At 32.0% G+C, this 61624-nt stretch overlaps 4 protein-coding genes and 1 pseudogene across 5 annotated transcripts in view; 3 read left to right on the top strand and 2 right to left on the bottom strand.

The window, feature by feature from the left end:
• LOC148203286 (uncharacterized) overlaps positions 1-3793 on the bottom strand; it is a 4023-nt gene extending 230 nt beyond the window's left edge. The window contains exon 1 of the mRNA XM_088107577.1: positions 1-3793. This exon is cut by the window's left edge and continues 230 nt beyond it. Coding sequence (XP_087963703.1) covers positions 1-3793 — 3793 coding nt within the window.
• A 14333-nt stretch (positions 3794-18126) lies between these two features.
• On the top strand, positions 18127-25769 carry LOC148203287 (gamma-soluble NSF attachment protein-like). The gene is made up of 9 exons (XM_088105938.1): positions 18127-18281; positions 18742-18809; positions 18911-18995; positions 19135-19293; positions 20583-20720; positions 22737-22815; positions 23994-24073; positions 24328-24457; positions 25498-25769. The coding sequence occupies exons 1-9, from the start codon at positions 18235-18237 to the stop codon at positions 25597-25599; spliced, it is 888 nt and encodes a 295-aa protein (XP_087962064.1). The 5' UTR covers positions 18127-18234; the 3' UTR covers positions 25600-25769.
• A 1375-nt stretch (positions 25770-27144) lies between these two features.
• On the top strand, positions 27145-27983 carry LOC148203288 (FAS1 domain-containing protein SELMODRAFT_448915-like). Its single transcript, XM_088105905.1, has one exon. It carries the CDS (start codon positions 27195-27197, stop codon positions 27846-27848), a length of 654 nt encoding a protein of 217 aa, XP_087962031.1. The 5' UTR covers positions 27145-27194; the 3' UTR covers positions 27849-27983.
• A 2247-nt stretch (positions 27984-30230) lies between these two features.
• LOC124847273 (lysine-specific demethylase JMJ18-like) lies at positions 30231-38559 on the bottom strand. Its single transcript, XM_047324728.2, has 12 exons — positions 38060-38559; positions 37778-37859; positions 37108-37179; positions 36689-36766; positions 36079-36594; positions 35763-35984; positions 35155-35316; positions 33276-33641; positions 32066-33134; positions 31868-31971; positions 31166-31363; positions 30231-30899 (listed from the first exon to the last, which is right to left on the bottom strand). The coding sequence occupies exons 2-12, from the start codon at positions 37817-37819 to the stop codon at positions 30591-30593; spliced, it is 3138 nt and encodes a 1045-aa protein (XP_047180684.2). The 5' UTR covers positions 37820-37859; positions 38060-38559; the 3' UTR covers positions 30231-30590.
• A 10175-nt stretch (positions 38560-48734) lies between these two features.
• On the top strand, positions 48735-53429 carry LOC148203289 (putative receptor-like protein kinase At5g18500; annotated as a pseudogene). The gene is made up of 8 exons (XR_015784053.1): positions 48735-49199; positions 49913-50563; positions 50701-50805; positions 51093-51215; positions 51315-51485; positions 52088-52216; positions 52579-52791; positions 53055-53429. The product of XR_015784053.1 is annotated as a putative receptor-like protein kinase At5g18500 (transcript).
• The last annotated feature ends 8195 nt before the right edge of the window (positions 53430-61624 follow it).

Here is a 61624-nt window from a genome sequence, read left to right on the forward strand (position 1 = left end):
CGTTTTGCTCCCTGGGTACATGGATGACATTAACTTCGACAAAATTGCGGAGTAAAGTCTGAACCTTGTGGTAGTAACGCAATAGCTGATTGTCCTTGACTTGATAGATTCCATTGACATGGTTGACGACCAATTTCGAGTCCATCCGACACTCTAAACGCTCGACCGACAACTCTCTAGCCAGGGATAGGCCGGCGATTAAGGCTTCGTACTCGGCTTGGTTGTTGCTAGTTGGAAACTGGAATATGATGGCTTGCTCTAGGACCACATCATCTGGCCCCTCTAAGACGACACCGGCTCCTCCCCCCTTTTTGTCAGAGGAACCATCCACGCTGAGGAGCCATTTTGTCGTGCAGTTCTCTGGTGCAGGTGTTAATTCGGCTGCGAAATCTGCCAAATGTTGACCCTTGACAGATCCGCGGGGCTCGTAGCGAAGGCCGAATTCTGACAGTTCCACTGACCAAGCAACCATGCGTCCTGCTAAGTCTGGCTTGCGGAGGATCTTGGCGATGGGCTGATCTGTGCGGACTATCACTTGATGGCTCTGGAAATATGGTCGAAGCCGGCGGGAAGCTGTGAGCAACGCCAAGGCAAACTTCTCAATGCGGGAATAGCGTTCCTCGGCCCCTTGCAAAGAACGACTGATGAAGTAGATCAATCTAAGGGAGGGTGTCTCTTGTATCAAGGCGGCGCTAACCGCATACGGGGAGGCTGCAAGATACAGCTGTAAGTCGGATCCCTCGTCCGGTCGGGCCATAATTGGAGGACTGGTCAAGATGTGCTTGACAGTGCTGAATGCAGCCTCGCAATCATTGTCCCAGTGTTGGGTGGAGCCCTTTTTCAAATTCTTCAGGATGGGTTTAATGTATTCAGCCAGCCTTGGAATAAATCTGGACAGGGCGGTAAGGCGACCTACAAGACGTTGTACTTCTCGTAGGGTCGTTGGAGCTGGCATGTCGAGCACGGCTTTGCACTTGTCGGGGTTGGCTTCAATACCTCGACGTGTGAGCATGAAACCTAAGAATTTTCCTGCGGGGACGCCGAAGGTACACTTGGCAGGATTGAGGCGCATGCTGTACCGTCGGAGCTGGGCAAAAACCTCCTTCAAATCTTGCAGGTGCTGTTCGACAGAGTTGCTGCGGATAACCATGTCATCGACATATACATCCATGCATCGCCCAATCTGGTGATGGAAAACTTTATCCATAAGGCGTTGATAAGTAGCTCCGGCGTTCTTCAACCCGAATGGCATTACTTCATAACAGTAATTTGCGCGTTCGGTAATAAAGGCTGTCTTGCTTTGATCGGGCTCGTACATCGGAATCTGGTTATAGCCTGAGTAAGCGTCGAGGAAGCTTAGTATTGCATGACCTGAAGCTCCATCTACCAGACGATCGATGCTGGGTAAGGGGTACGAGTCTTTAGGACATGCCTTGTTAAGATCAGTGAAATCGACACACATTCTCCATTGGCCGTTGGACTTTTTGACCATAACTACGTTTGACAGCCACGTAGTGTACGTCAATTCTCTGATGAATTGGGCATTCAGCAGTTTCCCAACCTCAGCTTGGATAGCCTGGCGTTTCTCTTCCCCGACTCGTCGCTTCTTCTGGGCGACAGGTCGTGCCTCCCGGAAGATGGATAACTTGTGGGCCATGACCCCGGGATGGATGCCTGGCATATCAGCAGCTGTCCATGCGAACAAGTCTGCGTTGTTCCGTAGAATGCGTCCCAAATCGTGCTCTTCGCTGGAGGTGAGGTCTCCGCCAATGCTAGTGGTTTTGGATGTGTCTGTCGTTAAGGACAGGAGTTTGACTTCGCCTTGCGGATGTAGACGCTCGTCTACGTTGGTGCGGGGGTCTAAATCGGCTGCCGCTGCCTCGGGTCCTTTTGTCCTTCTGGTTGGGACGAAGGGAGTGATTTTTAACCCGGCGACATAGCACTGTCGAGCTGTGCGCTGATCGGCCCTCACAGTACAGATGCCACCATGGTCTGTTGGGAACTTCATGGCGAGGTGAGGAGTAGATACGATTGCCCCAAACGCGTTCAGACAAGGTCGTCCTAGCAGGGCGTTGTACGATGCATTTGCCTCGACCAGCAGGAATCGAACTCGAAGTTCTGGTGCCTCTCGACTCGTTCCGAGCCGAGTCCGCAGGTCAAGGTATCCTCTGGTATCGACCCGTTCTCCTGAGAATCCGACAATCTGCTCATTAAACGGGGCGATGAGGTCCTCTGATAGGTCCATTTTCTGAAAAGTGGACCAATATAAAATGTTGACCGAGCTTCCTTGGTCGATGAGGACCTTGCTGACATCATACCGAGCTATATTAGCTGTGATGACCATAGGATCATCATGATCAGGATCGGGGGCATGGAAGTCAGCGTTAGTGAACGTGATGTCAGGGATCGACCGAGCCTGTCGCTCGACCATATGGACCGACTTCAACTGTCTCAAATGTCGCTTCCTCGCCGAAGCCGACACGCCTCCCCCCGCAAAACCACCAGATATGGTGTCGATGCGGCCTCGGACTGAGCGCTCTCTCTCTGTGCGTCGAGGTGGACTGCGCGATCGCCTACGGTGTCGATCATCTTTAGGGGGAGATCGCTGGGGACTGCGCCTAGGAGGATCTCTTCGGCGAGGAGTTGTTGCTCTAGCGGAAACTCTCTCCTTGACGTAAGTCTGGAGATAACCTGCACGAATGAGTCGTTCTAACTCGTCTCTTACTGCGTTACATTCGTCCGTGTCGTGCCCACGGTTCATGTGGAACCGGCAAGTTTTGCTGTTATCCGCGTTCTTTGGGGTGGCACTCCGCCGCACGGTGAGAAGCTCGGCGTGTAAGGCCTCTTCTAGCACTCTCGCCCTTGGTGCGTTGAGAGTCGTGTAGCGATCGTATTTAGACGTCCACCCCGACTCCTTCCTAGGTGGTCGATCTGGTCTGTAGTCATTGGGGGGTCGTTTCGTTGGTTTTCCTGTTTCACGGTTAGGGGCATCTTGCTGGTGTTTCCTCCTGGAGTTACGGTGATCTTCGATGCGGATGAATTTCGCCATCGTGGATTGGAGTTCCTCCATGGATGCTGGAGGGTCAGCATATAATTGTTCTGAGACTTGTCCTGGCCTTAGGCAGGACGACAGGTTGCTGATGATAAAGGTGGGAGTAATATCTGGCACGCGCCGGGCCGTCTCGATGTACCGCTGCATGAAAGCTTTCAGGGTCTCATCTTTCTCTTGCCTGGTATGGACAAGCTCAGTAGCAGTCATCGCTGGTTTTTTATTGGCTGCGTACTGTTTTCGGAATAAAGATTCGACGGTTGCAAAGCAATCTATGGAATTACGGGGGAGTTTATGGAACCATTCTAGAGCTTCCCCTTTAAGGGATAAGGAGAAAGCTCTGCATATCACCGGATCGCTGTCAGTATAGAATGCCATGGCATCTATGAAATTACGTAAATGGTCATCTGGATCTTCAGAGCCATTGTAGCGTTCCAGAGTTGGAGGGGGCTTGTCCGGCATGGTTGCTTGCATTATGGCCTCTGTGAATGGAAGCAGGTTAGTGAGGCGCATAGGAGTAGGCCCCCTCCTTCCTCCACCGGCTCGTTCAGAGGCTCTCCCATGATGACTGGCTTCGTTATCCTCCTGTCTGTTGGAGGCAGATAACTCTGTTGCGGGGATCTGTGCTCGCAGCGCGGCTATCTCCTCTGCGTGTTTACGTTGAGTCTCCTGCATGGTTTGTGCTTGTGCCTCAATTTGCGCCTGCAATTGCCTGATCAAATCGTGCGTATTTGAATTTTCCATTGCTCCGGTGGTCGTTGTTGGGATAGTAATCTCGGGCCCCACGGTGGGCGCCAAAATGTTTCAGTAGGGATGTAGGGACCAAGATACGAACCTAACAACCTTACTTTCTTCCTTCTCTGTGTTGCTTTCACTATGTCGTCTTTCTCTCTTCTCCAAAGCTCTGAATACGGTGGGCTGGGTACCTGCAAAGGCACTCCGACGCTCAAGTCAATAATGGTCTTAGTTAGAGCAACTGAATCTTTCTTAATTTTCTCTTAGGGGAAAAACGTACCTTTTTTCTGGTATGCTGTGTGTATTTAAAGGAGTAAAATAAACCGTTTACCTGAAATCTCGGGTGGTTACTGGAGTTGGCTATCTATAAGTTATAACTGCTAGATATTGAGTCAAGTACTTCCATGATTCACGGCGCTTGTTAGCCAATATGCGTAACTGTTTATTTGTAACCGCTAGATCACGATGTCGCATATTGTATGTCGATCATCATGCGTGTCGATCTGGGCGGACGACGTGTCGATTGTCGAGCCTCAACTGGACGACAACGCCACATGGTCGTATGTTATTATAGTCGGTTGTCTAGTGGTCGACCACACTAAGTGGTCGGATGTCATTATGGGCATGAGAATGTCCTGCATTGGTTTAATTGTCGTCGGGTTATTTGTAATTTGACGCTTTAGTCTTTTGAATAAATATTTTTAAATTTAAGGTAATTTAAAAAAGGAAAAAAAATACAATTTTCTCTAAATACACGGTATCAAAACTGACCCTTGGTTATAAAAAAACCAAAAGTTTGGACTGAAGTGAAAGATAAACAATTCTCTAGTTGCAAAGAGAATCAGAAAGTGAAAGCTGCAACAAGACAAAGCTAATATGAAAAATAAATTAAAAACTAAAAAGAGTAAAAAGAAAGAAAGCAAATCCATAATAATTCTATAAAAGACATTTTTTAGGCTCTCTCTCATCCAAATGCCTATCTCATATATGGAAAGCATAACGCGTTATAACAGTTTTTATCTTCTTATAAATACAAGAACTCCCATGACAAGAGATGAACTTTTTGTCGAAAAAGTTAAAAACTGGTATTTGTTTATCAGTTAGTTAATTCCAATTAGTTCACGAGAATAATTATCATTTAACAAAAACTAAATAAAGAAAAAAAGAGAGAAGTTGTGAACATGAAATTTTTTTAGATAATTAAAAAGTACTAATAATATAGTAAAAGAGAAGGAATAGTAAAAAACAGAAAAGTAATAATATCCTTTACAATAAAATTATATATAGTTCGACGATAATTTTATTTTGAAAGTAGTTTGATTTCTCTTTTTCTTAAATATATCTGTAAAAGCTTTTGAAGAAAAAAAATAGATAAAAAATTGGAAGGAATTACCTAAATTCAAAAAATGACATAATTAGGAATTGAAAATATATTTTAGTATATACAAAATGCACTAAAAAATAAAAATACATAAACTTTTACTTTTTATTATAATATTAACGAGAAGTAATTTAAGGTTTAAGGGTTCTAAGGGGTATAAGAAGAAAAAAAAGGAGGTGAAAAAAAAACAACCTCATATTACACACAATAACTGTACCTTTTAGTTTTCTTCCATTTGACACCCCACACACACACACAAAAAGTTTATTAGAGAGACCACTTAAAGAAGAAAAGAAAAAACAGAACTCTCCTTTCATCTACTTTTGGTAAGAGACATTTCCTTAAAAAATAGATTAAATATTTTACTATAATATCTTGGTCGTATTTTATTCTCTTCAACTTTGGTGATACGATCTTAGGATAAGATTAAGACCGAAATCTTATCGACAAATCTACTACCTTGACATAATTATCAAAACATTAAACATTTATTTCAGAGGTTAAACTAATGTCAGTATCAGTTCTTATATACCATAATCGAGTCTAAGTGAGATAAATCTGAATCTAGTAACTTCTATACAAATTTTGTGGAGGTTAAGTTTGAAGATATAGGAAGCATTATTCTACACTTTTACTTTCTTTTTAAGGATATCATGTGTACTCTTTTACCATCTTGTATTTTATGCAACGTGAATTATACCAACTATTATAAAAATAATATTTTATATCCAATATAAATTTTTTTTATTGTCTACTGCACTAATATGTGAATTTTAATTAAATGAATTTATAAAAAAACTAATAAAACTGACTGTAATAGTTTCATTGCAAAACTAAATATCTTTGGATAAATTTAATGTATAAAAAAATCAATTAAAATAATCCACAATCTCTTCCATCATTCTTTCTAACTTTTACCACTAGATTAACTTTATAGCTCCAACATTAAACTTGTGGTGATTCATTGTATTCGCGTGATAAAGCGATGGAAAAGGAATGTGATGACTTATTGGTAGAGAGAAACTTCATACTAGATGAAAAATAATATGTGCACTTAGAGAAAACACAAAAATGAGGACTTTTAAAAATGACAGAAAGGAAGACACATATTTTAATGTTTTAAAAGATGTTATATTTGCTGTCATATACAACGTAAAAAGTCAATTAAATTAAAAATATAATTACACAGGTTCATACACATTGAACTGATGTAACATGGTTCTTTACATTGGTTAATTTAATATCACAAAACAATTTTTTTTCGATTGTTTTCAACATTCTGACGTGGATACGAGTGACGTAGACTTATGTTGGATAAAACACTGAACATAAATTTACGTTGAATCTAGTGAGGATTGATGTAAATTTTTGTATTATTTTAAATTTAATCAGTTTTGGCTTAAATCAAAACTTGAAATACAGAAAAACAATAATCTCAAGTTTACTTACAATGAATATTGTTATGAAGTCATAGTTTGAATGGTAGAACAACATTTTTGGACATAGAAAATAAAATGGAATACAACAACATATTATAAACTCAAAATTAACGGAGGCTTTCATGCATTGCCATTATTAAGATTCCCATAAACAAACATAGTTCAACTTCAACAGTATGGTAGAGATATAACCATTCTCCTCAATCACGCATTTAGACCCATAAAACTCTAATGCAATATTGGAAAAAAATCTCATCACCACAATATACACAACCAATGATTTAGACTTAAAAATAGTCTTCAAAACATTCCCAGATACTTACATAACAACATTGTCGTCACTACCACCTAGAGGAGAGAAACGAGAAGGAAAGAGAGATAAATTGCAAGGAAGAAAAAGCCGAGAACATTAATTTAAACAATTTTATGTTGGATTGTTAGGACTTTGACATAAAACTCAATATTTACATAAGATCGTATATTAGTCCAACATAAATGTGAAAACAATTTTACATTATATTATTGGGAATTTGACATAAAACTTAACATTTACATTGGACTAAATATAGTTTGATTTAAATGTCTAGTTTTACATCAAACTCATAACGATTAGTAATAGCAAAAATTTGTTGATAAATTAATCACTAACAGATTACTGACAACCACAAATACGTTGGTGAAATGCTCATCAATAGAATTTAGTGACGGGTCACGAAAAATGTCAGTAATTACGAACGATCACAAGTTCACCGATAAATATTTGTTGCTAATTTCTGATAGACTATGGCATTCGATAAAATTAGTCAGTAAATGTCATAATTTGGTCTCTTTTTTCCTTCTCCTCCTCTTCTACTTATTTTCCTTTTCTTTTTCTCTCTCCTCTTTTTTTTTCTTCCTTTTCTCCTCCTCCCATTCTCCTTACAGTCCTTCCCTTTCATTGTCATCGTCGCTGCATCCGCTATCACCAATTGCAGTTCCTCCTCCTTGTCTTCCTCTTCTTCTTCCTTCTTATCTTCCAACTTTGACCACCACTGCCACACCTCCTCCTCCTTCTGTTTTCTCTTCCTCTTCTCCTTTCATTTTTTCTTCTATTTTTTTCTCACCCATCTCTCCTTAATATATAAAAATCTCATATTTGATAGGAAATTTATTGCTCATTCTATTGACAAAAAATTCGTCAATAATACAAATTACAAATTATTGATGAAATTTACTGACAAAATTGATTGTTAAATATATTACCGATAAAAATATTTAGCACTAATACAAATTATAATTTACTGATAGATCCTACTAACAAATTTTATTGTCAGATTAATTATCAATGAAAATATTTATCAAAAATTTAAATTTTAAAATTCATCAGTAATTTTGGGTTTATCAACCACTTTATTTTTGTTGGTAAAAATCCACTAGTAATTACAAAAGTTTTTGTATTGGGTGTAAATAAGTTATAATTATTTACAAAAATAATACTACGTATTTTTTGATCACTTTTATTTGAGTTTGTTATAAATTATGTGATATTAAAGAGTAATTTACTCTAGTGATTACACAAATAGTATTTGCCTACATATATTACTAAATTATCATCCCATTTTATTTATAACGCTTACTCCCCGATCAAGTTTATTTATCAATGAAAAATAGAGTTCTATTCATCAATGAAAAATATAATGCCACCAAAAATTAATAAAATTAAAATTTTAAAACTTAAATAAATCAAAACATAAATATTTCTTACATGATCAATGAAAAACAGACTTCTTTTCATCAATGAAAAATATAATGCCACCAAAAATAAATAAAATTAAAATTTTAAAACATAAATAAATCAAAATATAAACCTAAATAAACCGTGTAATATTACATGAACCGTGTAATATTAGTTTTTATCGGAAATAAAAATACGTAAAAAAATATGGTTACTATTTTATCAAACCTAAATAAATACTTTTACAAATATTATTTTCGCTTGAACAGGTTTAAACACATGTTTTGAAATTTACATTAATCATACATAATTAATTTCTTGTAATGTTAGGAAGGATGTTATGGGATTTCAAGATTTTTGTACATGTAATTAATTCCTATGTATCTAAATTTAGTTTCAAATAGTTTTAGTTTTATAGTTGCTTAAATAAATTATGGCGATAACTTATATATTTAACGTCTTCCCATGATCCCTATTATGGTGGTAACGTAGTCCATTTATATATTTTAGAAACATTGTGTGTTTAGGTTAATATTTACTAATTAAGTGTGTTCATCTTATAAACTTAGAAATTCAAATTAAAATTAAAAGGTAAAATATAGGACTAATGCATATGTATTTTTTTGGGTGAGAATAAATTTCTCAAATCATGGAATCGTCACAACACCAAAGCATTGATCGTGAGAATGAAGATAGAATAAAACCTTAATGAGACGTTGTTCATAACAATGTACGAATGCGATATATATATATATATATATATATATATATATATATCTTAGACGGTAGGTAATAGGATTAGAGTAAATGATTTTTTTATTAATTTAGACACAAAATTTGTCAACAAATACAATTTGACGATGATTCAATATATTATTTTTTTTTATTAATTTCATTTCATTTTTACATATTTATCGAATTAAAATATTCATTAATTTAGTTTTCCAATCATCAATTCAAATACATTTATGTAGTAGTCAACGTTAAGAGTAGACATACATATTCCTAAAATTTAAAATGGAATATTAAAAATCAAGGAATTAAAGTTATGTAAAAAAATTAAAAACCAAAGTTACAAAACTTGCCACTTATAAGGAGTTAATTTGTAATCAATATTTCTATTTCAATTAACTATTATAAGAATTTAACAAATTTTGTTAAATATAACCATTATGTTGAAAGAAAAAGCAGTTTCTCCTAATTATAAAGAAACTTAGTTACACTATCTTCTTATTACATCGCCGATAAAATTCATCTTATTATATTTTATTAAATTTCACAATAATTTATAAAACAGACATTAGATAAAATAAAAATACTCAGTATTCTAAATATTAATACATTTAATTTAATTTAAATAATAAGAAAATTAGTAAAAAGTTAAAATTATTCCACATACTACTATGTTCCATGGAAGCAGGGTTTGGTACGTGCCTTACATGCATGGCTTTACAATCGGTCATTTAATCATTTCTGTCAAATGCTACATACCATCATATTTTCTTATTATCCCTATTTAATGTCTATTTTAAATGCTCATTTAAAACCTATTAATTAACACTTAGTAGTACTATTAAACACCATATGAATTTTAATTAGTGTACTTCCCAACTCAAATAACTTGACTAAGGATAAATTCTCGATCGATAATTAAAAGGAATACCGGTTCATCTTTAAAATAATTTTTTCATTCCATATACAACGTTAATGTTCCATCTTTAAATACATTAAGATAATATAATTAAGATAAATCATTAAACATTATGTACTTTAAGACTTCAATCTTGTCACAATTTTATTCATAACAGACGTCTCAAATAGTTAAGGGCGGACATGCCAATATACCTGTTTTTATAGTATTTATTAAATATTTGTTTAAAAGATTTTTAAAAGGTAAAATTTACATTATTTATTTATTTATTTTATAGTTTATGAAATACAGGATAAATATTAGGAAAAATTGAAATTATTCCATCTCAAAATTTTAGTTCAATTTAATTCCTCAGTTTTAAAAAAATGAATTTAATTATATTAAATTCTGTTAAATTTATTTAATATTTTTTATACATAATATTTTTGTTTACACAGTTTAACATATTTTTATTTTTTATTTTAATATTAATTAAAAAATATATTTAAGACATCAAATAAACTTATAATTAAATTTAATTAAAAAATTAAATTTATGTAATTCTGAAAAAACAAATATTAATATAAAATTTTGAAAAAAATTAATTTCAATTTTTATTTAATTTACTAAAAATATATTTAACAAAAAGAATACATAAACACTAGTTTTCTTAAAGAATTAATTAATTATGGTGAGTGAATTTGTCTCCTCACCGTGGCATTCTTCTCAACCATCTAGGTTCTTCAGCAACCTTCAGAATGGTGTTATCGTGTCAATTGATTCTCTCTTATAACGTGCATGCAATTATCAATATTCACTACTTATTATTAAATGTACATGGATAACATTGAACATTTTAATATGAGTTTCTTCTGCCACAGTCAATAAATTCTTTAAGGAAAACTATTATATGTTTTCATTAACAACTAATGAAAATAAAATTTTAAAAATAATTAACAATAAGGTTAAATTTACTCAATTATCTAGTCATGTAATATTAAAGATAAGAAAAAAAAAACTTCAACAAAAAGCTATAATAATTAAAATCCACTATTTAGAGAAATAAAATCATTTAACTCTTTTAAAAGTAACAATTTTATTATTTAACTTACTTTTTCTTACATATATATATATATATATATATATATATATATATATATATATATGCCTCTATAACATGTTCTCTATAGCAACACAACTCACCAAAGCCAGTTTTGAAAATGGCCTCTAATCTTGTGCTTTTGTTCTGTTTGGTTGCAGTGATGAACAGTGAAGTTGTTCCAAGTAGTGCAAGGAATCTCAAGAGTAATACTAGTGATGAAAATAGAGAAAATCATCACATAGTAGAAGCATATGGAACAAGCAACTACAAAGTGGAAAAGAAAGAAGAAAAATATGATAAAAACCAGCTTTTTCCACCCATAATTCCACTTCCTCCTCTTCCATTCCCACCTCCATCGCTTCCACTTCCATCACCAAACGTTCCAGGGTTACCATGGCCGGGACCTTCACTTCCACTTCCTCCTGTACCAATCCCTCATCGTGCTCACTTTTCTGCACCTTCTCCACCTACCTGATTATGCACGGAAATCTACTTCCTTCATATGTTTTTAAGCGATTGTGTGCATGGTGTCTGTGTTTTGGTTTATGTCTGTTATTTTCAGAATAGAGCACGTGTGTTGAACAAACCATGTTTCAGTTTTATGTGTTCATGTCTTTTGAATAAAAACATGTTTCTGTTTGTGTTGGCTTTATCATATTTCTTTTAATTTATTTATGAAGTTTATAATTAATCTCTTTTTCTTTTTTAAGTTCTTAATATTTAACCCTACTCATTTGCCAAGAATAACGATGGGAACGGTCCCTATAATAAGTTCTCAAATAAATTATGATATTTTAACAATTTTTTTAACAATTTGATGATATATTCGTAAAATGGATTAATTATAATGGATCAATTATAAACTACCATGGTTAAAAAAAACTTTTTTCTTATATGTTTTAAAATTACACTGCTTTTCAGTATTTTTGTTTTAAAACTTTTGAAAAATAAAAAGTTATGCAATACTTTTGTTAATAAGCATCTTATCTTAATAAAATTATTAAAGGGTTCTGATTTGAGTATAGTTATTTTGTCTGTTAGACAGAACTGAAGCATTAGTAAAGAGAGTAATGAAGACTGAGTTAGAGACAGAAAACCTCTGTGCTTGGTTAGTAAATGGTTGAAATATCTTGAAAATCATAATTATATTTATTTTATTTTAAAATAAACCTTTAATCTCCCAATGTAGTTCTGAATTACGAGATTATTAAGATATTGAATTCTACATACCACATATACTGTTATTTTTATTTCATTTTAAACTAATTCATGATTTATTTTAATATACTGTTTTTATATTTCCTTAATTTGTTATGGTAATTTTCGTATGTTACGTGTTAAATTAACAAAAATAATCATTTTGACAAAATATAAAAATCAAATCATTTAATAACGCGTAATTATATGTAAGATGTAGTCATCTTACAAATGTCAGATCACTGCAAATAGACAAAGATGACATATTTAATAAGAGAATAATCACATAAAAAATAATGGTAAAGTAATTGTAGTAAGGTTTTTGCTACCATTAACCGTTTCTTTAATCTACTTTCACCAATGAGTTCAATTAGCTGAAGTTGGATTTCATGGCTTTGCAACATTTTCTCCCTGTGGGATTGGTTGAAGCAAGGCAGAAGAAGAAGATCTTGATGGTGAAAAATGAGAGCAAGGCATAATTGGTGGTAAAGGCACAAGAGGAAGAGATGGCAAAGGAGGCAATTTGGGGAGAGGTGGCAACATTGGAAGTGAAAATGCAGGAGGGTTGAGAAGCACACCAACTGGTTGTTGAAATGACGGTATTGTTGGTAATAAAGGGTTGGGAACATTTTCAATTATAGACTTTGAGAATAGTGGTGGAAACGAAGGTAGATCTGTTGGAAGCTTGTTTTTATGCAGTAACAAGCAGCGACTTGCAAATGAAATCTGAATGTTGGTGTAGAGTAGCACAAGAGCAAAGGTGATCATCAGTTGAAGGTTGGTGAAATTGAAAGTCATGATGTGATGTTTGAGTTCATGTACGTTTCAACGAAACTGGGATTTATAGGAGACGAAGAGTATAACATGAAGATGGTTTTTTTCTCCACAAAGAAATGTTGAGGGTAAAATGGGTTTTTTCTTCTTGAGATTCATCTTTCATGCTATTTCTACTTGCTACCTACTTTTTAGGATTGTGCTACTCATGAGTTTGACTTAATATATATATATATATATATATACGTGCTTACGTATGTATAATTTTTTCCTAAATTACACCAACTTAAATTTTTAGAAGGACGAAATTAACAAGTTACATATTAGGTGCATTTTAAAAGTGTTATAGTTGTACATTATAATTCTTTCAATAAAACGAGTTTTTGTAATTAACAAAAGTGTTATAAAAACATCAATACAAAGTACTATATTTTTATTTATTTTAAACATGTAAAAGTATAAAATGGTCTCAAAATTTATTATTTAATGCCAAATTAGTTATAAAAGTATAATTAAATGTTAAATTAGTTCTTATGATGATAACTTTTTAACAAAATAGTCTTAAGAAAAAACTTAATATGAGAGTGTATTTACTACATTTTTTTAACATTATCTTTTGTCAGTTGTAAGGGCCTAAAATTATATGGCAGTTGGACCTTATGTTGAAGTAGCCAGACCCATAACACTAAGGGCACTATGATCTTAGGAGGGACTTTTCAGATCTGAGTTCATTATCTCAGCTTTCCATTCTGTCTCTAAAAAGCTTGTTCCTCCATTTCTCTTTGCCTTCTCTCTACCTTTCCCTCACGTTTAGTGGTTGCATGTTGGTTTAGGTGGTGCTGAAGTGATCGCGACGTAGAGACCTTCGCAACCATCTGAATAGATTTTTCAGTCTTCAGCGGGTAAGTAGCTCTTCACTGTTCTCCGCTGTTTGGGACCTAGGGCAAGTTGCATGTGCCTAGTGTACACTCCTTTACGTTTTCCTCCGTTCATTCTAGCTCTAAGAGCTGTTCTTGATCACCGCATTGCGGGTTGTAGGGTGTTGTCTAGATTATTCGCGTGTGGGGTACTGGAGTTGCGGGTCTTAGAGCTGAGCAAAGAAATTTCAAGGTAAGGGGAGCTAGGTTTTCTTAAAGTTTATTATTATTAAATGTGCAAATGTGCTGATCTCCGTGCAATTATGTTGTTTGGGTTGAAATTGTGTTTCTGAGATTTGCTGTATGAACTGTATGCTGGAAATTTGTGACTGTGGATTTGGTTGGGCTGAGGTGATATTTGAGATTGATATGTTTGATGTATGCACTGTTTTGAGTAAACTGGTAGTGTTTTGGGGTCACTTGAGAGGAAGTGAGGTAGTGGTTTTGGGAAGTAGGGGTTCTAGGCACAATTGGGCTGTGGGGACATCTTAGGCAAGTCATTTGTGACCTGTTAGGATCATAAAAATGGACTAGAACATGTTAGAAGTGGTAAAAATCGAAATTGGGTCCTTAAGTTGTGAAAATTGATGTTCAAAAAACAAAACTAGATCTTAATCACTTTAGAATGGTAGTAGGAATGTTCAGAACCATTTAGATGAGTTTAGTCAAGTATAAAACAATAATTAAGGGTGTTAGAAGTTAATAAAAATGGTTAGGAATAGTTGGGTTAGGTGTTGTTCATAATTCTGCAGAATTATGCAGTTTCGCAACTAATAACCGTTCGGTCTTAGCGTTCGGTCGTAATAGCGTTCGGTCTTAGTACTCTGTCTTGTTGAGCGTTCGGTCTTAGCGTATGTCTTAGCGTTCGGTCTAAGGTGGAGTTCGGCCTTAGTGCTCTGTCTTGTTGAGCGTTCGGTCTTAGCGTCTGTCTTAGCGTTCGGTTTGAGGTGGAGTTTGACCTTAGTGATCTGTCTTGCTGAGCGTTCGATCTTAGCGATTCAGTCGAAATAGCGTTCAGTCTTAGTACTCCGTCTTGTTGAGCGTTCGGTCTTAGCGCCTGTCTTAGCGTTCGGTCTGAGGTGGAGTTCGACCTTAGTGATCTGTCTTGCTGAGCGTTCGGTCTTAGCGATTTAGTCGAAATAACGTTCGGTCTTAGTACTCCGTCTTGTTGAGCGTTCGGTCTTAGCGTCTGTCTTAGCGTTCGGTCTGAGGTGGAGTTCAGCCTTAGTGATCTGCCTTGTTGAGCGTTCGATCTTAGCGATTTAGTCGAAATAGCGTTCGGTCTTAGTACTCCATCTTGTTGAGCGTTCGGTCTTAGCGTCTGTCTTAGCGTTCGGCCTGAGGTGGAGTTCGGTCTTAGTGATCTGCCTTGTTGAGCTTTCGGTCTTAGCGTTCGGTCTTAAGTGGAGTTCACCTTAGTGATCTGTCTTGTTGAGTGTTCGGTCTTAGCGTTCGGTCTTAAGTGGAGTTCGACCTTAGTGCTCTGTCTTGTTGAGCGTTCGGTCTTAGTGGATGGTCTCAGGTAGCGTTCGGTCTCTTAAAGAGAGTTTGGTCTCTTAAGTAGCGTACGGTCTTAGTGGGTGGTCTTGGTAGCGTTTGGTCTTAGTGGATGGTCTCTTAAGTAGCGTTCAGTCTCAGGTAGCGTTCGGTCTCTCTTAGTGAGCGGTCCTGAATAGTGTTCGGTCACTCCTCAGTCTTACCATTTATGGACCGTTCGGTCCTGTCCTTTGGGAAGTGAGATACCGTTCGGTCTCCACCATTCACAGGGTGTTCGATCTTGCCCATTATGGGTTGCTGTTTTCTGTTCGGCCTATATTCCTATTTATCCCAGTATGCCATATTACTTAATTGTTCTAGTTGCTTTAAGGGTTTATGTATGCGTTAACATGTTGGTGTTAAAGTGGAAAATATTAGTACTGGACGTAATTTCATGATCCTCAAGGGGGATACATGGTGGTGCCCTTTCAGTGTGTTTAGAATGATTTGCATGGTAGCTCAGTCTTGGGGGTTTTCCTGACGCTCAAATGGTCCTTCATTCTCAAGTAGGGAGGACTGAACCATGTGGTGAGGAGTAGCCTCTAGTCTTGGGTGCTTCCAGTATGGCCCAAGGTGAATGATAACGGATTAACCTCATGAGTGTGGTAGGGTGAAACCCATTGACAATGGCTTTGCAAAGCAGTAGAAGCCACTACAAGTGCATAACCCGCCATAGCTCGACAATCATTCTAAGTCCGGACAAGACAAGTTTAAGTGCAACAATCATGTTTGTATAGTATAGTATATTCGCCTTTACTTGCATGTTGCCTATGACTGTTATAACATGATTTTTATATCTGGCTCACCCTTGCTTGTGTGTTTGTGTTTGTTTGGGTATGCTTTCTTTTGCAATGATCATCCACTTGGATGTGAGCAGAGATGGATGAGGTGCCTCTGGAGCAGGCTTTGGAGGAAGGCGATGCTGCGGCTTAGTCTCCTTAGGACTCTCTTAGTATTTCTTATATTTTGAATTACTATTTAGTTGTTAAGGATTTTTCCGGTGATCCCTATCCTTTTGAAACACTATACTTGCGTTTAAGTTTTAAATTATGCCTCATTCTGGGATGACTGTAAGCTTAACTACTTTATTTACAGTCTACTCTAACTATTCTCTTTTATTTAAATGTGGACTTACTATGTTATATGCTTCTGTATAATCTGAGATCTTACAAGTTAAGTATAGTTTATTTCTAAAGATAAGTTTAGAAAAATAAATTTGAAAGGAGAAAAAGGTAAAAGTAAGTTTGGATTAAGAAAAATATGATAAGAAACAAAGAAAATGGGAGAAAATATATATGAAAGTTAATGAATTATGTGATGAGTTTGATAAATTAAAAAATTTAGATGATTATCATTTTTTCTTTGTTCATAAAAAATAATTTAAAATAAAATATAATTAGTGTAAATTATGTTAAAATAAAATGTGAATAATTAAAAAAGTTAAAATTGATAAAAATATACTGAAATAAAATGGGATTAGTAGAAATTAAGTTAAAAAACTATTATTATTATTATTATTATTATTATTACAAATATTATTATTGTAAGGGTTAATTATAATTTAGATTAAATATGTTTTTGTTCTTTTATTTTTAAGTGAAAATTGAAATTAATTCATTTTTAAAATTTTGATCCAAGTCAGTCCCTCAACTTTAAAGATGTGTGAATTTAATTATTTTAATAAATTTTTGTTAAATTTATTTGATGTTTCAAAAACATTTCATAATAATATTTCATATAATTTTAGGGTAGGAGTTTTAGAAAAACTTCCCTTGGGGTTAAAAAGAAAAATAACATCTCTATTATATTGTTTGATACATTTTTTTTTCAATATTAGTTGAACACATTTAAAACTTAAAATAAATTTAATAAAATTTGGTTAAAAAGGTTAAATTCATGTAAAAAACTAGATTAGTTCAAAATTTTAAAAAGAACTAATTGTAATTTTTATTGAATGTTAAAGAATAAAAACATATTTAATTCTTATAATTTATGTAAACTATAATGTAATTTTGAATTTTATTTTTATAAAAAATATTACATAAATATAATTCTCATAGTTTGTCAATTACTAATGTATCCAAAACTTTTTATGACAAGTATTGATAGCGAAAACCTATCATGATATAATAAATCTAACTTACTGTAAAATTAAATCTTTTTTTATCACGTAAGTCCAGCTTACTTGTTAATTAAATAATAATGTAAAATAATAAATAATAAATCACCGTCTAAATATACAAACTGGTGGTATATTAGATTTTAAAAATTCAACAAATTTGATTTAGTCCTTAAAAGTGTATCTCATTGTTAAATTCTTGGAAATCATTTTGTCATTAAATTGTAATGTTTGACATCTACTTTGGCACTAATTTATATTTTAGTACGGTGGATACGAGGATGAATTGTAAAGTTTAGAAATCAATTATTCTTCTTACACAACAAGTACTAAATCATATTATTTCGGTTCTTTTATATTCTCATTAACTTACACATTCAAAGAATGAAATAGTAATAATTAAATATTTTAATTGGTTAAATTGTCTTAACAAAATTTGTTAAATTTTTCTTTTTCTGCATGAAATTTGTTAAACTGTTACAGGACCGAAGAGCTCAATATTTTATTTTTGTTTATTTAATTACGAGCCACGTGGTAAGTTGTGGGTGGACCCAAAGAAGCGTGTTAGCAGGGTGAGTTCGCTCGCACACTTGAATCGGAGGGACTGCAGAAGACGCACACAAGCACGCAATCGACCAACCATGGCGGCTTCTGATCCCAACAAGTTGCTAGCCAAAGCTGATAAGCTGTATGTTCATCTTCTCTTTCCATTCTCTTTTCCTTCTTTTCTCTTCAAATCTATTTAGCAATTTCATTTTCAAATGCATTGTCGATTTCGCTGCTGATAGGTTTAAATTTTGAATCGTCTGGGTTTTCTCTGCACCAATCTTATGTAATCCATGTTTTTTTTAATTTTTATGAAACAAGTTGTTTTAACAGCAGCACACAATTTCTGTTTCTTAGGTTGATTTGTCCTAATGATGTTGAAATCATACTGGTAATGACATTGGTATCGATCGAGTGCCTTTGTGCTTGTGGATTTCATTAATTTGATTCTGTTTTTAAGTTGTGTGAATGAATAAGCTCTCACTTCACTGTACTTCTTATTCTCAATATGATTTATTTGTGATTAAGCCCGTTGATTCCAGGGCATTGTACTTACGTTTTTTTTTTCATGTATGCTACCTTATATTTATTTTTCAATGCAGAACAACACTCAGTCTCACGAGGTGGAGTGCGGATTGGAAAAGTGCTACTGCTCTTTATGAGCAGGCAGGTAAAGTATTCAAGCTTCCTTAATATTTGATTCTTGGTGCTAAAGGAAATTTTGGAGACAAGATTGGTTGATGGGAATCTGATAAACTCTTTCTGTTTCAGCTAATGGGTTTCGAGTTGCCAGGAACCATGAGAAAGCCAAAATAGCATATGAGAAAGCTTCAAAAGGACAAGAGATGCTTTCATCGTATCCTTATATCATATGATTTATGGTTTCCTTCTTCCTTTTGTTCCATAAAGGAGAAAAAAATATTACTATACTATAGAGTGTTATTAGATTCACTATGTTAATCTGTCTCTATGTCTTTCCTTGACAAGTAAACCAGACCTTGGGATGCAGCTAAGCACATGGAATCTGCCGCAGCTTTGGCAAAGGATCTAAGTAATTGGCAGGAAGTTGGGGACTTCTATCGAAAGGCATCTGAATTGTACATGGAGTGTGGGAGACCACAACCTGCATCAGATGCCCTTGCAAAGGCAGCCCGGTAAACAGATTGTTTCCTTTACCCCGTTGCTTTGCAACAAAATTCTATGCTTTATTTTAGTTGTTATTGTTTTTATTATTGTTAACTAACTTGCCACCAACTTCTTATGAAATTCATAATGTGGAAGCCCTAATGAGTGGTACACAGTAGCTTACGTCTATCCCTTGTGAAGATATAGGAAGCTAAAACATTGTTGTAGTGTGATGTAAATAGCGGATTATGAAGATAAAAATATCCTCAACATCTCCATAGTGATTAAGAGAAAATATTTTTAACATATTTATTTCTTTATTTCAAAGAGTTTGATCATCATAAATAAAGGAGATGAAAACGTAATCGGTGTGATTGTTATTGGTAAATTCTTTATTTTCTTACATAGTTATATAAGTGGGAGCAAGTATCACTTTTTAAGTTGGTTTTATGAGACTGAGTTAAACATAAAATCCACTTTTAAATATGATATTACAGCCTGTTCTAGCAACGTCTGTTGTGCCTATTGTTAGACCATTGACAAATATGTAGTCCTATGCTTGAGATGTTTAGTTTTCTGTGTAAGAAGATGTGTTGGAGGTTCCACATTCCCCAGAAATATGAGCAAATTATATTATATAAGTGAATGCAAATCTTATCTCACAAGTTGGTTTTGCGATGTTGAGGTATACATAAAGTTTACTTTCTAAGATAGTGTGTATTTTAGAGTCCTTTGATACATTTTTTTAGTTGTTTATATAGAAGGCTAAAAATGTTTAATTCATAAAGCGTTAGTCACTTTTGAAAATCTGCTTCTATCCCATCTGGATTGCTTTGGGATGAATTTTTATGTGGCCTCTCTTTGGTGAGCTGCTGTGACTGTGTCTAAAGGGCTTCCATTTCAGATATGATATTGGTTCTACTTTCATGATTTTTTCAAGTTCTCAACATGTTTCCTTCTGTTTTAATCATAGCCATGTTCCTTCCCCTTTTCTCTTTAATACCTTATCTTTCTATTAAGGAAGAGTTGACATCAATAGTTTTTTTCAGTGAATGACTACTGAAAGCAAAACCTTAGTTGGAGGCAATAGAAAATATTAGAAGTCATGCGTACAAGTCTGCTAAATTTAACACATAATGACTTTCATATCATATTTATCTCATTATGTACTGCAGTTCAGCAGAATGGAGATGGTGTATGTAAAAAAACACTAATCAATGCATATATTACGTCTGTATATACAATACTGTATGACTGTCTATATATATCATTTCATCACTATCAATACATTTCATAATACCTTCCCCATTCTCTGTAGTGCTTTGGAAGATAGCATGCCTGAAGAAGCGATTCAGCTATATACAGATGCTTGTACAGCTCTTGAAGACGATGGAAGAGAACAAATGGCCTTTGACCTATATCGTGCTGCTGCTAATGTTTATATAAAACTTCAAAAGTAAGTTTTATTAGAACTTAAAAGTTGAGGCATTACATTTTTATGGTACTTAGAGTATGAAGGAAACTTATCTTCCACTGTTTTTCCATTGATTTGTTTTACTTTTGTATGTTGGCATTGCTGACACAGCATAAGTTGAATATTATAGTTGACTCTTAAAAAGCACATTGTAACGAGTTTACTATTTTATTGAACGAGGAGCCTACTCTACAAGATCCTTAAGTAAAAGGCTCTTTGCATCTGCTTTATCTACCATGTCCATAAATGTCATTATCCTGCAGAAATGTTTATATTTACATTCTGTTAATTTCATGCCTATTAATGTTCAACTTGTTGCATGTGATGTATTATAAATGTGATTGAGATGTTGTAATCAAATTGAAATAGAATGATAAATAATTTAAGGCCCAAAAGTTGGGGTTTGGAGAGCTGGTGAATTGGAGTTTCTAAGTATGTAAGGCTTCCAATCACTTTCTAGCAATGATGTGATGATAAAGGACCATAATGGGGACAATTTGCCAGTTTGGGTGCTGTGAATTGCAATGCCGAGTTAGTAATTGGAGGCTTAAGGACTTCATTGTATATTCGGGAAGGAACAACACAAATTTTAGACTAACGAATGATAAATTTGTAGCCAAGAAAGCACTTTGTTCTTGATAACAGTTGACTGCTGAGATGATGTTAAACTAAATAGAAGGGAAAAGCTTACTTAGGAATTCTACGGTGGTTGGTTTTGGTGATACCTCAAAATGTATTGCAGAGTGCAAATTAAACAAAATGTTTGTCTTCTCAAATTCTTCATTCTAAAAATCACTGATTGAAAGAAGACTTATTATGACTGAATTCTAAATCTGTCTAGAATGAAGACATTTTATCACAAAAAAAAAACTTGTGAGACGTGAAGATTTTTCACAAGATAGACTCTGGTTTCAACTAAGCTGAGGGCCACCTCTACTTTTTGAATTCACACCCAACTGAAACAAGTAATCAATATCTATTCTAAGACATTTACTAAAATAACATGAAAAACAGGAAATCAAGAAGACTAGAAGTTTGTTTAACACACCAAGCACATATGACACCCACAACTTACTATTGGGATGTAAAAATAGTTTATGAAAGAGTTGAATGGTTATTATTAGGATATTTATCCTAATTTATCATGATTATATTGTTTCAAGGGTTACCCTATTTATCATGATTATATTGTGTCTAGGATTATCCTATTTATCATGATTATATTGTGTCTAGGATTACCCTATTTATCATGTACTTTTGTATCGATTTATTCTTATAAATAGAAGATTATGAGAGGGATCAATCAAGCCCTCTAGAATTATTTTACAGTTTAATTCTCAAGTGTTATCTTGCATTCAAAGGAGGTCACAACACGCTTTTCTTCCTACCTTAAGCTTATTGTTTTCTTTATGCACTTGCATATTGTTTTTCTCTTTCCTATAGTTGTTTCTTTGTTCAACACTTCTTTTGGCACTTTGAGTTTTTTGGAGTTTAGGATGAGCTCTAGATTCTTGGACCAGCTCTTGTTAATTACCTTTTCTTGTTTTGGTAGAAGTAAAGAAGCAATTTTTTGGGTAAATATGAAATTTATGCTAATGTTTGGGGCAGTTGGCTATGTGTGTGCACATCTTTTATCGAGATTTCTTTGAATGAGTAATTTCTCTAGGAGAAGATTAGTCATTTGGTTTCGAGTTGATGTAAAGTTTGTGATCTTCTAATAGGGGCGTCCCTTATAGATAGGGATTGGGAAACTCTATTGGTTGATTTTCCCCTTTTTTCATCCCAGGAGGGATTCTTATAGAAAACCTTCTCTTTTTTTCTTTGTATAAAAAGAAATATGTCAACCAGTTAGGCAGAAACCACTACTTTTGGAAGCTAAATTGATGCTTTTTGCATAATGTTAATACAGAGATTGTTTTCATTAGTGCAAATTCTGAACATTTCAATTCTTCTATTTTGACTTGCATATTTTGTTGGGTTTGTTTTCTTAATGCACAGATATACAGATGCAGCATCTTTCATGTTGAGATTGGGCTTGGCAGCTGACAAGTGTAATGCTACCAATAGCCAGAGCAAGGTTTGGAATATTTTTATTCTTGTATTCTGTATCATAAATCATATCTTATCATCAGAGATTTCAAAAAGAAAATAACTGGTAATAGAGAGGCCTTCTGAACAGATATGCTGGAACCTTGTAAGTATGAGAATGAGAAATCCTTGAGAGAAAAAGAAGACAACCGAAATAAAGTTTAAGAGTGTGTTTAGCTGGCATTTTTCCTCCTTAACCCTTTGTTCACTTGAATGGATTTGGGAGAGGTGATTGAGTGGATTTGAGAGGATTTGAAGATAAATTTTGTTGTTGTTTATTTGAGTGAATTTGGATGTAAGTGAAAGTGAATTTGGAAGCAACGTTTATGAGAATTAATATAGGATTTGATTGATGTGACAGATTAAACAAAATTATTTCCAAATCCTCTCTCACCTACCTCCAAATCCATTTAAATAAACAAAAAAAAAAAAATATTTTCAAATCCTCTCAAATTCATTCAATCACTCTCCCCCAAATCCATTCAAGTGAACAAAATCTAAAAGAAGTTAGACAGCCTTAAAAGTTTGTCAAACAATTTTTAGAGAACTTAAAAGTAGATTTAACGTCAAAAAATTGGGTCAAATGAACCTTAAAGGGAAACAAAAAAGAAGACTGAAAACAAGCTAAGTAAAATAATATTTTAAATTTTTTACACCAAGTTGGTTTTGGACTAATAGCTGATGTTTAGATTGCATGCATTGTGTTTCTTTTTAGGTTCACCTCTCCAAGTTAATCCTTTCACTAATAAAATCTGAGGCTAAATTTCATGTTCCTTAGTCTGGACACAGTTATACTCTACCATGAAATGTGCTTAGCATTGTTATAATCTTTTAGATTCTCCAGAACTGCACTGCATGATGTATTATAAATATCTAGAATCAGAGCAGCGGGCACTGTAATTCATCATTCTGCTTGTATTAAGAACATACAAATTAGCACTTGGAAACTTTGATGCAAGTTGAAGGCAATGGATTAGCTTCCTTTGTTTGAATATTGTTGACTAAATTATTTCTTTGAAACTCTTCCTGTTGTGCTTGGTTTTATTCCACATGTTTATGTGGCCAGGTCCAAGGCTAGAAATAAGAGAGTTGTGTCAGACAGTAGAAGGCAGAATTTCTAATGTATTAATTTGTGATAAACTTCTCATGTTCCTTGTCATATTGCAGGCGTATCTCAGTGCAATTGTTATCTACCTTTATGCTGATGACTTTAAGCAAGCTGAGAAGTGCTATAATGACTGTTCTCAGTAAGTTTCTGACTCCTTGTAATTCTGCTAAGTGGCTGCAAACTCAAAACAGTGTGATATGGATCATTATAGCTTTGAATTTGTCATCATTGTTTTTGTTGGTGTCCCTGCTATTGTTTTTTTTTTTTCTTTTTATTTCCACTAAGTTTTTCTAGTTCCTAGCATAACTCACGGTAAAGTTTCTGCTTTTAAAAAATGGAGACCTTTTTAAATAGATGACTAAAGGGCATAATAAATGTTTGTGGTGTCTCTAGGGTTGATGCTTTTCTCAGAAGTGACCAGAATCGTTGTGCTAGCAAGCTACTTGCTGCCTACACAGATGGAGATGTTGAAGAAATCAAACGTATTGCTCAGTCGAGTGGTATTTCACATCTTGACCATGTGGTAAGTGATTTAGTACATGAGTTCTTATGGAACAAGAGTTAAGTGAATGTAAAACATAATGAATACAATCTAGCCGTAGAAACTTGAGGGCTTGTTGTCTTGATGCTAGGTTTTCCTTTTATTGAATCCATAAATTAAATAAATCCCAGATTTAATCCAGTTTTTTTATTTTCCGGTTGGTTTCAAGGGTTACCTGCTATAGTAACTTGATGATCTTGTTGCCCCGTACATTACTTTGCTTAAAATCTCTTAACCCTTGAATGTATAATTCGTGGAAACAGTATGTCGTTAGACTTGTTTGATAGCATAACCAAATTACCAGATCCAAAGTAAATTGTAAAAGGGCCAAAGTAAATGTATGGGGGAAACAGCTGATACCAGATCCAAAGTAATTCGTGGAAACAGTATGTCGTTAGACAACTAGTTTTATATCAACCAGGTTCCAGAGCCAAAGTAAATGTATGGGGGAAACAGCTGATACCTGTTGTCTATTCTGAAAACTCCTGGCTTGGCTCCAGAGTTTTTTTTTTTGTAAACTCTACTCTCGCAATTCTGAGGAATACGGCCGTCCTATGTTCCAAGGTGCCTCGGTTCTTGACATACAACCTGAGTCTCCTCAGTTTATTTATTGTACGTCCTGAACATTGTTTCTTTCTTCACTCTATCTGTATCCTCCTATAGCCCATGGAGCACAATGCATCTGTAAACTACTTTGATGATGACTCAGTTCAACATTTCTTCTCGTACTGGTTCACACAATCTGTCAGTTCAGTGGCCATCTTGATAACAAGAAAACATTACTTTTCATGAAGCTTCTCATGGTTTCAGCTGTTGTTGTTTCTTTCTATGCTTTCACCTGTCCTCTTTTTTTAACCTGCCCCTTGTTTGACATCCTATTTTTGCCATTATCAACTGCTTGCAAATTTTATGCGACATACACAATTCTTTAACCAGTAGCTACTGATGCTATTACTTTTATTGATGGAGTTTATATATGTGGACTTATCTTTTCATGACACTTTGGAGTGCATTGTCTGCAGATCATTAGGCTTGCGAGGAAACTTCCAACAGGTGACGTGAATGCATTAAAGGCTAAGAATGCTGCTGAAGAAGATGACCTCGATGAAGACGATCTGACTTAAACTCTGGTTGTGTTCTTATATGTGTTTATTTATAGGAGTGTTGATGAACCTATTTCAATTTGACGAGTAAATTGAATTGATCAGTATATATTGGTTTTTGTATAAAAATATTTTGTTTTCTTGCGTGTAATGCAGTGCAGGTAATAAGAGGAGAGCTATTTTTTTTGTCACATGTTTTTTTATTTATACGTGTGATGTTAATACTTCAAATTAGACATCTGACCACTCAATCTCACTTTAATAGATTTAATCTGATAGAAAGATTAAATCATTTAATTACAATACTAAGATGAATTTATAAATTGAAACTTTAAATCTCATATTTTATTAGAGAAAGTAATTGATGTGAATTCAATCAATGATGAGATGTGTCACCTTTCTTACAGAGTTTTTAAGTGATTAGTTTGTTTAAATAATAATTCAATCCTTTGCAAAATTGATTGATCAAATTATGTTTTGGGTTATTCAATTAATAAAATTTAGTTTGTTTTTGTTCTAAGTTTTAATAAGGTCTAATTGGTAACTATTAGTCTTTTTGGAAGACAAAACAATGTATAGCTGAACGTGTTTAGCTAAATAATATATGGAAGAATACAATATGTTAGATTAATCTAATTCAAGCTTTTCTTAACTCTTTGATTTGATGAATTATGTGAGTATGGTTATTTAAGTTGAAAGCTAATTCAACCTTGTCATATTTCAATAGGTTAAGCGAGTTTACCCATAACTTCAACCCATCTTTACATTTCTACCAATTCTTAATCGACAAATAAAGTTATAACGTCCTGAAATGAAGTTAACACATTAAAAATTAACATTCTATTTATGTAATGCATGTGTTATTTTTCTATAACAAAAATAATAAAATTATAATTATAAAAATAAATATAAATAATTTTTACAATTTAATTATAGATAATTTTTATTTATTCTGTAAATAATTTTTATTTATTTAATAGATGACTTTTATATATTTAATTTTTAAAAATAGTTAAATTAAAAAAAAACAGTTAAATTTAAAAAGTCAGCTGAATTTAAATAAAAAGAAAAAAAAGGAAGTGAACATAAAAAAGAGTATATAAAAAATCGTTCTTTATATAAGTGTAGGTATATAGAAAGTAGTTAAAAAAACTAAATACCAAAATGAACTCAATCCATCCCTTAGAAAATAAAAGAAAAGACACTCGAGTACGTTCATTGAAATATAATTATATAAGTGATAAAAACAGATACAGTAGAGAAAAATAAGAAAGAAAAAGGTAGATAAAGTTTTTTAGGCATTTATTATTATTTTTCAATTAGAATGATTATTTCACTTCCTTAACTTACATTTGATTTTACCATAAATTTATATTATAAGGAAAATTGCTAAGATGGATAGAAAAAATAAAGAAGTATCTAAGAAGTTGCATTTAATTCTTGCTAAAAGTATTAACTATTTGTGGGAAAAAATAGAATGAAATACATACACAAATTGAGTGCTCCATTTTTGTTAAGGGAACTAAACAGAGATTTATTGATAAATATGATTAAATGGTTAATGAAAAACCCTTATTCTTTCTTCTTTTCCAAGAAACACCATCTTCCTCACAATCATGCAAAACCTCATCTTCTTCATCCTCATTCTAATAATGGTGGACCCCACATCTTCAACACCCTCTCCACCAACACAACAAATCAACAACATTCTCGATGCGCTTATAGGTGCAACCGACTTCAGCGCCTGGGTCTCCATCCTCTCCTCCGCCAACGGCACCCTCCTTCCGCTCAGCGCCACCCTCTTCATCCCACGTGACGCCGCCCTCGACCGTCCTCCGCCGGATCCCCTCCTACTCCCCTATCACGTCGTCCCCCAGCGCCTCCCCTTCTCCGACCTCCTCCTCCTGCCCCGCCGCGCCCGCCTCCCTACCCTCCTCGCCGCCAAAACCATCTCCGTCACCGACAACTCCCCCGCCAACTTCTCCCTCGACCATACTCCCCTCACCCACCCCGACCTCTTCTCCACCCCTTCCCTCGCCGTCCACGGCGTCCAGTCCTTCCTCGACTACTCTCTCTTCGGCGACGGCCTCCCGCCCTCGCCTCCTCCCCCCGCTGGCCACTCCGTCGACTCCTTCTGGAACTCAGGCGCGTCCTCCTCCGGCTCCCGCCTCAACGGCGTCGTTATGCTACCCCTCTTCTCCTTCGTTCTTCCACTGCTACTATGCCAAGGTTTTTCAATCTCTCGATTTCAAGAATATTCAAGAAATTGAGTGAGCTTTCGAAAACTATGATAACATCTTACGCCAAACGGTTAGTTTCTTCGATTTCTACTTCTCTGATGAACAACATTTCTTACCAATTTCAAGAAACTTTCTTACGTTTTTTCAGATTTCCATTACAAATTACGTCTTCGTTTCTTTAGTTCTGCATGCACTACTTTTTTTTTTTTGTGGGTCCCACTTCCCTTTTTCTCTCGTACTTTTAGCATTCAAAATTGAAACTAAGGATTGTTAAGTAATTTACTTTTTCAATTTTTTTAATTTAATAATAAATTATTTATATTTATCTAAATAAGACCGCTATTAGTTTCTTTAGCATAAAAATAAATTTTCGACAAAAGATTGATGACGAAGCTTTTTTCTTTATCATGTGTAATAGTAAATGATATATATATATATATATATATATATATATATATATATATATATATATATATATATATATATATATATATATATATATATCTATATATATATTTTAATTACGAAAATGAGATAGTTTGTAATTTTCGAATTTTTCATAATTACGTTTTTTTCATCATTAGTTAAATGTGTTATACTCAAATACTTACTAAGTTACGCTGATAAATTAATTTTTTTACAAAAAATAAAAAAAAGTTAAGCTATAATAAATGAGATAAATTACAGAATTTATTTTTTTAGCAGCACAAACATAAGTTTTTAACTATGTTTTCTTAAATAAATAAGTCAACTTCTAACAACAATTTTTTTTTTCACAATTCAAGTCTAACATAAAAAATTCGACTTGATTCAATTATCGAATGGAGAGGGTGCTCACCTTATTAATTGATATCTTTTACAAGCTACTTTCAATTCATATTTTAAAATAATAACTTTATTATTTTTGAATTTTAAGATGTTTTCTCTATTGTATTTACTAACTTGTAAATATTTAACTTATTTAAATTTTAATACACTTGATAAATAAAGGCAATGAATTCTGATTTTAATATTTTCGTATTTTTTTCTTAATTTTTGCTTTTGATAATATGTAAAACATTTTGGATAATTAATCAATCCGATCTCAATTTTGGATAATTAATCAATCCGATGTCACAATTTGTTTTCCTTCCAAATAGCTATTTATTTTCATCGATAACATTTAAATTGTTCTTCAAAGCTATGTTATCTAACAATTTCACACATTATATAAATTTTTTCTAAATTTACTAAGAAAATATGAGATGTCTTTAGACCATCCAAACCAAAATCTAAGCATAATAAAATTTTACTTAAAACCACACAATTAATATTAAAAATATATAATTATCCGAGCACTTAGATTTAAAACTCTCAATGAATTCTTTAAAGAATGTTGTGTAATGTGCTTGTAGACAATCCAATCACTAATATTTATTTAGTATTTGATACATGTTTAATAAAGTGAATCCAATGTTTCCATATTCGTGTTTAGTTGGACATAATCTCAATTATAATCCTTATCTCGATTGCATATTATTCTGCCAATCCCATTTAATTAATTGAAAAACTTAGAATAAAAGAGAAAGTGGACCTAAATTAGTTTTGAATACAATACGACAATATAGTTCAAATTTAATATTTCAAAATTTATATTTATTTAATCTTTTAATTTCTTCTGTGTCAGTCGGATGCAAATTTATATCCAGATAATATAGTAAGAAATTGAATTTATGTGATATTGTTGTAGTTTTTCTTACTATAATGATGTAATTATTTACATATTTTACATAAATAGATATATTTTAAGTAAATTACGAAGATGGACAAATAAAGACAATCGTCTATAAAAGGTTATTCTATTTTTTTTTTTGTCTTTCTCTAATTGTTTTAATAAAATAAAGAAAAAAGTAGAACAATCCTAAAATTAAACAAGATTTGTTCATTTTGGAATTATGCTCGGACTCAGGATTTGTCCATCTTTATAAATAATCAAAATAGATGATCATGCTAAATACTCAATAAACACGAGGAGTTAGTTTCTTGGTCAAGTGAAAACACTCAATAAAAATTTATTATTGTTAATTTTAATTCAAAATAAAATAAAAAATAGTATGATGAAGCCAAGAAAAAATCTAAGTTTTATGCAAAACCATTTTATTTATGTTGCGTTTGATAGAAGGGAAATATTTAGTTTTCCACAATCCAATAATAGAAGTTTGATTCCAAGTATGAAAAAAATTGAGACATGAAATTCAATCTGTCTATCAGCTAGAGACGAATGAAATCTCGAACCTGCAGTTTATTAAACACAAGATTCTGTCATATTTAAAGCACCCCCTTTGGGTTCTAAGATGTAAGGATTTACTAATTCCGTTTTACTTGAGACTACTACAATCATACATTCAAAATTTTGAGCTGAAGCAATTGGACTTGAGCACCAAATGTCCCCATGAAATTTTCCCAACCTTTTATCATTTATTGTAACACCAGCATTTTTTCTTAGTATGTACAGAAATTTTGAGAGAAAAGGAATATAATGTAAACCTAAATGCAGCTACAGCTAATGGTAGACCTTAAAAGGCAAATTGTATACGAATGTTGGAAAATGGAAAATGGGTCAATGGCTTTGTCCATCTGTATAGGTCACTGATGAAGGGCAAGTAGCAAAAATTTATCTCCTCTTCACCCACAAAACTCTTCAGTTTAATTTTTCTCTGAAAGAATGGATCTAACTATTATGACTAAATCAAATATATCTATCCAGACTCAAAGAATTGAGATCTTCATTTCTCATTGACAAGCTTTCCGGATCTCATCCATCAGTGCCATCAATGTCACTTTCCACTCACAGTACCATGCATCAGAGCTGAGTAACTTATGCAGTGTGCTTAACTCATCAGGACTTGCCCTTTGTAGTATTTGTTTCATCTCTTCAAAAAAGTTACGCTTAATCAAATTGATACCAAAAATTTTGGTATTGATATCACCAAAAGGGCTTCTGGAACCGTAGGTCAAGTTATCAACAACACTGCCTGAAGGAGCAACTTTGTGATTCCAGTACTCTACACACATATGACAGGGATCTTGAACTTCGATGGCCTGAGAAAGTGTCAAGAAGATGTAATAGAACATCAGAAGCAAGAACATAATTCCAGAGGAACATTCTATACGAGTCAATTTTTACCAAATTCTCTCCAAATTAATTCGGTATTATTCAACAAAATTGCCCATAGTAAGCTATGTTAATTTAGTTCAACACAATTTGGTAAAGTAATTTGAATTATGCAAAGATAATAAACTACACGTAGAAGATATTGGTGTTATCTCAAGTTGCGCTAAAATATAGGATTCGTGTGCTATATTACCTGAATAATAGATGGTAAAAGGAAGCCAAACATTCTATGACCATTAATGCTTCTCAGGAGCTTTAAGTTAGGAAGTTCTAGTTCACCTAGACTCCTACGCCTCTTGATTTCATGATGTAATCTCTTCAGAACTGATTCCCAGCAATTATCTGATGAGGTATCTGTGAAAGCCTCATTTGGACATTCTTCCATAGTAACCTGAAATACATTTGATGGAACAAGATAGAAATACACATCAATTTAAATCATTTAAGACTCGGATATAGTTAACTAACTAGTGATATATAGTAATGTGATTGAGTTTCTTAACCTAAAGAAAAAAAATATTATCACTATTTATCAGATTCAATAATTTGAGACCATGATGCCACTAAATTTAACATCTAATCATGGAAAAATTAGCAGCCACAGGGTTTATCCCACCAATACATAAAGCAACCCATACAATATATTTCAAGACGAGGGAAACCTTTATTTAATATGGCAAAAAGTACATAGGAAAAAAAGATCTTCCTATATCAAATTATTCATGTTGAATCTACACTGGAGACTACGAAACTGTGTTCAATTAATATTAAGGCCAAAATGCATAGCGAAATGGGCATCTGAAAATGTAAACTATATGGATCATTGTATTATAAAGGAACAGTAACTGCCGATATATTTTGTTTTCAAACCTAAAACATAGGTCAGCAATGATACCTTGAAAAGGGGTCCAAGAAATCCAGCATCAATGACTTCAGAAATATAGCTACAGATTATCGTTGGATCAAGAATGCTAAAGAAGAGAACTCTACTCTTGAAGCCTTCAAAAGCATACCAAAAAGCAGCAATTTAAGTCACTTTTTAAAAACAAACAATCGAAGGTAAAATATGACCCAGAAAAGAACATGTACATACCCTTTGGATATATCGCACGCTTACTGCACCACAGCTTTCCATGAACAACAGATCCCAAACTTACAGGCTCGACAGAAGTACCAAACATCCGCACCAAGCAGCTTTCGTCTGTCAAATCCATTTGAGTATCTGTGGTGTCTATGGCTCCTGTTTTGGATAGATTGTTGTGAAGCTTCCTAGAATCTGTTTGCAGATCCAGCTCAAATTTTCCACCATCAAATGTACAATAATTGTGATTGCCCATTGAACTTGACGAAAAATCTGTGTTTAGAACAGAAGTCGAGTTTGATAAGTTACCCTCACCACCAAGTTCCATGCTGTCTTCTTCCTTTTTGGCTTCTGAACAGCATACTTTTTCCTCTTCTGAAACACCTTCGCTGTGATGGTTATCCGCAATATCCAGCACATGATTTTCATTTTCACCAGAGAAAACATCAAGATTCAAATCCAGATAACCATCCTGATCCATTTTATATTCCTTGTCTGTGACAAATTTTTTATCACTGTTATTGTCGTTATGACTATCTATACTGTCATATGCTGCACTAGAAGTTACAGGGTGAGACTCAGACTGCACTATATCAGAAGTAATATGACTATTAGGACTACTTGGTGTGTTTAAATTTGACCTATCCTTGGTTCCTTCACAGCCAGTTAAGCTATCTATTTCTTCACAATTCTTGGTTTTGTAGATATCTTTCTCAACATCTGATTTATCTATGCAAACCTCATTGGCATTGGCAGAAACCATTCCACAGTTTTTATTTGCCCACACCTTAATGTCATGTGACTCTCCTTCTAATGCTTCAAGCAGTTTAGTTAGCTCATTTCTAGTATATCGTAGCAGAACAAATCTTTTCTCCATTGCGCATGAGCAGAACAAATTAGCATGCTTAAGACAAGAATATCTGTCAGGAGAGCACTCACAACCTACAGCAGATAAGTGCAAGTCATAGAAGCAAGAGAAGCATTCTCTTTCCGTGTACAAATCAAAGTCACTGTTCATCTTGAGCAACTTAAGATGAGTTGGAAGACAATCTAGCCTTTCATCTTCCATCTTTATCCTTGCCTACGGTAATAGAGAAAATAAGTACAGGATAAAAATATTTGCATGGTAGCAAAAACTGTAAAATAAACCAAACTTTATGGAGCTTCCAGAATTTGTGGAAGATGATAAGATCAAATGGAGGAGGGTGAAAGAGTTATTTACCTTAACTGCCTTGGTAAGATCTCCATCTTTCCCACAGACACTACTCCATTTCAAATTTCTCGGAGATTCCTTTCCAAGAGCTATCTCTGTAATGGCCCGTACACCTTCCAGTGCTGATCCAAATAACAGCTTGTCATGGGACAACGATGTCTTACGGCATTGTGAACTGTAAATCTCAACAGCATTCTGTCCATGCATTAACCAATCAATAGGAGCCACATTCACTGCCTCTGCACAGTTGAAGCCACAATTAAAGCCAGAATGATATGCCCTCGGAAAGGTAATAACAAACTCCCCAGAATGCTGGACTGTGCGATACACAGGTACTCCCTCAGATTTAAGAATAGAAGGAGAAAATTGGGTAACCTGCTCAAAGATGAAAATCAAAACCATTAGAACTATAGTACTTTGCCAAACTTACAAGCTATGTTGTGTACATAGAATGCTAAAAACTGAAAAAATGCAATGAAGAAAATCTGGAGATGAACAAAATGATAATTATTAGTAAAAATATAACTGACAACATTCATCCCATCATGTAAGGAGTGAAAGGCTACAAACAGAACAACACAGATCAATAAGAATTAGCATCACTGCAACAATAATAGAGCTGAAAATTAGTGGCATAAAAGAATACATCATGAAAGATGTTAGATATATTGCATTTTATGTTAATTAGAGAAACATAGTCCATATGTTAATATGTTATTTTTACATATTCATTCATATTTGGGCTTAGCCCATATTCTCATTATTATAAATACATTCCCTGTGTGTATTTTCTACATAAGGGAGATTAATCCTATACCTAGTTTTACTATATTCAATAAAGGATATTGATTACAAGGAACTGTAAAGTCATTAAGATAGGCAATGCCTATTCTCATTCACCACTTTTTCCTACACATGCTAGCAGTTGAATTTTAGTTCCTGGAGTATAGTGACTCAGTTTCTCATATACCCAAAAATTAAAACCTAATTACCATATTTCCTCAGTTTCACTTAATATTTATACCTATAAAGGCATCTTACAGTATGCCCATTAGCATGCATCTCATCATCACTAAACCTAACATAAGCAAACTATAACTATGGTGTGTGTTGTCAATTTTTGAATGCCTCTTGTGATAGTCATTTAGATGAGTTGGTATGCAAAGATAAGTAGTTCCTCGGGTGTTGATTGGGCTAGATAACCCTAGCAGAAGACCCACTTCAAGATTATGTTATTGCTTAGGGAAACATATCCTCGTGGAAGAGCAATAAACACAACATAATCCACACAGTAGAATTCTGTGTTATGGAAATAGCTGCATGAGAGCTTATGCGACTTAGCCAACAACTCCAATAGCTAAATTTGGTAAACATCTAGGGGACGAACCTTATCTATGACAATCTAGTTGGACTCAACATTACACCAAACTCAGTTCCCATGAAAGGATCCAATGCATAGAGAGATCTATTGTAACTTCGTTAGAGAAAAGGTGTTTGCCAGTGAAATCACAACCAATTTTGTTAATTCCAGCAATAAGCTGGATGGTCTGTTTGCTAAGTCCTTTTGAGGTTCTTGGGCTGCATATACCCGTAACAACATAGTCCACATGACATATGTTCCACCTAGAGGATGAGTGTGTTATATAGCCTGTTTCACACATGGTCAAATTAGAACAGGCACATCTTATAGCTGTAAGATGTTCGTTATTATAATTAGGGATTTGAAGTATTCAAGACTGATTCCCATTGTACTTTAATAAGTTACTATATATAGTACACATGTGTGTACCTCTAAAATACTTCTTCCCCATAGAAACAGTAAAAATGACTTAACATACAATGGTCAACGAGTGAATGCAACAAAGAAAGTACAAGCAATAGATTATACCAGTTCATTTAGTAGATGTGGTTGTTCCTCAAATAAATCAGGCAAGTGTTTCCTCATTGCATTTTCCAAGGCTGGTGCATGGCTTCCAGGTACACCATACCATACTTTAGGGTCACCCCAGTGCAAATAGTTTAGTGAATAAAGGTGATGATCCTCAACATGCTGTTCCAAGAAGCAGAAATGACAACAATGTGTTAGCTTTAATGTAAACAGTTAGGAATTAAAAGGAAAGAAATGCAAAATTCAAGATCAAGACAGGTTAGTAGATTTATTGTTCAACATGTCAAATATATCAACATAAGTAGAATTCAAAATATTGCAAGTGTAAACATTCTTAGTATTCTATTAAATTAGATAATTTAATGATGAAGAAGCATGTGGCAACCCACACCATTCTCTACTACTACTTTTTTATTTTGTCACCTTTAAATAAATGAGAAGTGATCCAAACCAAATAAAAGATGATAAAAAGTTAAGCAAACTTTCATGAAAATTACTTAAACTTTTCACGACACATCATGACATAAAACTCGCAACATTCCATCTCATGTCTTAACACTTCACCTTATTAAAAAATTCAGAGTTGGAAAAAACTTCTCACTACTTACCCAGCAAAATGATGAAAAACACATGCCAACATACAGCCATGGCACTAGAACTCCTGATATGTCGCTTCCTTCGTAGCTTAGTACAGAACCTGGCAGTCGGGCGAAATTGTTCAGATTCCAACCAGACAGGGCATATTGAGCTGAGTCACTCGTTGTTATGGATGATGCCTTAGGAAAACCACTTCCAAGTGCTCCAGTTTCCAAGTCAGCTCCATAATACACCTACAAAACAATATCACACAGTAACAAATATATTGTTTGCACAGTTCTGTGGCAATAAAGACTAATATAGTAGTCAATGGACAATGATTAATACCTCAACCTCATCACTTGGTTGCTCAACTATTCGCCAGTATTCACCTTCAATTTCTTCCTCAGAGGGCTCCCATCTCTTCTGATGGTTACTGTCACCAACTGTTCTGTCTCTATCAGCATCTTTCAACCCAAAATAGCATTCCTTAAAATAATCAGCATATTGCTGAAAGTCTTTAAGCGTGAAGTCTGATCCTGATTGGAACCCAAATTTCTCTTCAGAATCAGAAGCATTCTTAGCATGAGAAGCTGCATTGGCAGGCTTCCTCCTACATGTGCCTGTTCTGGAGAGCCTTCTACGTTTTCGCTTCCTTCCCCTACATTTTTTCTTCATAGGTTCCCTATTTTGAAGCAAATCAATTTGCTGAACACGGGTGGGAAATTCAGCATTTTCCCATAGATCTTTCTCCTTAAGTGGACAAGGTGGAGCCCAACAAGCCGGAGGAACAATCCTACATATGCCATGGTGCTCAGCTAGGGGTCGTATCTTTGCTATGTAACTGAGAGTGTCTTCAAATTCCTAATTAAAAAGATTAATAATAAGAAATCAAATTACTCAAAATACAGTATTAGTATACAAGAAATATGAAGACGACTCTAATAGTAACAAGTACTTCAATAGTCGGATAAAAAACAGGCGCTTCTTCAATTATTGGCCGACATGCTCCAACTGGATCCCATCGAGCTGATATCTGCAACATAGCAACAAAAATCCAATTTATGAATATAAAGAAAAACAAATCTTTCTCCCTCACTCTCTTAGATAATATAGTCACTAATGTTGGGCTTTCATTGCACTATTTTCCTCAATACTACAGGAAATATGTTTGAAACGCTGAATGTGGTCATTGACTTAATTGATATTTCATTACACTTTCAATAAGACGGGTATCAGATTGTTCAAGTTAGACTCGTCTCGTTATTATCTAGACAAGTATAGATAGCTCAAAAGAATGGCAAGGAAAAAACAAAGTATTGTTCATGGACCATCAAAGCATCATGCAGTCTCACAGTGTAGGACCATATTGCATACCTTTCTATTTCTCAGACTGTCAGAAGACTCAAGTGCATTGCTATTTTTTGGCTTGTTCCCCAAAGGGTTATCCTGAAAAATATGATTGATAAAGTTGTTAAAACTAGCAACCCCACTAAAATTAATCAAGGTAAACAATGAATTTAATCAAATTATAACTAATAATGTTACGATCCAAATATTGCCAAGGAACTTGGTACAATCAGGTGTGACAGTTTAAAAAAACAATAACACTGGTGTATGCAATTCCAAAAACCTAAACAGAGACAGTACTAGTTATCATCACTTGATAAAAAATTTCTAATATTCCCTAACTCCATGAAAGAAAGAAACCATATACCTCACAAATACATATTAAAGGTCAGGGTACAGAAAGACGTTAAGCAATTACAATAAAAGGAAATTAAAAATTTAAACCATCCTTCTGATCAGCAGAAGTTACTTCATCAACTAAACTAGAAGTGTTGAACAACAATAGTTCTCACAAGTGAACCAACAATGTCATAAGTAGAATAAGAAAAGAAAAAAACAATGATAATAAGATCACCAACAACTGTGATCCGTAAAACCAGAATAGAAGATTCGAACAGAGAGGCAGGATAATAAAATATTCCAAACAGGCTTCAAAAACAAAGACGTGAGATACATTGCTAGGGTTTGGAAATCTTACCTCTTTGGCGTCAGAATTTGTAGCCAATTTCAACTGCTCCATTGAGTGCAATATTATGAAAAGGCCAAATGAATAATAATGCCTGCAAAAAAACCAGATACCCCTTTTTCATTACAGTTCACAAAAAGATCAAGGGGATAACCCAGAAACAGTTTTCTACTTCTCTACAAGCAAACCAACTGACAGAAGAAAAAAAAAACGTTAACAAACAGTAAAAAGGAATAAAAAAGAAAATTAAAAGGGGAAAAAAGAAGAACAAATGCAGAACATCAAAATACTCACCCAATGCAGCAAAAGATAGTTCGTTCCTTTCACGTTGTGATTGCGTACAAATGAATTAAACTAGAAATTCCTTTAGAGATCAACACAGTGAAGAAAACCTAAATGCAAATTCAATTTGCATGTGTATGCAAATTTCTGTGAAACCCCTTAACAATTACCTACAAATGTAAAATAGTACAAAATCCTATGAATTTTGGAATCAAATCAAATGCTCAAAAATTCAAACAGTTCCCACAAAATGAAGACAACAAAATTAAAAGGAGAAACAGAAACAACAATTGACTCAGTAATTTCCTTCAATTTATTTTGACAGGTGGACTGGGAAACAAAACTATCAAATTAATAATTAATAAAAAGAAATAATGAGCAAGATATATCTCCTCAACAAAAAGTAAAATCCCAATACTTTTCAAAATATTCTATTCAATTCCCTTTATTATTTTACTAAAACCAAAACCATTTTTATTATTTTTGTGAAGAAAATATATAGTATAGCCTCTAAAAAAATAAATATATAAAACCGTACATATGGCAGAGAGAAAGAGAGAGGTGAAGATACTTCTTTGAAAGGTGTCTTTGCTTCTTAAGTAATCTACTCCTCTTGTTATAACAGTTTTTTATATCTTTAAAATATATTATCAAATTCTTTATTTATTTTTTTTTCTCTCTACAAATCTAGATTATAAAAGCTCAAAAATTACAAATGATGATTTAAAAATTAAAAGATATTAAAATATTATGTAATATCTATTAGGAATCAATAGATCAAAACTGCATATCTATAAAGACCAAATAAGTAATCAAATAATCGTTTATATGTGCATTTCAAATAAGATTAAATATTTTATCAAGATAAATTGTTATGTTAGTTATATTATTACAAAATCTTTTACCATCTAATTACTGTAGATAATACATTTGCTATAAACTAACTAAATTTTATAATAGTGATAATATAAAAATTATGACAACAATTACTTTGACCAGTTAACAGTATGAAACCAATTACATTAGAAGTGCATAATTATTAAACTATAAAATAAATGAATGAATAAAAAATATAAAAAACCATTGAAAGTAGGCTAAGTATAAACTAAAATAAAAAAAAAGAGAGACCGTGAGAAAGTCAAATGAACCCGCTCTAACGCACGCAGTATTAACGGAAAGTGTGAAACCAACCAACGAACTCTGTGTACTCTCTTGCAAAAAAAACATCAAACAATCATCACGAACTATCTCAACCTCAAAACTGTGGGTCCTTTTTTATTTTATTTTTCTCAAAATTAACATCAAACAAAAAACACAAATAACCAACTATTTATTTCTATTTACTCTAAAACAGACATAATTATTGTTAGCTGTATGGAACTATTTATGATTATGTTTGTGTTCTTTTTAGGTTAATTTGGTATAATTTTAGAGATACTAGCAATTACTACTACCTACTCTTAAACAGTTTATACCTATTTAATTAGTGTAATTTCTGGTTTAATTTTCTGTTTTTTCCATTTAAAACACAATTTTCTTCTTTTATTTTGAATGTAAGAAATATATTGAAAAAAATATTTATCTGTTTAAGGTTTTCAACAATATTTACTACAAATATTTATCAATTTGGGTTTATAAGATGTACAAAAGTTGGATAAGCATGTCATGCTTAACTATTTGAAACCTTAGAACCTTAGTACATGCAAGTTTATGGGAGAAGTTGTCTTGTTGTACTGTATGTGTGCCTATGCACATGTGATTTTAGGGAGTTATAGCATCTATATAGTATGTAGTTTTTTGTTTTTTTTTTCTTTTAAAATATTATTTGTTGTTTTGTTTGTTATTTTTTAATTTAGGCTTCGCACTATAGTTTTACATTTCCGTGGTTGTTTTGTTATTTTAGTTCTTTCTTTTGACAAATTATTTAGACAATATATATCAAACTTATTTTTCTATATATGTTAATCACGTAATCACTAATTTAGAATTGTAATATTAAATGCTATATTAGAAATGTTTGGATTTGGATAATTTAAATTAATCATAATGTGTTTTGATTTGATTAAGTTTGAATATATGAACTAAACTAGATCAACTTTTGTGATTAATTATTTATAGTTTTATTATTATTATTATATATTATTTTTTTGTATAATGGGGTTATTATGATGAATAGTTTTATCTTGTTTTTTCTCTCCAAAAGAATTAGAATAAAATATTAAAGTACAACGAATGTCTACCATAAAAAACAAAGAATAAAAGTAGTTATATTATATTGATACATTGTGAAAAAAAAAAAGATAATCTCCATGACCTATATATCTCCTATAAGTTTAATAAATCTCCTATACTCATTTGTACAATATTACCCAAAATTAAAATACATACATCAAAATTAGTCTCTTTATATCATTTCTTTCAGGTAATATCTCTTTTTTTTTCTTTAACCTTTCCCTCCAAGACTAATAATATAATGTTCATAACACTAAGACAATTCTTCCTCCACTATGATTATGTATTAAATTAAAGGAGTTGTCCATTTGTTACACGTTTATACCTATGAATTAAGATAGATATGTTAGATTTTCTTCTTTCACATACATATAATAAATAGGTAATTGGATGAAAAATCAATTCTGTATAACAATTGATATATTTTATTTTTAGTATAATTTTACTAAAAAAACTTTAATTTTGTTTAAATTTCACTAATGGTTTGAAGTAAATCAACAATTGTTTGATATGATTATCTGATGTGTTTGCTAAAGAGAAGATCTAGATTAATATTTAACCTTAAAAGAAGTCATTAAAAATTTTAAATGTATCAAACAAAAACAAAGGTAGAAGACTTCCTTTAAGATTTATTAGATATTATAAGGTTAATTTTCTCTTTAATAAACATGTGTGCAAATTACTAAAGATCAAACACGTGCTCAAGTAACGAAATTTAAACAAAACTACAAAATTAAAGTTCTTTATACTAATATTATTATTATTTTATTATACAGCGAAAACAAAATATGTTAATCCTTATTACGGATTCTATATTAACTTTAGATAAGACTAAATTATAATATATAAATAGAGACAAATCTTATTTTATAAAGTTGGTTTTATAGGATTGAGTTAAACTAAAACTCACTATCTTATAATGATATCAGAGCCATACAAATCTATCCTAATCAAAATTTGGGTCAATTGTGTCACCATTATCAGGTCTTTTTCAATTTTTACACTCAATGTTTTCATCGTAATGAGGTGTGGTAGAGATTCCAGATCAACTAGAGATAAGAACATATTATAATATATAAGTGATGACAAACCTCACTTTACTGAGCCAATTTTGTAAGGTTTAGTTAGACTTAATCCACCCACCTTAATATGGTATCAAAGTCCTAAGAGTCAATTATAGCTAAGATTTAGACCTATCATGCGACTCGATTCTCATGTTCAACTAAAAATACCAAATTATAACATATAAGTAGGGGAAAACCTTATCTTATTGAGCCGATTTTGTAGAATTAATTTAGCCTTAAACTCACTACTTTAGTATGGTATCAAAGTCATAAGATTTTGTCTTAGTCGAGATTTTAGCCTACTATGACATCTATTATCGAGTTCATCCTTGATGTCAAACTTAAGGAAGTGTGTTAAAGATCTCACATGAACTAAAGTTAAGAACAAATTATATTATATAAGTGGACCTCTTTGCACAAAAACCTCTTTTTTAGAGTGAATTAAGCTTTGATATGATATTAAAGAGTCTTTTTAGTTTTCTTTTGTAATTTTTATCTTTTAATTAAATGTAGGAAATAATTATTCATATAATAGGAATTAAATACAATACTAATGGATATTAAGGAGTACGTATTGAGAATTAATGGAAAATCCAAAGAGTCTTGCCTAATGCATCTTGTAAAAAGGATGTACATTATAATGTAATGATATATTAAAATTTGACAGAAAATGAAATTTCTCTTTAGGATAACCTTTTGGAATTTTAAGTTACAAGAATCCAATTTTGATCTTATTAGGGTAGTACATGTGGTGATCAACTCCATGATTTATCACTCACCTTCTCATCATTCTTGAATCTCGCATAAGATGGTATCCAAGTCAAGGCCACACAACCTTGATTCTCAATAGCCAATTGTTTAGAGGGAGATTAATGCGAGTTTCACAATTAAACCTGCTACTTTAATAATATTATTATATTGAATTAGTAGTATAATATTTAAATAATTAATTTTGGTCTAATTCATCTTGTTCATAATGTTCAATGACATATTGAATCAATCAACTCTAAAAATAATAATTAGTCAAATCTTGCATGTGGAACTAACTCTAAGGGTATATCATATGTAAGAGTCATACTCAGGGTCATAAGTTTAAGACCTAAGTCATTCCTATCAAACAAATATCTATTTTGTCAAAACACGAAAATAGTCGGTTAAAACAAAATAAAATCATACATAAAATAGTTAATTAACATATGTTTGTATCAAATGAAAGAAAGATTACATGTGATGGTCGTCAAACTTTGTTCGAGAAAAGTTTGAGAAGAGAGGAGGGTCTCGCGCGCTAAGATAAAGTGAATGAATTTTCAATCTCCCGCTCAAATTTTTATTGAATTCACTAACCTTTTGACGTGTAACGCTGGAGCATTCAACATTTTATATCCTTTTACGTCGAATTACAATTCTAAACGACGTCTAATAATTGCATTTATTTACAAAACTGCCACCGGTCATTTTTAACGTTGGCTATTCAGTAGACGTTAAACACATGATGTTATATGCTATTTTTGCACTAGTGTAATTAGAATTGATATAAAAAGTTTTCTTATTTATTACAAAAGTGTCACCACATCCACTTTCTATATCAATTATAACTAGAAACGATATAGAGAGTTTTATTCTTCATTACAAAACATGTCACCGTGTCCACTTTTTATACTTGTTATAACTACAACCAGTATAAAAATGTTATCTTATTTACAATTATACCACTACGTCACTTTTTATGCCTGATGGATTTCAATCGTATAAAAAATCACTATAAAAAGTGTTTTTTGCATTAGCATACTTATACTACTATTAATGGACTTTTACCTATATGAGTTTGGGCCCATTGGACCAAATACGTGTTAGCTTATGAAGTATTGGGATTAGTTATAGACTATTATGAGTAGTTGGTTTGTGTGATGTCGTGTTGACCGAGTAGGGATGAGCCAAGTACATATCGACATATCGATTTAGTAGTTTGACATGTATTCAATCAAGGGGTCCTATACTAATATGGTCAATGGATACTCAATCATATACAATACATTTTTTTTTCTCTATCCTCTCTCTACCTTCCATTCAAATCTTGTCTTTTTAAAAATTTGATCACACCTTACACTAATTGGAAATTAAGGATTATCCTCACCTGAATAGTTTTCCAATAAGAACTTTGAAGTGTTGGTTTCTTGCGTGAGCTGTAAGCTTCTTGAGAAAGAGATGATTCAAGTAAGAGAAGTCACCTTAGATAATCCCAGTCAACAAATTTGACATAAAGTTTGTTATTGTGAAGATTTTATAGTAGCGTAATATTTTGTTGCATGTTGAGTATAAAGTTCTTAAGGTTGCATGTAAATATAAAGCTTTTTAAATAATATGAAAAACGTAGTTGTATGCGTCTAATGTTACCCAGTTGCATATAACATGTGCAACTAACTTTCTTCAACTTCATAAGGAATCTAAAGAACATGTGTATAATTGATGTTCTTCATGGTCTCCAGTTTGAAATCCCCATTTTGCATTTGAAAATAGAGTCTATATTTATCTAACTTAAATTAGAGCCTTAAATTTATATTAACCCCTCAAAAGTAATGTATATTTATTACGATTTTGGGTTGAAAAGTCCTGAATCTATCGTCAAATATTCTCGTTCGAGGTAGATCATTATATATATTATATATATATATATATAATATATATAATTTTATTTTAAGAATATATATTAACAATACAAAAAGTATAAAAATGTTGGTTTTATAGAATCTTTGCATAAAAAAAATTAAAAAAGAAGTCTCACATTATGACATATTAAGACTCTCAAAATATAAATTAATACTTTGATGAACTTTTCATACGAGATATTGTTAAAGATTAAGGGTGTATTCCTTCCAATTATATGAAAGAAAAAAGATAAGTAAAAAAAGTGGAAGAGTGAGGTTACAACCCCTTTTTGTTCCCTTCAAATTAAATAAAAAAACACATAAATTAAAGTTAGAAAAACCTCACATCTTTTCTATCTACATATGATAAGAAAAATAAAGAAACAATAAAAGGAAAAGCAACTATTTTTCTTACATGAGTGTATTATATATAATCAATTATATCATTTTTTATTTCTTTATGTTCAATAATAAGATATAATAATTATTCCAAGAGTTATGCATTTTTTTATATTTTTAGTAAAACAACAAATAACTAAAATAATATTATGATAAAAATATTCTCTTTTCATTTTTTCTTATTTCTTCTACTTCAAAATGACTTTTATTTTCACTTTTTTTTTTACTTTTGCTTTTCTTTACTCCCTTACCTTTTCATTTTCAATCTAAATGAAACATAATGGTAGAGGGTTAATGGTCATGGTAGTGGGTGAGTCCTATAAATGTAGGTTGGGGTATTAAAGTGTCCTTATAAGGTGTGTCAAAGAAATAGGTGTCATGAAAGGTTAGGTCTAACGGAATTTCTTCCATGTGATAGGTGATATATAGGATTGAGGAACATGGTTGAACGATATTTTCATGCTATAACTCTTTTTTTTCTCGATGATTTTTAATAATTATATATATATATATATATATATTATTTATTGTGAGTGATATAAATAAATCAAAGATGGAAACAATAATTACAATTAGAGTTATTAAAATTGATTATCAAAAAGTTAGAATTACTCGTCATAGTACAATTGATATTTTTTTATTATTAGGTTGAGTACATTTTTACTAACTTAAAATTGGTTTATGTGTGAGACTTTAATATATTTTTGTCTTCAAATTTAAAAAATGAATAGTTATAGTTTTTTCAATTCAATTACATTAAATTTTTTTGACTTGTTAAATGTTTTTGAGATTGAAATATGTTAAATGATGTAAACAATTCAAATACTAATATGAAACATGTTTGATACAAAAAAAAAATTAAATAATTAGGTTAAAATGACTATATTCATTTACTTTTAAAATATGGAAACCAAAATGTATTAAAGTTTCGAACATGAATGAATTCCAATTTTACATCAAATTTTAAAGACTAAAAACATATTTAACCATTTTATTATTTAGTTTTCTAGGTTTAGTGTAACTCTATGTTAGCACTATTTGAAAATAAATATATAAATACAAAAAACAAATTCTTTCCTTTTTTTAACTTTCTTATTTGTCTTCTCTCTACTCACACCTGCTTTGTTTTAATTCTTTTTTAAAATTTGATCTTACTATACAAAAAGAGACAAAAACATTATTCTCAATAAGATAGTTTTCATTTTAGAGGAGAACTGAAGTTATAGTAAATAAAACTATTTTTTAAGTTAAGTCTTAGCTAGCAAGTTTAAAATCAAAGTCCTTTTTTTATGTTTTGGGTGTGGAGACGAGAATCTCTACCAAACACTCCTTCACACCTTTCTCCATATCAACTTAGGTTGTTTTGAACATGCTTAGTCAAATTCCTTTCACATTCACAATAAATGCAGTCACCTACCTTCTTACTTTTGACCTATATTTATAGGTTTCGAGATGTGCTTATGATTAGCAAAATTGTAATCACGATCCATTACCTAATAAATAATACTTACCAGTAAACTTGATTAGAGACAATGCTTAAGGATGTCCGTGGTTTGAGACCGTCTGTCCACGAGACCTTGTATGGTCGACGTCTCTCTGTACCCGTATGGGCATACGATACACTTTATAAACATTCTTGTAGCATGACCTTTCTTTGTATGTTAAGTTTGAACATCTTGAGTTCCATGTTGGGTCTGAAACTCCGAGGTTATACATATAAAATAAAGCTATTAGTTGGGAAATTAAAGAAAACTAGTTGCATTTGTATATGACATTTTATCATAACATTGAAATGGAAGAACATCATTTGCATTTGCATTCCAATTACTAGCTAAAATTAAAGAACATAGATTGCATTTTCGTTTAATTTTTTTTGGTTACATGTGGAACAAAAGGATTCCTTTGCATATTCGTATGATGTTTCTATTAAAATGCAAAGGTGGGATGATATCAGTGAAGTGTGTTTTGGTGTTCATCATGATCATGTTAAGTCTACAATTTTCATTTTTATCTTTAGAACTAAAGTATCTCCTCTTTTCTAATCTTGAGCTCTAATTTATATTGAGTCTCGATTTAGGTGTAATCATTTTAAGTTTTGAATTTGGGAGTCTTATGACTTGAGAAAAGAATATATTTTGAAATACGTAGGGAGGTAGTTGCATAAACATATTTGTGTTAATACAAGTAGTTTCATTTGAATTGCTTAATGAAGGTATCATCAGAGTCACTCGAGTGAGTACTTTGTTTGATACCTTTACTCAACAAGATCAAACTCGCTTAAGTGAAGTCTTTGCTTGAGTCATTTAAGTGAAGATATAATTTGATATCCTCACTCATTTAAGTGACACTATAAGAATTTTTGTAATTACCAACAAATTTTTATCAAAGGAAATAAATTCATCGATAAATCCAAATTTATCAATAAATTTTATTGATAAATTTTAAAATTTAAATTAGATTTGTATAATCGGTAAATATTTTCCTAGATAATGTATCCAACAATCAATTTTCNATCCCTCTCAAATATTTCTTCACTTTCTATCCAAATCTATTCAAAAATACTATTTTAATATGCTTTTATATCTATTAATACTTTGAATTTTGAACAAAGTATATATGCAACCTTCTTCAATTAATTTCATAGAACTATATTAAAATAATATTTTTACTTATAGTTAAAATTATGCCTGTGATTTTATATAAAGATAGTTAAATAAGAGGAATAATAAGAATTAATGGAATGATTAATTTTTAAATATAATATATATAGATCTGAATCTAAATAAAAAAATATCTGAATTATCTCGTGTCAGCTTTGTGTTATCAGCAGTTAACCGTGAATCACCAGTCTAAAACTCCTCCCTTACACAAGCAACAAAGTACAACGATGAAATCCTAATCGTGTTACCATTGTTCAAAAATGAATCTGCACTTAGCCACCAAAACATTCTCAATTTCATTTTAATTAAATTTTACAAATTTTTTAATGTTTGATATCAAAATCCACATAACTCTCCACTTAAAATACCCTAAGTATGTTACGTATTTTAATTAAATCACATCACCCTTCCACGTTAATCAATCTTTAACCACTCAATTATATCAAATTTTCACAATTAGAAACATAATTGAGATAAAAATAACTAAGAGATCAATTTGAGATAAATCACCAGAAATATGGACCTATCGAAATAATTAAATTTAAAATTTTCAACAACAAACTAAATTGTCCATTTTAACCTTCCTAATCTTACCAATTCATATTCTTATATTTTACATGTACAAGTTTTAGTATTGCTCCTTAGAATTAGAAGAAGTACGTTAATATATACATCTTTAAAAATACATAAACTAAATAATATGATGTTTTCACCTTTTGAAATATATAGAAACAACATTTTACTTTAATTTTAATGAAACACAACAATATCTCACATGCAAATTCTTATAAATAATCGCCTTAAAAAAACACACTCACCCTTTTTTTTAGTTCGAAAATCACATACATGGATTACAATTATTTTCTTTTCAGCAATTCCATCGTTCAAACCTCGTATATTATGTATGGAAATTTCGTTTTAAATAATTTTGCTTCAGTTTTTGGTAAATGTTACAACATGGAGAGTATCAACAATAGCAAATTTTTATGTTACTGGAACAATTTTTTTTCTTGCATTATTTGTATCCTAATTAAGGATTACACACACATATATAAATTACTCTTTCTTTTCTTTACTATAAGGTATACGTTTAAAAAATAGTTATTGTTTGTAAAATATATTATATTTGTACGAAATATTAAATTTATTTTCCTTGTTAGTCCTATTAAATAGTATAAATATGCATGGTTTATTAATAAATAATAATAAAATTTAAAAGTTTGTATTAAGGATATTAAGTTTAGTATTGATAATGTTATTTTAAAAATTTAACAAAATAACTTTATACTGAGTAAATGTGATTATTTAAATCTGAAGATACTGTGATATACTTTTACATACATATTATATAAAGGTAAAATGATTTAAAAAATATAAAATTTTTTATTTTTTTTAAGAAAAAAGAGAGTAAAAAATTAGTAGAAATAGTTGAAATGAATTATAAAATATTTAGGTATTTAAAAGACATTTTTCTTGGAAACATATATATAAATTATTACCATAATATTAATTTATTAATCAATTTATAGATTACTAGAAGATAGAGTAATAATTGTTTGTGTGAAAGCGTGCCAAAATCGATTATGAGAAGAATAATAAATAGAAATGAAAAATGATGAAGAGAAATGACAAAGACATGAACAGGAAGAAATGGACCGAAAAGAGGAGAGGGAAGAAATTTGAAGAAACAGCAAAGAAAAATTTCTATTTTGATGCCTTCTCTTTTACTGTATGTAATGTGAGCCATGTCACTTCCCATCACCTACCACTGATAATTCCATGCCTTCTTATTAGCCCCACCATTTGCCTCTCCTCAGAATTTCATGTGCCTCTTGTGTTCTTCAATTCCCTCCAATTTCACCACAGGGTGTGATTAGTGCCTTTGCTGTGACCTCCTCCTTCATTTGGTCCAGTGAGGGGAGGGGGTCTCAGAAGTTCCATTTCAGAAACAGACACCCTTTTGATCATTTCCGAAAACCCAGAAAGCAAAAGCTAACATTGGTAGGATTTTGACAATGGATGTGAAGTTTTGGTGCTACAATGGCTTCACACCCAAAAGGGTTTTGGAAGCTTGAAAGATCTAGTGTTTAACTTGCTTCAGGGTCTGAAAAGTAGCTGGGGACAAATCTTGAAGGATTTGAGTTGTGAAGAGGTACTCATCGATCCTTTTCAGCTCCAAAGACTTGTTTTTGCCTGTTTTTTGCCTAGTATGTAAGAAAGTTTTTGCAATGTTGACGGTAACAAACGAAGATATGTATGGTTCCTTTTTTGTTGTTTTCTCATTGGCCCGCTTGCAACGTGACTCAATTATTTTTGGGTTTGCTGAATTTTGAAATTTTAGTGGGCTTTTGTCTTCCCGAGTACTGAGAGAATAAAGTCCGGTCCTTCTCGCTTACTTTGTTTTCAGTGTTCTAAAAAACATTTTTCTTTGTTTTTATGCTCTTTTGGCTTCTTACGATTTCGTATTTTGCAATAAGTTTGAAATCAAAGGCTTTTCTCCGCTTCATATGTGCTTCATTTACTAGGGATGTGAATAATACACCAAAATGCTGCGTTTATTTTTCCAAAAAATTTCCAATTTATTTATTTTTTCTGGGAAATGAACTCCTGTTAGTATGTAACCAGGTTTTGTTTTCCCAGTTACTTGTGTATATGCTGGCAAAGATAGTTCAGTTTGCTGCTGACATTTTTTAAGGTGGATGTGCAATTAACTTTCTCAAATCTGGTGATTTGCGGAATCAAGTTGAACAATTTGGTGTCATAATTCAAGTTAATCAAATGTTTTACTTCTTGCTACATGATTTTCTGTGTGCATGTTAGTACCCTCATATATTTTAACTCTGACTCATGCAGTTTGTTTAGCAGCAAAATGGCATCTGATCTGAGTTCGGGGTTGTCCAAGAAAACTTTTGTATTTGGTTTGAAAGTGTGGGTACTAATGGGAATACTAGTTGGGTTATTCATCATAATCATTCTTGTGGTGCTATCAATATGTCTCACTTTAAGAAAGAAGTTCAGAAGAGTCAAGGGTAAGCTTCCACTCAGCCATGTGTTAGCTGTTTCAGAAGAGATCAAAGAAATTAGAGTTGATCAAGTTTCAGCAAATAATCATCCACAGAATGGTACTTTTATGAGTCTGAATGACAAATTTGGTGAAGGGGAGACTGAAAAGGTTTTGAACCAAACACAGAATGGGGACAATAGTAGTCAATCAGGCTCCTTTAATCATTTAGAACAAGATGGTAATGGCTCTCAATCAGGTGAAGAAAGTGGTGCTAAGGGAATTGCTTCTTATAGGTCTTCTTTGCATCCTATAACCGCACCATCCCCTTTGTCTGGTCTGCCGGAATTCTCACAGCTTGGCTGGGGCCACTGGTTTACATTAAGGGACCTAGAACTTGCTACAAACAGATTTTCAAAAGAAAATGTTATTGGGGAAGGTGGATATGGAATTGTTTATCGTGGTCAATTAATCAATGGGAGTCCTGTGGCCATAAAGAAGCTACTCAATAATTTGTAAGTTATTTTATTATCATGTTTTGTTGCATTGCAGCCGTTCTGTTCATTTTAATTTTAGATTAGTTTATACAATGTCATGTTTCATGTTTTGTTAGATCTTGTTTATCTCACAACTGTTGATATCCATCATGCAGAGGACAAGCTGAAAAGGAATTCAGAGTGGAGGTTGAGGCTATTGGTCATGTGCGGCATAAGAACTTAGTACGACTTTTGGGCTACTGCATTGAAGGCACACATAGGTAACAGATTCTTTAATGTTTGCACATTATGTGTGTTTGACTGTTTGATTCTCTACTCGATTTGATCATTTGACCGACAGCTTAAATGCTTACTGTTTGATATCTCCATTATTCTGATTTACAAATCTATTAGATGTTTGAAAAATTATGGCCATAAGTTTTTTCTTGGATGAAAATTCTTCGTAATTGACATATTTCTCTCTATATCACAGTTTGCATATTCTTATTAGTACTAAGTACTGTTTTATATTATCTGTAGATTTTATTGAACCTGCTAATAATTTCAGGTTGTTGATATATGAGTATGTTAACAATGGCAATTTAGAGCAGTGGCTTCATGGGGCCATGCGGCAGCATGGTTTTCTTACTTGGGATGCTCGGATAAAAATTCTCCTTGGAACAGCCAAAGCGTATGCTCATCTGTTCCTGAAAACAAATTAATCTACTAATTGTCTTCAGCTTCATTGTCTTTTTTACGAGTTTCCTTTTGATCTCTGATTATCTTGTAGGCTGGCTTATTTGCACGAGGCAATTGAGCCAAAAGTTGTGCATAGAGATATTAAGTCGAGCAATATTCTAATTGATGAGGACTTTAATTCCAAAATATCTGACTTTGGGCTGGCTAAGTTACTTGGTGCTGGAAAAAGTCATATTACAACCAGAGTTATGGGCACTTTTGGGTAAGCTTCTCGTTTACAAATTAGGACTTTTTTGTTTTGTTTTGTGTAAAAGTTAGTTTCTTTATAAATGTTTAGTTAGGCATGGTGATGTTGACAACACAACTAAGTACAATCTATTCTTTTTGTTATATTATTAATTTGAGTAAATTATATTATTAACTTTTATGGTTTGGCTGAAGGTTTAGATTTACATTCCAGGAATTTAACACCATTTCCAAAAGCAAGCACAATCTTTGGTTCAATTTTGCTCAGTGATCTCATGCATGTAGTCTAATCATGATTAGATTAGAACATATACATTGTAAGATAGTCCATTTTTCCTAAAGAATTTATGACGGTTTTGTCAAAAAACAGCAGATAATCATTTAAACGCAAAATTGTCATAGTCTAGTATATGCTTGCATTTAATTTTTCAGATATGTTGCACCAGAATCTGCCAATTATGGCGAGTGACCTCAAATTTTAAGAAACACCATCTCACAGCAATCTCATTCGCACTCTAAATTTGATTAATCATTATTTTTTCTTTGCACTTGATATTACAGAAACTGAAACTGTCGCTAACTTATTCTTCTTTTCTTGTTTGCATTGCATTTTCCCAGATATGTAGCTCCAGAATATGCCAATTCTGGCTTGCTAAACGAGAAGAGTGATGTTTACAGCTTTGGGGTATTGCTCCTTGAAGCAATTACAGGAAGAGACCCGTGGATTATAGCCGACCAGCAGCCGAGGTATGTACATTCAGTCTCATTACTGTTATACAGACATGTTTGTTTCTCTTAGAAAGTGTATACATAATCAATCTTTTTCATCTCTAGTCGAAACGAGATTTCTAATGTTTTTAAGTTGAGTAGCATCTTTAGAAGTACTAAAATAAAACAGAGTCATAGATTTTACATAGGAATATTTGATTGAGTAATTGCCAAAGGAGCACTAGTATGTCTTAACATGAATTGTGTTTTAGAAAGAATGAAAAACATAAAACATATCGAATGGAACAGACAAAGACTTCATAATTTTTCTTTCTGTTCCAACAGTTTTGACTCTATGAAGTCATTGGACTTTCCTTAACACTATCAGGTCGATCTTGTAGGTAAATTTGGTCGACTGGCTGAAGATGATGGTAGGTTTTCGACGCTCAGAAGAGGTGTTGGATCCCAACATCGAGACCAGGCCATCGACAAGTGCTCTTAAACGAGCCCTCTTGACAGCTCTGAGATGTGTTGATCCAGATGCAGAAAAAAGACCAAGAATGAGCCAAGTCGTCCGCATGCTTGAATCAGAGGAATATCCTATACCACGAGAGGTTTGAGTTCTGAATCTCACCTCCAACAACACAGTATTTTTCCAATTTGGTTCTGTTACATGATGTTGTATTAGGTTCCTTGCAACAACATATAAAAAGATTAAACAAGACAAGGGAAAGTGTGCATGCAGAGAGCACAAAGAAAATGAAAACAAAAGGAAAAAGCAACATTTATTTTGAGACCCCTTTGGCTCTTTGAACTCATCACATGTTAAAAGTTTACATTTTGTGTTGTTTCTGAAACATTGTGAATGGCATTTCAGGATCGAAGACGCCGGAAGAGTCAGGCCGGAAACATGGAGGTGGAGACTCATTCTGATACAGACAAGAGTGACAATGCAGATTATAAGTCCAATGGCAGAAGGAACCAATGTGTGTAGCAGAGGCAGGCATCTCAAAGAATTTATGGAATGAAGAACACAAGTTAATGGTAAATTTTACACTTTTGAGCTTTTGTAAAAGTTGTGATGGCTGCCACTTTATACATGAAAACATGGAGCAGGAACAGGTTTCTTTGGGATGGTTTATATACTTATTTGTTGTTATAGTTAGTTTGTAGATGTTAGATTGTAGATTATTGTTTATGGATAATGGTGGTTTGTACAGTTTCATTACTATTCTTTCCTATTGTCCTTTCACTAGTTTTTTGACCTGTCCATGTTAACTTAGATTATAATATTTTTGTTATTACCTGATTAGCATGATTAATAAGAATGCAATATTTGATTTCACTAAGAAAATAATGCAATCATTATTCATAATATATGTTCAAATTAGAGTACACAATGATGGTAGGAAATAAAAATGTTTATGTAAATTAAAGAAAATTCGAAGAATGTTGCATTACCTCAATTTTATATTGACATAAGAAGTCTTCTATTGATGATAAGTGTTTTTCTCAATATCTTTTATCTACCATTAATTCACTAATAATCTCAAAACATAATTTTGATATAGATAGTTTTTAATTGAAATAAAGTTCAAATAAGAAAAATTGTATACCTTAGATGTATTGTAAAATAGGGTATGTATTTCATTTTACATAGTTTTGAAGATTTGTTTATACAAATATATGTGATGTTTTTTAGTAGTTGTATATTATTAAAATAGGATATTATAAAAATTATATTCTTAATTATATAATCTTGATTCAAATTATGCAATTTAAAATTATTTAAAATATATTTATTTAATTTACATATTTGAATTATGTAATTTCAAACTATATTCTAAATGATGTAATATGAAATAAGTAATATTGTTGTATAAGATGTTGTTATAAATCACTTAATAAAAATTTGATTTCGAATTGCATAATCCACATTTGATATAGTGTTTTGAATTATATAATTTAAATTTGTATTTTAGATTACATATTTTTATTATTTATACTATGTTATAAATTACGTATTTTGAATGTTGTTTTTTTTTGTTACATAATAAAAAAAATATACAATACACTAGCCTGGCACTTTGGCGAGCTTGTATAGAGGAAAGAGTGTTGAGGTGGAGGACGAAAATCTTTTTAGTCTACCGGCTTTGATCTTTGACATTTATGAGTGGGCCTCATCTTTTTTTAAGCTTTTACTTCCTGCAACCCATAATTTCTTTTCACACCCCCAACTTTTTAAAATGATATATATTTTTTCTTCTTAACAGTGACTTCCAGTTTACATATTTCAAAAATTTCCTAGAATAAGCTTTTCGAAAAAGCATGAAATAAACTCTATATAAGCCTTTTAGAATAAAATTTCAAGAACAAATTTTTCAGAAGGCTTATAATATCTTTCGGATCAAATTTTACGAAATGGGTTTTTCAGAACAAATTTTCTGAAATATACGAATGCATTTTAGAAATATCTTTCTGAAACAAGTTTTATTTTCCGGCATTCTCTTGTATGATTATATTGAATGTACGACGAAATAGACATTTACAGAATATAATATAATGTTTTATTAGTTACGATGTGTAAAAAAAATTGAGTTAAGTATTTTCAAATAACATACTCCTCGCATGATGTTGTCGTGGGAGAAGATGCATTTACACTGCACATATTAATGTAAATAAATTTAATATTAAAAAATTATGAGTTGTGATAAATTATAAGTTTAAACAAATATTTTAAAAAATAACTTAAATTTCATAAACACAAAATCAAATTCTAAACTGTTGTTTTATTATTAATATTTTTCTTACTAATAACTTTGTTTTTATTACTACATTTTTAAAAAACAGTCAAATAAAACTTACTTTGCAAATAATTAGCAGATATATATGCAGTGTGAATAATGAGAAGATAATTAAAATATTGTATTTCAACACAATTATATGGTTTGAAGGAGAAGTTGAGATGCCCTACATGTGTAGGACCATGTACTAAAAGTTATGGATGGATTTGTTTGGTGAGTGGGGTGACCCTTATCCACTCATCCATTATTATCAAACTATTAGTACAAAATAATGTCAAGTCAAGTATTATCACTTTTACGCAAAGAGAACCCAAGCAAAAAGTTTTTTATTTTAGTTTCACTTAATATTTAAGTATTTCAACTTAAACAAAATGGGTTATATCATCAACCTTCTAATAATCATCTCTTCTTTTCCAAAATAATAATAGTGACTATAACTTTTAAATTCTTAACTTAAACCTTCTTATAAATATTTTCATTTAAACACTGGTAAAAATATAAGATAAACATTTTTTTTTGTTTCTTTAAAGTTATACTTAGAATCATCATATTCAGAGAGTTTAATTTACTTTACCTACATAATAATTTTAAATTTTCTAAAAAGTTGATGATAAATAGAGTTTCTAAAATTTTGAAATAGTGTTACCTGAAATGGCTAAACACAACAACCCTAAAGAGAAGGCCATGCTCAATTTAATAAGGGCTAGAATTGATTGGGCACGGTTGATGAAGGAGATTGGGAAAATCCTATTTACCAATTTTCTTTGGAAATTTTTTTTACAAATTGAAAATTCAAAAACACAAAAATCAGGCAAATTTTATCAATAATATTGGGAATTAGAATCTCGTCATTTTGGGAATGACTTCACCTTTCAACTCTGCGTTACTCTTAAAGTTATGTTTTCAAAGATGTTAAATCAATGAAAAAAATGTTCTATAAAACTAAAACTAACAACCTTACCTTTTATAAGAGTAAAATATCTTAACAAAAATATTTTTTGTATTTTTAAATAAAAAGAGACAAAATGGTAGTGAAAGATAATGTGAAATGAGTGTAAAAAAAAATTGATATCAAAGTAACATCATCCTAAATCAATATTAATGAGAAAAAAAACGTCAATAACATAAGATTACACATGATTGTCTACTCCACAAACCAAAAACCATGTTTGTCTTTGGTCTAGACTATGGCTAGAACATATAATACATATTATCTATATGATACCATGAAGATATAAATAATAGTTTCTACTGGATCAATTTCTTAAAAAAAAATTATCATATGTTAATAATATCTTTAATGTATAAGATTGGCTAGAACCAAGACAAACTTTCTAGTAAGCTTTATATAAGATCTGTACTAATGTACATTTTTACTTCACATATTTAAATAATATTGGATACATTCAACACATATAATTAGATATTTCAAACTTAGAATTAAATATAATTTTTTAGTAATATAGTAGTTACACAATAACTTTCATAAATTTTATTAAAATAGAAAACACACTTACATTTAACTTATAATCTTATAAAATTAATTTTTAAGGAAATATATATATATATATATATATATATATATATATATATATATATATATATAAGTCACACTTTTTAGTAGGATAAATATTAATTGGTGCAATAAAAGAAATTATAATCTTATTACAAAAGCTTTAAGTTGGTTAATTTTGTTTGAATTTAGTTAATAGTTAAAGTAATTGAATATGTGTTTATTAAATGAAACTTTAAGTAAATATGTAATCGACCTTAAAGGAATTACTAATAGTTTTAGGGAAAAAAAAGAGAGTAAAAGACTTATTTCAAGGTTGATTTCATATTAATGCTGAGTTTTCTTTTAACAAACTAACAAGATAATTACTAAAGACCACGTAACCAAAATTTGTAGAAAACCTTGTGAATTTGAATGCATGCCTTGAGTAAGTCATTGTATTATATCTCATTTGGTCATATCAACAACTACCCTTTAGAATGTGGCATAGTGGGGAACACATAATTTCACAAGGACACATAGTGGCAAAAATGACAAGCATGATAAAGGTACATAAATTATTCATACACCCATTTAAAATGAATTTATAAGTTTGAGGTGTTTTTCATACGTGTGTATGACAATACACAAAAAGAAAAGGAAATCCAATTAAGCACAACAAAAATTGTAGCCTAATACTTTTTGTATTTTTTTGACAATGAAATAATGTTTATGTATTTGTTGGGTGATATATATGATTGATTCAATCAAAGTTGGGATTTTGGTGTTTAATCTTTAGGTTTTGTATGAAAAAAGAGAGAAATAGAAAGAGAAGGACAAAGGAAGATGAGGTCCACATTAGGAAAGAGGCAATGTCCTCCATAGCAAGCACATGAGTTTCCAACCATTGGCTTTGGGGACCACAAATAGAGTACCATATCTCACTCTCACACACAAACACAACACACTATTTTGCTTCCATTCTTAATGCCTTTGGGTTGGTTATAATGTTATGTATTTGTACAAACCCCACCTTCCATGCAATCACTTGTTGACACATTGACACTTAGGTTGTCTTTGAGTTTGAGTTCTTTGGTGGGGACTACCAACCCTAACTCCAAACCTTCCTCCTCATCTACCACTTGTAATAAACTTTGACAATAACCTCCATTTAATAATGCTATTATTAGTACCATGTTGCCTTCCAATCAAAGGAAAGACACCAACACCACAATAATGTTTATTACCTTTATGTAACCATATCTCCAATAACTATTAACTAAAATAATGATCCATCAATTTAAGTGCAAGGAGTGTAAACAATAAATAAGTGTAGAGTTGTGTTGGTTATTGTCTCTTTTTGTACAAATGATGAGAAAAGTAGTGGAGGATTTTCTATCTTGATATGCCCCCATATAAAGTATACAAATTTGAGAGGGTAGAATATAATAAAATTTTAAAAAATACTTTTATATTAATTTTTATGTATGTAAAAAAGTGTGTTAAATATGTGTTTTTATTTTTTTAACTTTCATTGCAAAGTTGAAATTTGTATGTATCTAAACGTTTTTGATATATTTTTGTTTCTAAACTAAAAAAAGATAGATATAGCTCTTTTAATTCATTAAATTTTTTAACATTTAAATATGTTTCATACTAACACTTAAATTATTTATATATGTTCTCGTTAATTACAAAAACGTATTTGACACGTAAAAAAAATGTAATTATTTTTAAAATTTTGTATCAATGTTTCAAATATTAAACAATTCTAATTTCATGTCAAGGTTGAAGAAATAAAAATATGCTTAGCACAAAAAGATATTTTGGAAGAAAAAAAACCCTTTAAGAAATATTAAACTTAGCATTAAGCTCCATAAATGACAAAAAGAAAATAGAAAAAGAAAAAAAATAAGAGTTTTTTTAAGATAATGTTGATAGAAGAAAATAAAAATGTTTATATATAAATATAAATGACATAAATATCTATAACTAAGTCAATAATATAATTAAGGTTACAAATTTACATCGTCCTCATTTCTTTCTTCTGTCCTCATTTCTTTCTTCTGTCTTTTTTTCTTTCAGAATCTTGCCACTCTCCGTTTCAAACAGTGTAAGTATGTACACTTATCTTGTTTTAGTCTTTCAATGATTCAATGCAAAGTGATATGTTTTCCGAATTCTCAAAACTAATATCAACAAAAGTCAGAACAGTATTCCCTTTTTATTTTATAATCACTTAATATTAATTATAATTAAATAAAATTTTATAAGTTCTTAGAATAACTAACAAATATTAGAGAATCCGACTCAATCCAATGTTAAAACTCTCATTAATTATTTTCCCATTCATTTATTTATTGGATTAAATGGTCATCATAAAAAAACTGTAATCAATGACTAGAGTCTAATTTAATTCTTTCTCGTTAAACCCAGATATTAAGATTTGATTATAATTTAATTGATTTCGATTTTATTTTTAGATTTGTCTAGCAATTTTGAGCTATAAAAAAGCTAACCAGTTTTTTAGATTCTTTTTTACTTTCTTTTATAGGATCTGGTGATTTTGGATTTAGGCTTCTTATTTAGCTTTTTTTCTTCTTCCTTTGCAACTGATGCCTTTTCTTTTCTTTCTATATGGTTGATTGATTAATTTCCTGAATTTGATAAATTTATATCGAGTGAGACTAAAATGTAGTAAATAAAATATTTAGTTATATTTTTATCTAATCAAACATCAGATTTCCCAAAAATGACTGAACATCAAATATATAACAATGACTTCCGTAAATATTATTTCTAACAATTATTTTAAATTAAAAATATAATTTTTTACTTATATTTTGGTTAAAATTTTCTTAATTTTCTTTTATTCCTTAATAAAATATTTAGATAACGAAATCCCATAACAAAAGGAATCAGTCATAATTGAACACTAAAGTTCATCGAATACATTATTATATTATAAAAACACTATATACCTTATCCAAATCATTCACTTTTGCACAAAAGAGTTTGATCAATGCATTAGAAACAAACAAAATTGACAAAATCTAAATCTTCATAACTACCAAATCTATGCACTACCAATCTTTCTTTCTTTTTATTTTAATCCTTCCACTAGTGGTGCTTATATTAATCTTCCCAATTTGAAAATTTTCATATTCCATCCTCAAATTGTAACTCACTATAAATATCAATTACTCACATTTTCAAACTAATAATAATTTGTAGCATTATAACATACCGATTAAAAATATGTAATTAATATAAATTTATATATATATATATATATATATATATGTATTTTATTACTTTTGTATCTCATTTTCAATATAAATCACATTGTAGTGATTATTCTTAATTATATGTACAGTTAAAAATATAACTTACAAAATTAAAAAAGATTACGAATTAGAGAAAAACTCAAAGTGAAAAAGTATTATTGTACACATATATGGTGTGTAATGGCATCTGCTTTTGTAAACCCTTTTCCTCAATTATCTTTTAAACTCCACTGCTCTCGCACATGCATGAACCAAAATCACGAAATGAAATTGTGGAGTGGTTCCTGATTTTCTGCAAACCCAAAAAGTTGAAGAACCTTATTGTCTCGATCGAATCATCCCAGGTGTAATCAAAACTTTAATAATAGGATATTTTGTCTTTTAAAAATATATTTTAGTAAAAATCCCAGAATTTCTTTTTTAGAAAAAGTGCGAGATATAGTTTTATAATTGGACAACATGATTTTCAAAATTTAATAGGGTGTAGCATATTTTTCTCAGTATAGTCTCTTTTGCTTTTCAGTAAAAACATTGGGAGAAAGTCATTTTCCGATCTTATTTCACAAAAGAGTATGGTTTTTGTTAAATACAGTGAAAATTATATTTAGGATTAATCTCCCTTGTGTTAAACACACATAGGGTTCTCTATTTATAATAGAAGAAATATGGGCTAAGCCCAAAATACAAATAAGAAATAATAACAAACTAACTAAAAGATAAAAGATAAAGATAAAATATATAATATTTCTAACACTCCCCCTCAAGCTGGAGCATACAAATGGTATGAACCAAGCTTGAAATAATTGAACTTGGTTTTGAACTAGATGATTTGTCTTCAAGAGCAACGGAGAAGGAGGCAATAAACACTTCAACTTCAAAAGTGGATGAAGGAGAGCAGCGGAGAAGGAGACAATAAACACTTCAACTTTTCAGAAGTGGATGAAGAAGAGCAGCGGAGAACAGCGAAGAAGGAGGCACTAAAAACTTCAACTTCAGACGTGGATGAAGGAGAGCAGAGGAGAAGGAGGCAATAAACGCAGCAGATCTGTGTGGCAGATACAATAAGAAAGGAAGAACAAGGCAAGAACAACAATACAGAGGCGAAACCCTCTACAACAGAGACGAAGCACAAAAAATGCAGAAAGAAGAAGGAGGTCCGAAGATACGGAAGCATGCGGCGAGAAGAAGACAGACGTCGATGGTAGCAATGGCTGCTCTGGAAGGTCTGAACAGAGAGAGGGAGGTTCGGTGAGACGACTGGCAGCGGCGCGGTTTGATACCGACGCCGAGAAGGCGGCGCGTGATGAACACGCGTTCGAGATCTACTTCCAGAGAGTGGAGGCGCGTGACAGCGCATGCAGACGAGACAAAGACGGCGACCGCCAGGGTTAGGTCGCGCTTGAAGAGACGGTCCAGATTCACTGGTCACCGGTCGAAACTGTGACGGTGGCCGGTGAGAGGCGGCGATTGGTTCAGAGGAGGCAGTGGTTCCCAGGAGACTTGTCCCTTTGATTCTGGGTGATGAGATTTAAGAAGAAGAGAAAATGAATCTTATGAAATTTTTAGGGGCTGCCGGCAGACAGCAAAGACCACCGGAAGAGATCAGAAAACCTGCTCTGATACCATGTTAAATATAGTGAAAATTATTTGTGGGATTAATCTCCCTTGTGTTAAACATGTTAGCCTTATACAGAAGAGAGGTTACATTTTTAATATTATATTATTTAATATTATATCTTTCCCATTTATTTAATATTATAAAGCAGTTAATATTCTAAAAAGTGGTCCATTTTTAAAAAATAAAAACTGTTTGTAAAACGTGTGTGGGTGTGCCCATGATTCCCACAATAATCTCTTTTAACGT

The sequence above is a fragment of the Vigna umbellata genome, chromosome 2, assembly GCF_029865625.1.
Source record: "Vigna umbellata cultivar VRB3 chromosome 2, Vumbellata_1.0, whole genome shotgun sequence".
In the NCBI taxonomy this organism is placed as follows: domain Eukaryota; kingdom Viridiplantae; phylum Streptophyta; class Magnoliopsida; order Fabales; family Fabaceae; genus Vigna; species Vigna umbellata.

Excerpts from the sequence above, each read along its gene's own strand:
- LOC124847273 (XM_047324728.2), bottom strand. The coding sequence starts at position 37,819 with ATGGAGCAGTTGAAATTGGCTACAAATTCTGACGCCAAAGAG. Across the intron at positions 37,180-37,777 it reads CAAATTCTGACGCCAAAGAG|GATAACCCTTTGGGGAACAA; the intron begins GTAAGATTTCCA and ends CATATTTTTCAG. Across the intron at positions 33,642-35,154 it reads CACATCTACTAAATGAACTG|GTTACCCAATTTTCTCCTTC; the intron begins GTATAATCTATT and ends ATCTTTGAGCAG.
- LOC148203288 (XM_088105905.1), top strand. The coding sequence starts at position 27,195 with ATGCAAAACCTCATCTTCTTCATCCTCATTCTAATAATGGTGGACCCC.
- LOC148203287 (XM_088105938.1), top strand. The coding sequence starts at position 18,235 with ATGGCGGCTTCTGATCCCAACAAGTTGCTAGCCAAAGCTGATAAGCT. Across the intron at positions 19,294-20,582 it reads GCCCTTGCAAAGGCAGCCCG|TGCTTTGGAAGATAGCATGC; the intron begins GTAAACAGATTG and ends CATTCTCTGTAG. Across the intron at positions 24,074-24,327 it reads TGCTATAATGACTGTTCTCA|GGTTGATGCTTTTCTCAGAA; the intron begins GTAAGTTTCTGA and ends TGGTGTCTCTAG.